Source organism: Phaseolus vulgaris, chromosome 10, assembly GCF_051622355.1.
Source record: "Phaseolus vulgaris cultivar YP4 chromosome 10, ASM5162235v1, whole genome shotgun sequence".
Lineage (NCBI taxonomy): Eukaryota > Viridiplantae > Streptophyta > Magnoliopsida > Fabales > Fabaceae > Phaseolus > Phaseolus vulgaris.
The window spans coordinates 31575160-31647248 of NC_143507.1; the positions used below are offsets into that span (position 1 = coordinate 31575160).

General features: G+C 35.1%; 1 protein-coding gene and 1 pseudogene across 1 annotated transcript; both read right to left on the reverse strand.

The window, feature by feature from the left end:
* Positions 1 to 1272: 1272 nt before the first annotated feature.
* LOC137815161 (pectinesterase 2-like) lies at positions 1273 to 6381 on the reverse strand (annotated as a pseudogene).
* A 35242-nt stretch (positions 6382 to 41623) lies between these two features.
* LOC137819439 (uncharacterized) lies at positions 41624 to 44724 on the reverse strand. The gene is made up of 3 exons (XM_068623294.2): positions 44621 to 44724; positions 43438 to 43808; positions 41624 to 42808 (listed from the first exon to the last, which is right to left on the reverse strand). The coding sequence occupies exons 1-3, from the start codon at positions 44719 to 44721 to the stop codon at positions 41775 to 41777; spliced, it is 1506 nt and encodes a 501-aa protein (XP_068479395.2). The 5' UTR covers positions 44722 to 44724; the 3' UTR covers positions 41624 to 41774.
* Between the last annotated feature and the right edge of the window lie 27365 nt (positions 44725 to 72089).

Consider the following 72089-nt stretch of genomic DNA (forward strand, 5'->3'; position numbering starts at 1 on the left):
AAGTGGTCATGGAAGGTGGATTGGAGGTGTGCCCTGTTTGATTAGGAAGATGGTGAGGTTCTTCGTCTCATGTCTTTGGTATAGGGTAAAACTCTTTCAATAGGTTTAGTGGATCAGTGGGTATGGAAGGCGGATGAGGAAAGTGTTTTTACGGTCATCTCGACATACAACTGTTTATGTATGTCAGAAGTGCGCACTTATAGCGCTATGTATGAGGCCTTCTAGAGCATAAAGGTGCTACCATCTTTAATGACTACATCTTGGAGAGTTCTGGTGGATAGGTTACCGACACGTGTGAATTTGGAAAGTCGAGGATCCCTGTGGAAAGTAACTCGTGTGTCCTGTGCGGGTTAGAAGAAGAATTTGAGAGTCATGTTTTTTTCTCATGTATGGTAGCTTGGAGGGTCTGGTGCTTGTGTAGCAAGTGGATTGGGATGGATTTTGTCTACCATTGGGATGCTAGATCCCATTTCACTAAGTTCTATTTGTGTTGGGCATGTGGACTTTTCTAAAAAAATTTCTTTGGCCCAACTCAATGCGTGGAAATGGATCACGAGTAAAGTACAAGGTACTTCGTTCACTTGCGCCCAATGGTGCTTGGACCCAAAGGCTTGATTGAAGTCAATTACTTAGTTAGGACGTTGCTAGATGGTGCTGGCGAGGGGATTTTTTTCGTGGGTTGGTAGGTAAGCTGATTGTACTATGTTACCTCTTGTTATTGGTTTGGGTACTACTAACACTGGTTTTTGGCCAACCACAGTTTTGTTTTCGGTTGCAGGTGGTGAGTTAGTTTCTAGTGGATTGAAGGTAAGCTTCAACCTTTGTTTTTTGTTCCTTGTGATGGGTATTGAGCAGGTGTTACGACTTTGGAGCTTGTCAGCAGGTAAGTATGGGTCCTTTAGATTCTGAAGAGAGCGATTTCTTTTGGCATGGTTTCATGGGTCTGGATGTGGGAATGGGATTTTGTTCTGTATTTGTTTTCTGTTTCTTAATCGTGTTTGTAGACTTTTGGTTGTAGTAGGGTTTTTTGTGTGTATTGTTTAGGTTAAAGACTGGTTGTTAGAGTCTGATTATGGTAGTAGGGTTTTATTTTTTTATGTGGGTTGCCATTCCTTTTTTTTTAGGTTTGGTTTGGAGGTGGTAGAGTTTGTAGATTGTTTACTGGTCATGTGTTGAGCTGATTGGCTTTGGACAGTTTTTGTATAAGAGTTGGGACAACCCTGAAGTGTCTCATTTTATTTTATTTATTCTTTGTTGATAAAAAAAACTTGTTTAAAGAGGAGAGATAAAAGGAACTATGGTGGAAGGTAACCATGTGTTTCCAGTAATAAAATTAGCAACGATAAACTTTGAAGCCTCGGAAGCCATAGTCATCACACGAAAGACTTTCCATTTAACTCTTCTAGCGGTAGAAGAACCTGGATCAGTGTTCATGTACTCTCCATAATATAATGTGTTCAATGCAAGTCACCACTCCATTCTAACCAACCCGCTGGATTAATCAAGCCATCAAGATAAGTCTTCATGAAAACTGTTCTAGAATATTGCTTCCATGGTCTTCCAAGATAAGTCTTAACTGAGTTTTGGACTGGTTACAAATCTGAGGCAGCTGTACTTTAGAATTGTGAATGGAAATGCCAGTGTTTTGGTTTGGATCGGTTCTTCCTTGAGAAGTGATTGAGTTGACTTTGTTTGGAGGGTTTCTTGCATATAGGTTACAGTTTTGAACACCACAACAACATTGCCAAAGATGAAGTCAATTGTGCCATATATGTCACATTCTCTATAGAAATTTCTATCATAGTGGACGTATAGTGTGTCTTGGTAACCTTCAAAACTACATTTGTAAAACACTGATAAGTCTGATCCAGAACACAGTGCAACAACTTGGTGATTTTCTGCACCAGCAGTATTTCTAAACGTGATGGCTTGAGCTACAAATCCATCTCCAAGAACAACTGAAAAGGTTAAACATGCTATTAAATTCTCAATCCTTGAATAAATCATTTTTTATTTTCTTTTTCATCAATAAGAAATTGGTGAACAAGATGAATAACTAAGGAAAATGGAAAAATGTTGTTTTAGCTTACCAACAGTAGCTGAACGAAAGGTTGTGATGCCCCCTCCAACACTTTTGCTACCTATGATTATGGTCTTTCCAATACCATCTCCCACCAACATTATATTCTTTGCTTTTATCTCAACTTGTTCATTATATACTCCACTCTTCACATATATCACATACATTCCGCTGCTACTCTTTGGTGCAGCATTTATGGCTGCACTCACTATTGTGTACTTTGCAGACCCATCTTTGGCCACCACTACTTAGAAGCTGGAGAAGAAGCTTGCAACAACTTACTGTTGTAAAATAGAATCTATGATATTGCAAAACAGAAAACGTAAAAACAGAGTGTGTGTAGAAACGGAAAACAGAGTGTGTGCACACACCTCCGAAACCTTCGTTCGTAGGGGACCAATGTTCGAAACCCTCGTTTGCAGAGGTTGAACATGGGATAGAGTCCCAACGTTCTGCAACCTAAGAGGACCTCTAACAATGGTTCCTGCCTTAAATGAGTCACTCAAAATATGCGTGCTCTCAACAGATCTAGATCTGCTCCACACTCTCCGGGAAGATGCAGTCTTCTTCTCCGCAACAGTTGGGAACCGCCTTAACCGTGGGAAGCAATTTTGCTCATGTAGTGAGATGCGGTTATTTTCTCCATCTATAAATACCGCAACCCTTTGCTTCAGAAATCACATCTCTCAGTTCACCACCTTCTTCCTCTCACCGCGCTCACCGTGCACCATCTTCCTCCTCTCACTTTTATATCTTTTTTCTCTTTCTCTCTCATCATTTAATATTTTACTTTATTATAATATTTTTGGGTTACTGGATTATTACTCTTTTAAGAGTAACTTGCTAGTTTTGATCCTCGAACATTTCTGGGAAGTTCTTGTTATATCCTGGGGGACTTGTGCAATACACCGTGGGTAAGTCCTTACGGACAATGATTACTCACGCCTTGGGAAATCTTAGTAGATTTTCCTAAAGGAGCAAAACTCATTGGTTGTAAGTGGTTCTTTAGGAAGAAGTACCATCCTGATGGATCCATAGAGAAATATAAGGCAAGATTAGTTACTAAAGGTTTTACTCAAAAACATAACATAGATTACTTTGATACTTTTGCCCCTATTACTAGGATTTCCTCTATCCGTGTGTTGCTAGCCCTAGCATCTATCCATAAGTTAGTAATTCACCAAATGGATGTTAAAATAACCTTTTTTGAATGGTGAACTAGAAGAGGAAATTTATATGACTAAATCTGAAGGATGTGTAGCTCCAGATCAAAAAGAAAAAGTATGCAAACTTTTAAAATCTTTGTATGGTTTGAAACAAGCACCAAAAAATTGGGATGCAAAACTTGATAATGTTTTACATTGTGCAAGTTTTTCTACCAATGATGTTGATAAATGTTTGTATTCTAGATCTGAAAATGGTGAATGTGTCATTATATGTTTGTATGTGGATGACATGCTAATTTTTTGTACATGTAATGATATTGTTTTTAAAACAAAATTGTTTCTTGAATCTAAGTTTAAGATGAAAGACATGGGTGAAGCAAGTGTATTATATGAGTTAAAATTATAAGGAAGGGTGGTAGTATATTACTATCCCAAGAAAAATACATCGGGAAACTTAAGAAGTTTGGTTACTATGACTTTAAGTTAGTGAACACCCCTTATGATGCTAACTCTAAATTAAAGAAGAAGATAGAAGAATTTATTTCTCAAACTCGGTATGCCCAGATAATTGGGAGCTTATTGCATTTAATGAGCTTTTCTAGAACAGATATTGCTTATAAAATAGATAGACTGAGTAGACACACTCAATATCCTAGTTAGGATCATTGGGATGCGCTTGCGACACTCATGAAATACTTGAGAGGTACAATGGATTATGTCATTGAATATAGTGGATTTCCCGTTATGTTAGAAAGGTACAGTGATGCAAATTGGATCTTTGATTTAGATGAGACAAAGTCCACTAGTGATTATGTATTTACACTTGGGGATGGTGTAGTTACATGGAGATCATCCAGGCAAACTATTATTGCAAGATCAACAATGGAATCTGAGTTTGTTGCTCTCGAGATGGCTGGTAGTGAAGTTGAGTGGTTAAAAAACTTCTTACCAAACATTATGTTAGGCATGAAACCAACCTCATATGTATCAATGCATTGTGATTGCCAATCGGCAATAGCTATAGCTAAAAATAAAAGTTATAATGGAAAGAATAGACATATACAATTGAGACAAAATGTGGTGAAACAGTTTCTAAAAAGTGGAACGATTTCTATTGACTATGTCAAGTCAGAACGGAATTTGACAGATCCTCTGACAAAACCCCTAGGGAGAAAAATGATTCTAAAAACATCGAGGGCAATGGGACTTAAGCCACTTGCAAATAAACAAGTGATGGAAACTCAACCTTTGTGATTGGAGATCTCATGAATATGGTTCATATGGGTAAAAACAAGTCACTTGTTAGTTATGCTAGCACTAATATTGATTTAAAATCAATTTTGTCCATTCCTATGGTGTGTGAGAAAGTGCTAGATACTGCATTATCGAGAGGATAAACTTTATAGTTAAAAATCTAAGGTAAAAGAGTTTTAACAATTTACAAAGTTTTAATGTTTTTCATATCCCTCATGGATGGTGTATGATTTGCAACATACACTTGATGAAATCACTTTTATGAGTGTCAAGTGGGGGCCGCTTGCATGAGATATTGGCAAGATCTCTATAGCACTCATGAATATCGGGCACGCGCATGGCCTAGTAAGTGCAACATAACAATAACTACAAGTAATATGGGGGTGTATTGTGATTGATAAACCTCTAACACATACTAAGTGTCTTGATTCATATAGATTGCTATACCAAATACACTATGTGTTAAGTTCATCAATCTAAAACTGGTTCATATAGCTTGTTATACCAGCTCTGATGCATTACATCTTAGATGAACCCAAAATCTTATTTTCTTTCTTTATCTCTATGTTTTATCTTTTGCAATATGTGGGAGATTGTTGTAAAACAGAACCTATGATATTGCAAAATAGAAAACGTAAACACAGAGTGTGTGCAGAAACAGAAAACAGAGTGTGCACACACACCTCCGAAACCCTCGCTCGTAGAGGACCAACGTTCGAAACCCTCGTTCGCAGAGGTTGAACGTGGGATAGAGTCCCAACGTTCTGCAACCTAAGGGGACCTCCAACAACGGTTCCTACCTTGAATGAGTCACTCAGAACGTGCGTGCTCTCAACAGATCTAGATATGCTCTGCAATCTCCGAGAAGATGCAATCTTCTTCTCCGCAACAACTCGGAACCGCCTTGACCCAGGGAAGCAGTTTTGCTCACTTAGTGGGATGCAGTTATTTTATCCATCTATAAATACCACAACCCTTTGCTTCAAAAATCACATCTCTCAGTTCACCATCTTCTTCCTCTCATCAAGCACACCGTGCACCATCTTCTTCCTCTCACTTTTTCATCTTTTTTCTCTTTCTCTCTCATCATTTAATATTTTACTTTATTATAATATTTCTGGGTTATTGGATTATTACTCTTTTAAGAGTAACTTGCTAGTTCTAATCCTCGGACATTTCCGGGAAGTTTTTGTTGTATTCTTGGGGACTTGCGTAATACACCGCGGATAAGTCCTTACGGACAGTGATTACTCACGCATCGAGAAATCGATTTTGTTCGTAATTTTGAAGCTTCATTGACTACACTTCCTATCACTTGGCTTGACCCATGTTGGAAATCCATCTTTGTAAATTGGTTCTTCATATTGAACTTTGTTTAGAGCCAAAGTGCTGCTCAATAACTTGGTAACATTGTTGGACATGAAAGGAAGAACATAGTCTTGAACCCCAAGGTCGTAGAACCCAGCTTTGCATGCCTCAAGGTTAGTGAGAGTTGTGCTGAGCCAGGCTTGAGCATCAACTTGGGAGTAGTCGATGTTAGGGTCTAAGGTTTCATTGAGTTTACGAATGGTTTGCTCATAAAGCTCAACACAATTAGCCCAAGCAGTTGTTTCACGAGGGTTTCCGCACTTTTTGAACCAAGTGAGAGGGTGTTTCCATGGCCTTTGAGATCCCGTTATTGAGCAAGTTTCAACGAAGGCTCGAAGAAATTAGATTTCTATTTGATGGGTATGTATTGATACGTGGGGTCATTGGTCAATAAATACTCACATGGTTGAGGGTTTGGAGTTTGGTGGCACCAAAGTTTAACGAATAACATGAAACGAAAGATAATAGTTGGAAAGCAATGAACAGTGGTAGGAGCAAGCAAAAACATGCCATGGCTTCTGGTTAACCTGCTATGTGTCTAGCAATAACTTTAAAAACTAAATGAATGATTAATATGTGAGAGAAGGATCAATTGATTGAATGGAAGTGGAATGTGTTTTATGTCTTAATCTTGTGTCTTTATATAGAGAAAGGTAAAAAGGGTCATGTTGAAATTATAAGGAACACTCTCTAGCCATCGCATGGTTCAACTTCGATTTCTGCATTATACTTATCGCTTTTTGCTTCTCCATGGCCATGCATGCATGTTCTTTTGCTAAAATTAATTAATTAAATATGCAACGCATTGTAGGTTTATGTTAGAATGGGTTCATACACAAGCACAAGATCCAAAAAGCAACCCAATTGTATGAAAGATTTTTTAATAGGATAGGCCCATGCTACTACTTGGGAAGTCTGCCATTATTACTATGCATTTTTCAGTTTAAAATGTTTTTGTTTCTTTAAGAATTGTAAGGCCCATGGCCCACTTGTACCCTTAAAAGGGACTAAGCAATATGAATGAAGGAGGAAAGTTTTTTTTTATGGTAATTGTTGAATCAAGTGTGTTCAAGCTTTGAAGAATCCAAACCCTTTGAAGTTTGATGAAAGGCTGGATGTGCTTGCTGTTGCTGATGTGTTTTAGAATAGGATCTGGGGTGGATTATCTGTGTAAATCCACTCTTGATTGAATCCAAAGCTTAAGCATTCTCAAACCTTTTAATTGAAAGTGTTTTTCAAACTAAGTGAAAAGCAACCTATTGTTTTGTCGAAACAATTGATTGTTTTAAACTTAGGTGTTTTTAGAAAGGTTGAAAATTGTTTTTGATGGTTGACTTGCTGTCAAACCAAAACAACCGATTGATTCGAGCATTCAACCGATTGTTTGTTTTGGGACCATAACAGAAAACTGTTTTGTTCTTTGACTGAGCTTTAAATGATTTTATAACTGAATACACTCCAGTTTTAAATGCTTTGACCAGTCTTTGAAAGCAATAAATAGTTTGTTCAGATTATGTAACAAACAAGAACTGGGTTTTAATAAAAGAAAAACAAATTTGAGTTTTTCACTGATTTTGATTTTGAAGAGTTGAAGATTGCTTTGATCAAGAGAATATGGAATAGGATTTCCATCTTGTATTGATTTCAGATCTTTTCTGTAACAAGTGTAATCCTTTTGTACTTTGAAGAAACTCTGTGTGTAAAGCTGAGAAGTGTTGTGTGCTCTTGAGGTTGTCAAGATCAGCATTCTTAGTGGTGTTTGTGCTGAGCCAAAGGAAGTGTGTGTCTTAAGGGGATCAATGTCACTTCTTTGGTGGTGTTGTAAGTAATCTAGGGTTGATTGCTTAGTGGATTCCCCAGTGGTTCCTTGGAATACTGGATGTAGCTCTTGGTTAAGAGTGAACCAGTATAAACCTGTGTGTGTAATTTCTCTATCCCTTGAACTCTTTAATTTCAGTTTATATTTGTGAACTGGTATAAACAACCGATTGTTTCTGTGAAACAACCGATTGTTTTTCTGGTGTTGTGCTAAATTGCTTTGTGTTTTTGGCAAACTGAATTCTTAATCAAGTTTTCTCGAAGTAATTTCATTCTAGACTTAAAAGTTTGTGAAAACCCTCTTTAAACCATTCACCCCCCTCTAGTTTAAAGCGATACATTCTAACAATTGGCATCAAGAGCTTGGTACTTGAAAGATAATCAAGTTTGATCCGAAAATCTTTTTCTATGACTGGAAAACTATCTTTTGAGGAAGGTGCTTCAATCTACAAACCACCTTTATTCTGTGGTTTGAATTATAAGTATTGGGAGGCTAGAACGAAAATCTTTGTTGAATCCATTGATCAAGGAATTTGGGATTCAATCGAAAATGGCCCTTTCATTCCAAAGCTTAAAAAGAATGGATCTCTTATTGCAAAACCTTGGTCCCAATGGACCAATGAAGAATGTAAGATGGCCAAGCTTGATTGTACTGCTAAAAACATAATAGCTTCTGCACTAGATACTAATGAGTTTTTCAGGATATCAAAATGCAAATCTGCTAAAGAGATGTGGGACACTGATGGCATTTCCATGAAGGTCTTCTTGAATCATGTAAGAAAAAGTGGTGCGGAAGCTATGAAAGTGTGTGAGCAAGATCCTCCTAAGAATGGTGTTGATCTTGAAGGTGCATGATGAGTATGAAGCTAGGGAGGTTCGGCCAACCCAAGGAGAGGTGAAGGAGATGAAGTTTAGAGCCTAGAATTCTAGGGAGAAGCAAAGCTTGACACAAAATGGCAGCATAACTTTACTCACAATAAACTTGAAAATACAAGGTGTAGGCTCCTCCTTTTATAGGCTAAGGAGGACCATAATGCAACCCTAATGCTAGCCAAATGAAATGTAAATGTGAAGCACATGGGTGCACATGGCACATGGGTGCACAAATGAGCACATGGGGAGGGGTGTGTCTAGTTTTTATGTTCACCCCCTCCATGGGCTTTCTAGACTGGCCTTGGTAAATTTAGAGGTTTTTTTAGAAACTCTAAGTTTACCTAGGTTGGTGTTTTAGGTGCCAAAATTAATTCTAAGAAAATTACAAATAAAGTTCCTATGCTAATTTTGACAAGAAATTAAAGTCTACTCTACACTAGAGTTTATGGCATTTGAACATGTAAAAGAACGTCTTCTTGGATCCTCTTGGCCATAACTCTATGGTTGGCCCAAATCTACCCTTTGGTGGGCTTGCATGTGGGCTTGTGCTTGGGCCTCTTCCATCATCCCCTCCCTCTTGAAAAGGATTTGTCCTCAAATCCAAAGCTTTTTCTTCAACTAGGGGGATGGTTGTGGCTGGATGGTGTCCATCATCTCCTCCTTCTTTGAGAAGATCTATCCTCAGATCTTCAGACTTGATCTCGGATAGCAGCCTCTTGCTTCGCCAAAGCTTGTCCTCCTGGGTCAAACGTCCACCTATAGAAATAATCAAATAAGGCATAGGTGTTAGTTTGCAAATTAAGTTTACTAGGTTGCCATTTTTGTTTTTCTTTTGGTTTTGGCAACCTTGGACAAAGTTTCTCTTTTATTGGTTGTGTGTGGTCTCTAATCATCTTATGTATTTTAAAATGTTCATTTGTGGTTACTTTCTCTTTAGGCATAAATCCTATAGGAGATGGTAACAACTTAAAAGGAGAAAGATGATTTAGGCCACACATAACTTTAAAAGTAGAAAAATAAGTAGTTTTGTGAACTACTTTATGGTATGTTTGCTCATCTCTAGAGTTGTGTGTGCACTTTATGATTATATTACGCATAGTAGAAAGAGCTAGATTTTCAAATGTATTTTGACCATGCGTTTGAGGATGATAAGAATTTAAAGTGTGCAACTTAGTTGCAAGTTTTCCAAAGGAAATCCTCAAATCATGGTTTGCGAAATTTGAAGCTCTATTCAACACTATGCTTGAGGATAAACCATGAAGATGTATCACTTCTCTAGAGAAGAGTTTATCCATAACCATGAAAATTGAATCAAAACCTTTTGTTGTCCTAGGGAGTTTTAATATGAAATTTGTATCTTCCCAAGGATCATTTGCAAAAGGTGAAGGAGTATAGAGTTCATGAGACATTGCCTTGGGTGTAGTTTGAAAACAAGAATTGTACCTAAGGTAATGTCTTTGAACTTCTTTTCTCATGGGGGACAAAAGTTTTCCTTTTAAAAGCTCTAGAGTTTTATCAACTCTAATTTGTCCCATGAGTTCTCCTTCATGAAGACTTTCTCTCTTATGTGTAAGGATAGTCTCGTTGTGATAACCATTGTTTATAAGGATTTGTACACTTTGCAATGGTTATCTCAATAAGACATGACAAGTTTCTTTAGGCCCTACTTCACATAAAAATTTGTTTTTGTAGATGCTTATAAAAAACTTGACATTCACTTGGTGATATCCTAGCACATATGAGAAATAATCTATTTCATTTTTATCTATGCAAGCTTCTTTTAAAGACTCTTCTTTTTCACTTAGGCTTGCAAGTGTTCCTTTACAAAAGGTAAGGCTTTGAGGTTGTTCAACAAGACACATATTTTCAAAGGTATTTTTAAATCTTTGGTCTTGTTGAATGACCTTGTGGGAAGGAACACTCTTCTCCCACGCCTTTTGTTCTTCAAGGATCTTCTCATGCTTTTCTTTTTCTTCTTTTTCTTTAGCTTCCCTTTCGACTTCCTCTCTCTTCTTTTGTATTTTTCTTTCCTTTCTTTCTTTATGGGAAGCAAACAAATTTTCTACCCTCATTTCCCAATCTACGCAAGCTTTTATATTTTCTTTTCCATGGAAATGGGGTTGGTCTACCCTAACCCCTCTTGGGTTTTCTTGTTCTTTTCTATCTCTTCTATGTCTTCTAGGGGGTGCTTGATAATAATCATTTACTCTAATGCTTCCCTCCCCAAAAGAATCATGATCTTTAGAGATATATGCATGAGAAGGTAATTTTTTTAGAATGTGAGACTTCTCATCCTTTGCTTTAGTCAAAACATTAAGTTTAGTCTCACTCTCCAATTGTCTATAAGCAATTGATTGCACAGTTTGTGAAACTTCTTTCAAAAGAGTTTTTAAAGATTTTAATTCACTTCCAATAGACTTTATAGAATGAGAAGAAGAAGACATGGCTAAAGCTTTGTGTATACAAGTATTTTACCTTGAGAAAACTTAGGAAAGTCAAAGAAGGTAGTTTTCCAGGTAAGGGAGGTGAGTCACAAAGGACTACTTAAATACCAAGCCTTTGCCTTAGCCAAAAACTATCCCTCAATGTCTTCACACAAAACTTTCTCTTAGTAAACCACTTAGAACACAATTAAGTTGAGAAATCAAATTTTCAATGAAAGAAAACAATGTATGCTAACTAATTTAACAAAGCTAGTCGGTTTTAACACAAAATAAGCATGCAAAGCGTCACTACTAAGCAAAAAGAAAGACAATCACCAACAATTAACAATTGCTAATTAAGAATTCTATACTAGTCGGCCCTAGGTGAGGCTTCTTGGACACTTTGAGCCCTTGAAGACACACTCACCGTCTAAAACGTAATTAAAAGGTAATTAACACAAATTAAGTTGTAAGGAATTTAAGAAAAACCCCCTTTGTTGATCCTCTTTTTGCTAGTGACACTCCCTCTTGTTGTCTTTGCTTGTTAGCCCTCCAAATGTGTATAGTGTTTTGAGAAAGTGTGCTTCGGCTTTGTCTTTGTCTTCTCCTTAGAATGAAGGTCTTGATTCTCCAATTTCCAGCACCTATCAAAGGGCTAAACCTTAACCAAGTCAAGTTTCAATTCACATAAGCACCAAAGGAGAGAAGAAATTCCAGCACCCAAATTAGAGGTCAAAGAACAAAAACAAGAAACAATTAAATTGAATAAAACAGTACCACCAAAAGGAGTTAGAATATGACAACTAGAAAGAGGTCCAAGAAATATTAAGCAAGCAAATAAAAGGTACCAAAATAAAGGTAGGCACACAAAAGAATCCTAAGAATGGCACTAGATTTAGATGACCAAATAAAAAAACAGCACCACTGGAAAATGTTGTGGGCCAGAAACGTGTTTTTCCCCAATTTATGCTGAGCTGTGTTTTTAAGATATGATTCTGAAATTTGATATGCAAGATATTCAAGATCTTAGCTAAAATCTGGCTTTGGAATCACTCAAAACGCATGCACCAATTGTTTTTAATAAATTTTGCAATTTTGGTGTTCAGTTACGCCAGCTGTAGCGCCTCAGATTTGCACACTGATTTTAAAAGATTTATCATTTTTTTTCTGTTGCTTCTTTTGGACTAATTCTTTTTTTTTTCCTTTCTATAACACTTCAAACTTGCAAATTCCAGAGAATAAAAATTTTCCTATGAGTGTAAATATTTTTCTGGATCAAAACAGTCAGCACAGAAAATCTGAAACAGGGGATTCTGAAAACTGGAAACAAAAACAGCAAGATACCAAAGTTTAGACACAATGGAAATTTGTGAAATAGAATTGTGTAGGAACTAAACACAATATGAACTCAAACTAAAATTAAAAAGGCACCAAAGATCAAAGAACAGCAGATTCAAGCAATTAAAGAGACCCAAAATCAAGAAACAATCCAGCCAAATAAAAGGACTACTATGAATTGTTGACAATATGGATGAACATGACTTGACAAAACATATAAGATTCAGAAATTAAAGACTCAAAAGCATAATATGAACCAAATAAGAAAGCAATAAAGACTCAAAAGCCTAAAAGAAAATAGCAACTCAAAGGTGTATGGAATCCTATCACAATTTGCACAAGAACTTGTTCAAGATCAATTGAACAAAAGTGCTTCGGTTGGATCTTCCACAAAGCACACCAAAAGAATTAAAATGTAAAAAACAGCAAGACAATTATGGAAAATAAGATGAACAACATGAAAGTAAAGAAGAACTAAAAATGAAAGACCAAAAGCAACTCATCTTGAAGAACCATAGCTCATGATACCAAATGATGGCATTTCCATGAAGGTCTTCTTGAATCATGTAAGAAAAAGTGGTGCGGAAGCTATGAAGGTGTGTGAGCAAGATCCTCCTAAGAGTGGTGTTGATCTTGAAGGTGCATGATGTGTATGAAGCTAGGGAGGTTCGGCCAACCCAAGGAGAGGTGAAGGAGATGAAGTTTAGAGCCTAGAATTCTAGGGAGAAGCAAAGCTTGACACAAAATGGCAGCATAACTTTACTCACAATAAACTTGAAAATACAAGGTGTAGGCTCCTCCTTTTATAGGCTAAGGAGGACCATAATGCAACCCTAATGCTAGCCAAATGAAATGTAAATGTGAAGCACATGGGTGCACATGGCACATGGGTGCACAAATGAGCACATGGGGAGGGGTGTGTCTAGTTTTTATGTTCACCCCCTCCATGGGCTTTCTAGACCGGCCTTGGTAAATTTAGAGGTTTTTTAGAAACTCTAAGTTTACCTAGGTTGGTGTTTTAGGTGCCAAAATTAATTCTAAGAAAATTACAAATAAAGTTCCTATGCTAATTTTGACAAGAAATTAAAGTCTACTCTACACTAGAGTTTATGGCATTTGAACATGTAAAAGAACGTCTTCTTGGATCCTCTTGGCCATAACTCTATGGTTGGCCCAAATCTACCCTTTGGTGGGCTTGCATGTGGGCTTGTGCTTGGGCCTCTTCCATCAGACACACTCAAAGCTACTCATGGGAACATCAATGAATCAAAGGAAGTAAGGTCAAGAAGTCAAGCAAGAAGGAAAAGGAGGCAAAACAGAAAAAGCCTCAACCTCTGCTTCATGGCCAAAAAGGAAGATGACTCAAGTAGTGTAAGTTCTTCTAACTCCTCAATCTCTGAAAATTACAGTCAATTGCTTCAAGCTTTTCAAGAAACACATGAACAACCGGTTAAAGGGAATGAATAGTTGGCTTGAAAACAGAGTCAAAACACTGGAAGAGGAATTGGAAAATTCAAAAACAGATTTTGAAAACCTTGAAATAGTTTACAAAATCTCCTCTTCTAGATATCAATAATGTTTATCTTCTAGATATCTCTTCACCTTGTTCAATTGGTTGTCTTCTATCCAAGCATGATGAGTCTTGGCTTTGGCATAGAAGAATTGCTCACATTCATATGAATCACTTGAACAAGTTAATTTCTAAAGATCTTGTGATTGGGCTGCCAAAGCTCAAGTTTGAGAAGGACCATATTTGTGAAGCTTGCCAAAAGGGAAAACAAGTGAAAAACTCTTTTAAAATAAAAAAAATGTTGTTTCTTCTTTAAAACCTCTTGAGCTACTTCACATGGATCTTTTTGGACCTTCAAGAACCATGAGCCTTGGTGGAAACTACTATGCTCTTGTTATAGTGGATGATTTTTCTAGGTTCACTTGGACTCTCTTCTTGGAATCAAAAAGTGATGCCTTCTCTACATTCAAGAAGCTTGCTAGAAGATTGCAAAATACAAAGAACAACAACATAGGCTCAATAAGAAGTGATCATGGAGGTGAATTCCAAAATGAAAAGTTCAGCAAGTTCTGTGAAAAGATGAGAATTCTGCATAATTTTTCAGCTCCAAGAACTCCACAACAGAATGGTGTGGAGGAGAGGAAGAACAAATCCCTTGAAGAACTAGCTAGAACAATGCTAAGTGAATCTTCTCTTCCTAAGTATTTTTGGGCTGATGCAGTTAGCACCTCTTGCTATGTGATGAATAGAGTGTTAATTAGGCCAATTCTGAAGAAGACTTCTTATGAACTTTTCAATGGAAGGAAGCCAAACATCAATCACCTCGGAGTTTTCGGTTGCAGTTGTTTTGTTCTCAACAATGGAAAGGAAAACCTAGGGAAGTTTGATGAAAAAATTGATCATGGTATCTTCATAGGCTATTCTCTACTAGTCATGCATACAGAATCTACAACAAGAGGCTAATGACTGTAGAAGAGTTTGTTCATGTTGTCTTTGATGAAGTGGATTGCAAAAGCATTCAAATCTCGAAGAACAGTGCTGAAGAGGATGAGCAGAACATTAGTTTGGAGAAGCTGGACATCTGTGCAGAAAAACAATTGGTTGATTCCTCGAAACAACCGATTGAAATTCTGCAGTAGAGTGAGTTGCCCAAAGAATGGAGGATTCCTAGAGATCTGTCAGTGGAGAACATCATTGGGCAGATAAAGGAAGGTGTCTCAACACGTAGCTCCATCTCAAACTTCTGTAGGCACACTACTTTTGTCTTTCAAATTGAACCAAAGTCAATTGATGAAGCTCTCAAGGATGAAAAATGGGTTGAAGCTATGCATGAAGAGCTGAATCAGTTTGCAAGGAATGAGGTATGGTTTCTTGTCCCTAAAACAGCTGAGATGAACATCATTGGTTCGAAGTGGGTGTTCAGAAACAAACTGGATGAGGATGGTGTGATCACAAGGAACAAAGCAAGGCTAGTTGCCAAAGGCTACAATCAAGAGGAGGGAATTGATTATGGTGAAACCTTTGCTCCTGTTGCAAGATTGGAAGTTGTGAGGTTGCTGCTGGCTTTTGCATGTATGAGTGGTTTTAAACTCTTTCAAATGGATGTCAAGAGTGCCTTTTTAAATGGCTACATCAATGAGGAAGTGTATGTGGATCAACCACCGGGCTTTGAAGATCATCAATATCCCAATCATGTCTTCAAGCTGAAAAAGGCTTTATATGGGCTGAAGCAAGCTCCAAGGCAGGTATGAAAGGCTTAGCAACTTCTTGCTGTCTCATGGCTATGAAATGGGAATGATTGACAAGACTCTCTTCATCAAAAAGTCAAATTATGAAATTATCCTTGTGCAAATCTATGTTGATGACATCATCTTTGGTGCTACACAAGATAGTTTGTGTGAAGAATTTGTGGCTGCTATGAAAGGTGAGTTTGAAATGTCTATGATGGGAGAATTGTCTTTCTTTCTTGGATTGCAGGTTAAGCAAACAAAGGATGAAATCTTTCTATGCCAATCAAAGTATTGTAAAGAGATTCTCAAGAAATTTGAAATGGAGAGTTGCAAGGAAGCAAGCACACCTATGCCATCAAGCTGCTACATGGATGCAGATGCTGCTGGAAAAGGGGTAGATCAAACTAAATACAGAGGTTTGATTGGCTCTTTGCTCTATCTAACAGCAAGTAGACCGGACATTATGTTTGTGGTATGTCTTTGTGCAAGATATCAAGCAAATTTGAAGGAGTCACACTTCAAAGCTGCAAATGCCACCTTCTTGGTTCAAGCCTCATCTCATGGCATAGCAAGAAGCAAGCATGTGTGGCTCTCTCTACTACGGAGGCTGAGTACATAGCTGCTGGAAGCTGTTGTGCACAAATCCTATGACTACCCAAATCCATTGTATCAGATAGAGACCCCTTGTTAGTGAGTACCTTTTGGCAACATCTGTTCAAGGCACAAGGAACAACGTTTAAATTCAGTTTGTCTTACCATCCTCAAACTGATGGCCAAACAGAGGTGTTAAACCGCAAATTAGAAGCTTACCTGAGATGCTTCGTGGGAAACCAACCTAAGAATTGGTATCAATATCTGCACTTGGCAGAACTGTGGCACAATACCACATACCATTCGGCGATCGGAACCTCCCTGTTCCATGTGTTATATGTCCGGCAACCACCCACTATCGCCGACATCGTTAACATCCCAAATGCAGGGGCCACCCTTCAAGAGACATTGACGGAGCACACCGTCATCCTCCATGACCTCCGCGAACATTTGCGCCGCACACGCCAGCGCATGTGCTACCAAGCCAATCGCCACGACATCGACCGTAACTTCGACCCCGACGACTTGGTGTGGGTGCGCCTCCATCCCTATCGACGACACCCGTTGGCTCGGCACCCTAATCATAAGTTAGGTCCACATTTTGCAGGGTTGTACAGAGTCCTCCGTCGCATCGGAGTCGTGGCCTACGAACTCCAGTTACCAGAGTCCGCTCACGTATACCCGGTCTTCAATGTTTCACTTCTAAGACCGTTCAAAGGGTCATCTGAGGCGCCCCTTTTTCCCTCTACAGAATCCACTAATGTGGGCCTTCCATCAGCACTTAACTAAACTCAAAACCCCATTCAGAAGTCTTTGAACTCACTGCACATGGAGACCAATGAGAGCACGCCACGTGTTCCACTCACAGCTAGCACAAACTTACCTAGCATCGAGCCCCACGCGCACACACCCCACCAGAAGAGCCTTTCCACACCTCATAATTACCTGAACATGCCACCTACAAGAGCCAAAGGCAGCGTGCCACGCGTCCCTCTCACAGGAGTTGCGGTTTCCCCATACCTCGAGCCCATTGCCAACATTCAAAATGCCCCAACCACTACAAAACCTAATCCCACAACGATGCCCCTTTCCTACAATCCTAATACCCGACCCAACACACCCTTCACAACCCAAATTAGCTATGCACCCTCGCCCCAACACCAAAGCTTCACACCCCAAAACATTAAAATTGTTCCATAGCCCATATTGCCCAAGAACAATCCTATCAAGCCAACAAAGTCGTCCACGACCCCTACTTCCGTTACACCCTCACACCATTCCCAATACACCCCACCCCATAACCAAACCAATACTCACGTGGACCAACCCCATCCCAATTACCCACCAACGGCCCAACAGACCTCAAGGCTTCACTTTGAGGACAAAGTGCTTTCTAGGGTGGATAATAATGTTAGAATGGGTCCATACACAAGTACAAGACCTAAAATTACTATGTATTTTTCAATTTAAAATGTTTTTGTTTCTTTAAGAATTGTGAGGCCCATGGCCCACTTGTATCCTTAAAAGGGAATAAGCAGTATGAACGAAGGAGGAAAGTTTTTTTTATGGTAACCGTAGTTTAATATAACAGTATGAAAAACCTAATAGTTTATGCAGAATATATCCACTTAAAAAAGTTGTTAGCACAATAAGTCTTCACTTTCAATATGCGAATAGTCTTTGACTTCAAAATATTTTAGCAGCCAAATAAAACGTGTCGTTTTGTTATGCGGGTGGCTAATAGTTTTGGACATGGTGAAGTTCTACAAGGATTGGCACATAGGTTTGCAATATCGTAACAATGAATATGAGAAGAACTACATTATCGGTTTTTAAGAAATTTGAGCAAATTGCAAACTTTTCTCCCTTATTATTAAAATGGAATAGGTTTTTAAAATATTACGAGTTCGGGAAAGTTGTATAAATATAACATAACATAACTTCATTGTAAAGAATAAGTGAAATTTTGCTACCAATTACACGACTTCTTTAAGATAAAATCATCTAAAAAAACAATTTATTTTAATAATTAGCAAAAATTGCCTTAATTTCATAAAAAAAAACCCTACATTATCAGTGGTGATGTGCACGTTATAAGTGTGCTCTGCAAAAATTATCATGTCAAATATATATATATATATATATATATATATATTCTCCAGAAAAGTGCTAGAAAATATTACAAAACTAGTTCCTTAATTTTTGTTAAAACTCTCATGGAAAAAACACTATGGCAGAACCAATGACCCCATTGAGGATTGGTGCATTCATGGATTAATTAATTGTGGAGTATTTGGCTGTAAAAGGCACATGGTGTTTTACTGGTGGAAGGTGGGTTTCATTTGTCAATAAACAACTTGGACAACGAGAGCTTTCAAGGAACTAAGGTATTCTTTTGGCTAACTTAACAAAGAAATAAATGTTAATTTGCATGCTTATGAAGTTGTTGTACATAAATTTATTTATTAGTTAGTGTTTGGAGATCCAATTTTACAATTTTTTAAAATTTTAAATATATTAATTTGGATTTGTTTTCATTTTAAATGTTTAATCTTTCAAATGTTTTTGTTTTCATAATTTACAATTTCTGAAAAAAATTAAATGTACTGAATTTGAATCGTGTTTAGCTTAAAATGTTTAATTTTTAAAAATTTTCATAAGAAATTTTAAATGGGGTGAATTTTTATTTTAATGTTACCATAAAGTATTTCAATTAAATAATCATTACAAACTTTAAATGAAAAAAAAATTGGCATGTAGCAACAAATTGTATAAACGATATTGTTTGAGAAAATTATCATAAACAAGTAAAAACTCTCTATATGAAATATAAGGTTTCTCTAAAGGGAGATAAACTAATAGTAGCAAGGATTCACATAAAAATAGTTAATTCCATGTCCTTACTTTTTAGAACAATTCTTCATGCATCTTCTTCTTTACCTTTATAAAATAATAAGTGAAATGATTATTTTACTATTTTCTCCATCTTTTTCATTGAGTAACCTTCTTCTTCTTTTCAATTACAACAACCTCCACCTTTAACTTTTACCACCCTAGTAGTCCCTCACATCCGTCCAAATAAAAAAATTGTAATCTAGATTACACAATCTAGAATACAAATTAATGGATTTAATACATTTTGAATTATAGAATTCAAAAATTTTAAATTTTATAATTCATAATATCAATTAGAATTTATATTTTTAATTGTACAACTCAAAATGTAAATTTTGTATTTTGAAATTTACAATTCAAAATGTAATTTTTTTATTCCAAATTATAAAATTCAAAATAGGTAATTTTAATATTTTTGAAAATATGAGGAGGTTAGGAAACTATGGAGATGCAAGAAGAATTTGTCAAATTTATTTTAGAGATAATCATTGCTAGTTGAAAGTTAACAAGTCATACAAATAGAAAAAAAAAACACAAATCGCACTAGATCTCATATGTAAATTCCATCTATTTTTTTACTAATCAGAAATTATGTAAATTAATTTCTATAAAGTGACTCACATGACTTAGAGTTTGGGCTTTGGGTCCAAATATGATTTAATAATAATAATAGAATTAAAGACCCATTGGTTAATGTGAGAAATATACATCTGATGATATACCTAATGGAAAACCTACATCTGATAGAGATTGGGTACTAAAGGTCATAGGGTTCTGTCTCTGCAAATAATAGTTGTCTCACTATTAACCATCACGAAAGTGTGTGACAAGAACGAAATTGCTAAGAGATAGATTGGGCCAAAGGAGATAAAAGTAACTGCTCAATTAGGATCACTCATGGATCAAGGTAAGTGCCTATTCCTTCTTGATTATATGATTGTGTGAGAATCATGATATGATATGATAAGATCTATATGTGAACATTATTGTATGTGTTCAAATTACCTTTATTCATGTTTTAAACTTACATGTGGTATCAGAGCCTCGTTGCTCATGTTGTGATTCTCCATTAATGCTTTTCCAAAATCAAAGAACCCTAATTTTAAAATATTTTCAATTTAAGAACTCTAATTTTAAAATTAGGATTTATAGATTAAGGTTTTCATTCCTCTATAATCCCTAATTGTCCTAAACCATCAAAGTCAAAGAACCCTAATTTTAATTAATCCCAATTGAAGAACCCTAATTTTAAAATTAGGGGTTTATGAAGTGTGCCTCTTTTTGTCATTTTGAAAACTTTCATTAATTGAATTTTTAATTCAATTGAAGAAAGATGAAACTGCAATCATCTTTTCCCGTGACACTTTTAGTTATGGTAGAGACTTTCTTTACCTGGTATAACTGGGCTCGAAAATTCACAGCATCATAAATTGAAGAAAGATGAGACTGTACAGCTTAAATTCGTTCCTGCACGATCTCACAATTAATAATTTATGTTAATTAATTCATGTGCACCTTACGGCTTTACGTCATTTTTTTTTAAGTTTAATTCAAATTTTAATTCAAATTTTATTATGTTATTATTATTAATTAATTCAATTTGAATTATATTAAAGTTTAATTAAAGTTTTAATGAAATTTAATTATGTTTTAATATAATTTTATTTGCATTAAATTAAAGTTTAATTAAAGTTTTAATGAAATTTTATTATGTTTTAATGTAATTTTATTTGCATTAAATTAAAGTTTAATTAAAGTTTTAATGAAATTTTATAGAGTGACTCAATTAAAGTTTAATTTAAATGTAAATTTAATTACATTTTAACATAACCTAAATTACTGAAAAGAAGCAAATTTGATTTACTGTGCCTTAGGTTATCAATTTTATTAATATTATATTAGAAATATAAAATAATGAAATACGTCAATTTTATTAATATTATATTATAATATAATATAATATAATAAAATGCATGAAAAGAATCCAATTAGTGAATCCATGTATGAATTATTCTCTGCCATCATGAAATGCATGAATTCTTTGCTGCACCCCATATTAAAGTTTAATCAATTGTTACTTTTCTGTAATTTAGGTTATGTTATAATGTAATTAAATTTACATTTAAATTAAACTTTAATTAATTAATTAAAAGTGAGTAACGAAAAATTATTTTCTGTTTTATGTATCATTTTTTTAATGTAATTTTATTTGCATTAAATTAAACTTTAATTAAAGTTTTAATGAAATTTTATTATGTTTTAATGTAATTTTATTTGCATTAAATTAAAGTTTAATTAAAATTTTAATGAAATTTTATTATGTCATAATGTAATTTAATTTGCATTAAATTAAAGTTTAATTAATTGATTGAAAGTGAGGAATGGAAAATTATATTTTCGCTTTATGTATTTAATTTTAAATTGAAATTTATGGAATTATTTGTATGATAGATTTGTAATCACCAAAGTGATCAAATCTTTAAGTTTTATTTAATTCCAAATTATGGATGAAATTTTATTTCATATAATGATATTATTTATGGAATTATTTGTATGATAGATTTGTAATCACCAAAGTGATCAAATCTTTAAGTTTTATTTAATTTCAAATTATGGATGAATTTTATTTCAATTGATGATATAATTTCTAGAATTATTTGTACTGATAAAAAAAATAAAAATAAAAATGATAGATTTGTTAATCACCAAAGTGATCAAATTTTTAAGTTTTATTTAATTCCATATTACTGATAAATTTTATTCCAATAACCTATAGAATGGATGCTAAATTATTTATATATATGGGTAAATGGAAATTCATTATTATAGGGCATTTTGGATCACCCAAAGGTTGATTAGTTGTCCTTATAATTGATGGATATGATTGTTGGTAGTGAGTATGTGTTATTAGTTTTGCTTGTATATCCAAAGATAACAAGTGTTTCTAGTTAATGCATATATCTTACCAAATAAAGTTAATACTATTAGCATCATTATGTTTTGTGTATTAATGAATCTCCCAAAGGAGAACATTAGTATACATAGAATGTTTTCTGAATCTGTATTGTGTGTTTAGTTTATGACTCAAAGTATTAATGTTAAGCATGTGTGATCAAGTATCTATTCCTGTATCTTTATGCGAATGAGCATAACAAGTAATATTAAGTCGGCTCTTCCCAAAACTGATAGTGCAAAAGAATTTATGAAATTTGTGGAAGAGCGCTCTCAAACTACTGATAAGTCTCTTGTTTGGACATTAATGAGTACATTAATCACCATGGAATTTGATGGTTCTCGTACTATGCACGAACATGATGCAAGGATTTCTTTTAACCCGAACCATAAAGCCAAATGAAAAGTTTTTCTTCGTGGGGAATAGAGAGAAGGTTCCAATGGAAGCAGTCGGGACTTATTGTTTAATCCTCGACATTGGATTTTATTTAGACTTGTTCCATTGGAAGTTTATATAAATGAAGTGGAAAGACAATTAGACAGAAAGGTGAAAATTGTCAGGTCAGATAGAGGTGGTGAATATTATGAAAAGTATGATGAAAGTGGACAACACCCTGATCTGTTTGCTAAGTTCTTTGAGAGACGTGGTATTTGTGCTCAATACACAATGCCAGGTACACCACAACAAAATGGTGTGTCAGAAAGGTGTAATCGAACCTTAATGGATATGGCTAGGAGCATGTTAAGTAAGTCAACTATACCTGTTTCATTGTGGATGTATGCATTAAAAACTGCCATGTATCTGTTGAACAGGGTTCCTAGTAAGGCAGTTCAAAAGACAACTTTTGAATTATGGACAGGAAGGAAACCCAGTTTGAGACACCTGCATGTTTGGGGATGTCAGGCAGAAGTCAGAATATACAATCCGCAAGAGAAGAAATTGGATGCAAGAACAATCAGTGGATATTTCATTGGTTATCCAGCAAAGTCAAAAGGGTATATGTTTTACTGTCCTACCCATAACACAAGAATTGTTGAATCTGGAAATGCACGGTTCATTGAAAATGGTGAAACCAGTGGGAGTAATACTTCACAAAATGTGGAGATTAAGGAAGTTAGAGTACAAGTTCCTTTAACTAGTACCTTTACTTCAAGTATTGTTGTTCCTAATGTAGTTAAGTGACTCAACAATGAAGAAGAACAACAAATTAATGATCATGAAGTTAACAATGAACCTGTAGTAGAACAACCACAAGAAATAGTATTAAGAAGATCTCAAAGAGAAAGAAAGTATGCTATTTCGAATGATTATGTGGTTTATCTACAAGAGTCAGAAAATGACTTAGGTATTGATAATGATCCAGTTTCTTTTTCAGACGCCATCAATGATGATAATTCTGATAAGTGGTTAGATGCCATGAAAGATGAGCTTAAATCAATGGCACAGAATGATGTATGGGACCTCATAGAATTGCCAGAAGGATGCAAGAGAGTCGGGTGTAAATGGGTCTTTAAGACTAAACGTGACTCTCATGAAGTTAACAATGAACCTGTAGTAGAACAACCACAAGAAATAGTATTAAGAAGATCTCAAAGAGAAAGAAAGTATGCTATTTCGAATGATTATGTGGTTTATCTACAAGAGTCAGAAAATGACTTAGGTATTGATAATGATCCAGTTTCTTTTTCAGACGCCATCAATGATGATAATTCTGATAAGTGGTTAGATGCCATGAAAGATGAGCTTAAATCAATGGCACAGAATGATGTATGGGACCTCATAGAATTGCCAGAAGGATGCAAGAGAGTCGGGTGTAAATGGGTCTTTAAGACTAAACGTGACTCTCATGGCAATATCGAACGTTACAAGGCCCGACTTGTTGCTAAAGGTTTTACTCAAAAGGATGACATTGATTATAAGTAAACATTTTCACCTGTCTCTAAGAAAGATTCCTTTAGAATTATCATGGCATTAGTAGCTCATTATGATCTTGAGTTGCATCAAATGGATGTCAAAACTGCTTTTCTGAATGGGGATTTAGAAGAGGATGTTTATATGGACCAACCAGTGGGGTTCATTGAAGAAGGAAAGGAACACATGGTGTGTAAACTTAAGAAATCAATATACGGGCTTAAACAGGCTTCTAGGCAATGGTATCTTAAGTTCAATGATACTATTGTGTCCTTTGGGTTTAAGGAAAACATCGTTGATCGGTGTATATATCTGAAGGTCAGTGAGAGTAAGTTTATATTCCTGATTCTGTATGTTGATGATATCTTGCTTGCAACTAATGATCTTGGTCTATTAAGTGGGACTAAGAAGTTTCTCTCTAATAACTTTGAGATGAAAGATATGGGTGAGGCATACTATGTGATAGGAATTGAAATATTCCGTGATAGATCACAAGGACTGTTAGGTTTGTCTCAGAAAGCATATATTAATAAAGTTTTAGAGAGATTCAGAATGGATAAATGTTCGACATCTCCTGTTCCAATACAGAAAGGAGACAAATTTAGTCTCATGCAATGTCCAAAGAATGACTTGGAACGGAAACAGATGGAGAATATACCTTATGCATCTATTGTTGGGAGTTTAATGTATGCTCAAACTTGTACACGACCAGATATTAGTTTTGCAGTTGGTATGCTTGGTAGATAGTAGAGTAATTCAGGATTGGATCATTGGAAAGCTGCAAAGAAAATGTTAAGATACTTGCAAGGAACGAAGGATCACATGCTTACTTATAAAAGATCTGATCATCTTGAGGCGATTGGATATATAGATTCAGATTTTGCTGGCTGTGTGGATACACGAAAGTCTACTTTTGGTTATGTGTATCTTTTAGCTGGAGGAGCGATTTCATGGAAAAGTGCGAAGCAGACAGTCATTGCTGCATCTACCATGGAGGCTGAATTTGTGGTATGCTTTGAGGCCACAGTTCAGGCTAATTGGTTGCGGAATTTTGTTTCAGGACTTGGAATTGTTGACAGTATTGTCAAGCCGCTGAGAATTTATTGTGATAACTCCGCAACAGTCTTCTTTTCTAAAAACGACAAGTATTCCAAAGGTGCTAAACATATGGAATTGAAATACTTTGCCGTTAAAGAAGAAGTTCAGAAACATAGAGTGTCAATAGAACATATTAGCACTGATCTTATGATTGCTGACCCTTTAACAAAAGGGTTACCGCCCAAAACATTTACTGGTCATGTTGTAAATATGGGCATTATGTCTACTAGTGAATGATGAATGTTGTTATTAATGCTTATTTGACACTCTGAGCTCATTGATAAATAAAGTTTCTGAAATTTATGTTGTTTTCTACTTTATGTATATGCATGCAAATTATGTTATTATGGTGTGGAAAACAAATTATGTTGTTATTGATGACAATGACATTATGTTTGAACCTATTATGAATTTCTCACTATAAAAGTCATATTAAGGAGAAAGAATGATATAGTAGTACATGGAAGGAAATGTGTTGATTGAAATGACATGTAACCGCCATGAGAGTCACATATTAGTCTTAAAGACCCATTTACACCCGACTCTCTTGCATCCTTCTGGCAATTCTATAAGGTCCCATACATCATTCTGTGCCATTGATTTAAGCTCATCTTTCATGGCATCTAACCACTTATCAGAATTATCATCATTGATGGCGTCTGAAAATGAAACTGGATCATTATCAATTCCTAAGTCATTTTCTGACTCTTGTAGATAAACCACATAATCATTCGAAATAGCAGACTTTCTTTCTCTTTGAGATCTTCTTTATACTATTTCTTGTGGTTGTTCTACTACAGGTTCATTGTTAACTTCATGATCATTCTATAGCAGACTTAGGTATTGATAATGATCCAGTTTCATTTTCAGACGCCATCAATGATGATAATTCTGATAAGTGGTTAGATGCTATGAAAGATGAGCTTAAATCAATGGCATAGAATGATGTATGGGGCCTTATAGAATTGCTAGAAGGATGCAAGAGAGTCGTGTGTAAATGGGTCTTTAGGACTATATGTGACTCTCATGGCAACTAATGATCTTGGTATATTAAGTGAGACTAAGAAGTTTCTCTCTAATAACTTTGAGATGAAAGATATGGGTGAGGCATACTATGTGATAGGAATTGAAATATTTCGTGATAGATCACAAGGACTGTTAGGTTTGTCTCAGAAAGCATATATTAATAAAGTTTTAGAGAGATTCAGAATGGATAAATGTTCGACATCTCCTGTTCCAATACAGAAAGGAGACAAATTTAGTCTCATGCAATGTCCAAATAATGATTTGGAACGGAAACAGATGGAGAATATACCTTATGCATCTATTGTTGGGAGTTTAATGTATGCTCAAACTTGTACACGATCAGATATTAGTTTTGCAGTTGGTATGCTTGGAAGATACCAGAGTAATCTAGGATTTGGATCATTGGAAAACTGCAAAGAAAGTTTTAAGATACTTGCAAGGAACGAAGGATCACATGCTTACTTATAAAAGATCTAATCATCTTGACATGATTGGATATACAGATTCAGATTTTGCTGTCTGTGTGGATACACGAAAGTCTACTTTTGGTTATGTGTATCTTTTAGCCAGAGGAGCGATTTCATGGAAAAGTGCGAACAGTCAGTCATTGCTGTGTCCACTATGGAAGCTGAATTTGTGGCATGCTTTGATGCCACAGTTCAGGCTAATTGGTTGCGGAATTTTATTTCAGGACTTGGAATTGTTGACAGTATTGCCAAGCCGCTGAAAATTTATTGTGATAACTCTGCATCAGTCTTCTTTTCTAAAAACGACAAGTATTCCAAAGGTGCTAAACATATGGAATAAAGAAGAAGTTCAGAAACTCAAAGTGTCAAATAAGCATTAATAACAACATTCATAATTCACTAGTAACATAATGCCCATATTTACAACATGACCAGTAAATGTATATGTAAGTTTAAAACATGAATAAACGTAAATTAGACACATACAATAATGTTCACATATAGATCTTATCATATCATGATTCTCACACAATCATATAATCAAGAAGAAATAGGCACTTACCTTGATCTATGAGTGATCCTAATTGAGCAGTTACTTTATCTCCTTTGGCCCAATCTATCTCTCAGCAATTCCGTTCTTGTCACACACTTTCGTGATGGTTAACAGTGAGACAACTATTATTTGCAGAGACAGAACCCTATAACCTTTAGTACCCAATCTCCATCAGATGTAGGTTTTCCATTAGGTATATCATCAGATATATATTTCTCACATTAACCAATGGGCCTTTAATTCTATTATTATTATTAAATCATATTCGGGCCCAAAGCCCAAACTCTAAGTCATGTGAGTCACTTTATAGAAATTAATTTACATAATTTCTTACATTCTCCCACTTGACTCATATGAGTTATAATACTTTCATGATTTAATAATTACATAAATGCTCATTTAAAAGGCTTTACATAAATTGGTTCTATCATTAATCATAATCAAGGATACAGAAATAATAAGAGTCATGGCGGTTATATGTCATTTCAATCGACACATTTCCTTCCATGTACTACTATATCATCCTTTCTCCTTAATATGACTTTATAGTGATAAATTCATAATAGGTTCAAACATAATGTCATTGTCATCAATAACAACATAATTTGTTTTCCACAACATAATAACATAATTTGCATGCATATACATAAAGTAGAAAACAACATAAATTTCAGAAACTTTATTTATCAATGAGCTTAAAGTGTCAAATAAGCATTAATAACAACATTCATAATTCACTAGTAACATAATGCCCATATTTACAACATGACCAGTAAATGTTTTGGGTGGTAACCCTTTTGTTAAAGGGTCAGCAATCATAAGATCAGTGCTAATACGTTCTATTGATTTTGGAAAAGCATTAACGGAGAATCACAACATGAGCAACGAGGCTCTAATACCACATGTAAATAATTTAACAAATTTATTTATTTTAGAATTTTTCAAATTTGTATGGAGATGCAAGAAGAATTTGTCAAATTTATTTTAGAGATAATCATTGCTAGTTGAAAGTTAACAAGTCATACAAATAGAAAAAAAAAACACACAAATCGCACTAGATCTCATATGTAAATTCCATTTATTTTTTTACTAATCGCACTCTAATATTTGAATATACAAGAACTTGGAGTAGAGAAAAAAAATAAATAAACAACTTTAAGTCGATACTAATTAAATACCTAGCAAAACATTTTTATTCTTAATTCTAGCTTATAAAAAAATACCTTGAGAATAGTAACTAATGACAAGAGTCAAATTTAACCAGAAAGAAACATCATCTTACAACATTAGACAAAAAATTGATGTTTAACTGATGAAAGCCAAATGAAGTTGTGTTGAGAATATCCAATTGAGATAAGTCAGAGAAATAACGTGAAGAAAAAAATATATGAATTTCACATACAAGAAAACCAAATCCTTTTTCTTTTTAGAAGTAATTTTAAATCTATTTTTAAGTAATAAATTACTATTCTAAATTTCTAAAATTAGAATTTATTTTCAAAATTATTTATTCAAAAAATATATTTATTAAAATCATTTTAAATTTTGTATGAAAAATTATCTTCTAAAAGTTTTCATTCGAAAATCATATTAAACAGTTTAAAAGTTAGCATGATTACAAGATTATGCATAAGAAGGATATGATAAAACACTTGATTAATCTCTTTAACTAGGTGTGTCCATCAAATTTTGTAAGAAAATTGTAGTGGTCAGAGTCTTCGGGACCTCGGTCCATGCGATTAGGTCAACTCGATTTTTGGGCAAGTATGGGCTCAAAGGGTGGGTCATGAGTGATGAGAATCAACTAAAGGTGGCTTTTTATAATGAAGAACAAGATCATTCGCCTTCACATTTAAAGTTTTTCTTGTTAATCTTTGCAAAAGATAAAGCCCAAACCCAAGAAGGCCAAAGCCCACAAAAGCCCAAAGTCCATCCCATGAAAGGCAAGGCCAAGTATTAAATAAATATTGTTTAGAAAGGTGCTTAGAGGGAAACATTAGAAACCTCTATTGTTAAAGCATCTTTTAGTCTTTAGTTAGGAGTCTTAGGGGGGGTGTGTTAGTAGATAGGTGTAGGAGTAAATAAGGAGGTGCCAAAGTGAGAGAAGGGATCACACCTTCCTCATGTTTTGGTTTAGGCGCCACTTGCATTTGAATTTAGGGGGGAATTTTGAAATTGTGTAGCTTGCATTTCAGCACCTTAGGACTATAAATATAGGTGCTCCCTTTGTATTTTTCAGATTTGAATTTTAAGAAAAGAAACTATACTCAAATTTTGAGTGATCATTGGAGAGCTTTTGAGCCTTCTTCTCTAGTCTCATCTTGAAGGATCCATGGTGTCCTCAAGTGGCGGCAACACACTCATCTAGGAGCAACCATCCTTCTAGTGGCGTGATCATCCAACCATTCTTCCATCTTCATGAGCACTCTCTTCTCCTTCCTTTCTTCTTTTGTTATTTCCTTGTCTTAGCTTGTTTCCTTGTTGTTTTGGTTCGGCATTTTCAGAATTCATTTGTGTTGCTTCGGTTCTTTTGTTTTTCTTGCTGTTCTTCATCTTACTTCTTCATTTTCCAGCTTTTGTTCGGTTCAATTTAATTTCCAGCTTTCAAATTCAGTTTGTTTAGCTTTTGTGCCTTTTTGTTCAGTTCAATTTGACAATAATTGGATCTTCTATATGAGTTTGTGTTTTGGCACTAGTTTTGGTGAGTTCTTGTTCATAGAACCTTGATCCATTTCTATGATAAAGTGCCTAGCTCTTAACCAACTCAAGATGATTCCTAAGAATGTCAAGAATCATTCTAATTGTGCTAGTGGAATCACATCAATGAGCTTGGCCCAGATGCTGGAAGAAAACTTGAAAAAGATAATAAAAATAAAAGAAATATTCATATTATTTATGATACATACGCTTAAATACCAATAAAAGTTGTTGAGAATAAAGTAGTTAGCACCCGAGAATAAAGGTACATGTGAACAAAATGTTTTATTGTTATTAAGCACCTGAGAATAAAGGTGCACGTAAGCAATATGTTTTTCTGTTATGATTATATGTCTTTTGTTGAGATTATATTCTCCCTGTTGAAATCTCCCTCTCTCTTGAGATTGGAGAAAAGCATTGAAGGGATATCTATAAAAGGGGCTTGAGACCCCTAGTAAAGTTACTATGTTTTTTAATACTTGAGACTGAAACTGATTTGATATTTTTGAATGCTCTCACTGACTTGATCGTCGGAGTGTGATCAACAGGTAAAGTCCTCTTTGTCCCAGGGGAGCACCAAGTACCTCAAAGACTAATTGGAGACAGATCAGAGAAGGAACCTGCCCATTCAATCCGTTCAAGGTCAACCAACGAGAACATTTGGCGCCGACCGTGGGGCCCGATAAAACCTGATCCCATCCACATTTGCGACTAAGCCTTCTGACTTGATGAGGAACACAAGGCAAGGCCTGCTGGGATCCGAAGGAAGAGATGCCCCCGCCATACAACAACTCATGGAGACCATGAGGGCCTTCCTAGAGGCGAACAAAGATTATCAAAGAGAGCAAGAGTGAATTCAAGATGAAGCCAAGGCGGAGTAGGAGTGGCTACAAGAAGAAGCCCGAGCTGAGCAAAAGCTCATGCAAGATCGTCTGATGGCAGAAATTGAGGCATCCTAGATAGCTATGGAGGAACACGCGCAAACTAATGAGGAGTTGCGCAAAACCAATGAGGAATTGTGGAAGAGCCTACACTGACGTTCCACCAAGACGTTCTCCGAGCTTGTCAACCAAAGATGACCTTGTTGAAGATGGATGTGGCTCCTTCAAGTCAATGTGTTTGATGTAGCAAAGAGTGTGTCTTACTTTGAAGATTGTATTTGTACTTGGGTAGTCTTGTATATAGGTTAGAGTGTGTTTAAAGTGAGCTTTTTGCATCGTGACCCACCTCTAAACCCTTATCAAGGTGATAAGATCAAGCACAAAGTTTTCTAAATGGTTTTCTCATGTTTTCCCCAAAATATGCTTTACTGCACAAAAAATTAATCTGTTGTTTCTCAAATGAATAAATTCTTTTTTAAATTGGTGCCTTGTTTTTTAAAGGTTTTTGATAACTTTGTTTTTTGCACCAAGTAACTTGGCTCAACCTTTTTATGCTTTCCAAAACGACTGAGTTGCAACAATTTAAAATCTCTCTTTGTCTTTTTGAAAATAAATCTATTCATTATAATTTCAATGTTTTCTATTTATAACAGATTTTTAAACTATTTTTTGAAAATCTGTTATAAATCATTTCCTATATAAAGAGATTCATATCTCACTAAAACGTGAGTTGAGAAAACGAATTTGAAACAGAGATTAAGAGTTTTCAAAAAATTCTAAAACAATTTGCACATGTTCTTAGAAGAGTTTTTCAAAAGAAAAATGTGTACTTGTTCTTGAGAATCCTAAGTTTGGTAAGAGGTGTTGTCACTGGTTTTACAAGCTGTTCTAGTGATCTTTTCTGTATTATGCATTCTCCTCCCAAGTGTATTCAATTTCATCTTTCTCTTCTTTGTAATTGTGGTTGTAAGACTCTTCTTGATAGGGTTTCTTGAAGATTTGATTGTGCTGAAATAGGGTTTTTCAGCTAGGTGTGCCTTGTTATTGAAGGGTTCAAGAACATTAGGTTGTGTAATTGTTTTGTACTATTTCTAGTGGATTTCACCTCGGAAAAGGTGAGACTGGATGTAGCTCGTTTGAATGAACCAGTATAATCTTGTGGTGTTCAATCTCTCTTAATCTCTGCACTCTTTTACTATTTCGTAAGTTGATCTGACAGAAAATAAACATGTTCAATTAAAATTGAATTTATTCTTTCTGGGTCTGTTCATACTGTTCTTGATTTTTGAAAAACCAATATGAATAACTTGTTGAAATCTGAGTGTCTAATTTGGTGGTAATTGAAGTACATTGTTCTGTGAAAATCAAGTTTATCAATTGGCACGGTTCATTCAAGTGTGTAGTTTTATATTCAAGGTTGTATCTTGTCTCAACCCTCTGATTTTCTTCTGTGCATATTAATGTGAAACTTTGCTTGCTGATCAATTCTCTCAATAGTTGGAAATCATATAACTGAAATACTATTATGTTAAAGTAAGCAGAAAATTAAATTTGTTCTCTCCATAATAAATCGATTATTTTCCTTTGTTTTGTAAAAAGATTGCATCTGTGTGAAAATTTTATAAGTTCAATGCACCCCCTCTCTTGAACTTAGACATTATTAAACCCAGCAGACCCAAGCCATTTTTGCAGCAAATCATGGATGAACCCATGCCACCTCATTATATCACACCTAAAATTGCCTTGTACTCTAGCATGGAAGATTTTGAAAGTCATCTCACAACATTCAAGGCTCAAATGATCATCTCTGGAGGATCGGATGCCATCCGATGTAATATGCTCATGGGTACTTTTATAGGTACAACCCTCCAATGGTTTAGTGGAATTCCGGTTGGCCACATCACCTCTTTTCCCCAGTTCTCCAATTAGAGAACAGTTCTCGGCCAACAAGGTCAAATCCCCGAAGTTGTACGACCTTTTCAGCGTCAGACAAAAGGAGGGAGAGGCACTGAAAGACTATCTGAATAGGTTTTTTGCAGTCACAATGAGACTTCAAACAAACGATGAAGAGATGATGGTCAGTAGAACCGTTCAGCGATTCGTTAATTAGGAATCCAATAGAGACATTCTCCAAGGTACGTGAACGATTTGTCACTCACATCAAGACAGAAGAGGTCCCGCTCATGAAGAATGGCAGCTCGCGCTCAAACCAAGGAGAGCAACTGAGATCGGTCCCTGAGGGTCAATGAAACCTCTGTCGAGAAGAGAGCGGACTCGAGGTGATGGCATTCTCATGGAGCTCTTCTTGGATGTATGTGAATATGGTGCGGAAGCTATGGTGAAAATGGGCAAGATCCTCCTAGGAGTTGTGGTGATCTTGAAGGTGCATGAAGTGTAGGGAAAATGGGAGGTTCGACCAGCCCTCTTGGTAAATGGTGAAGAAAATATTAGGACCTAGGAACTAGGCAAAGGCAATGTATGGCACAATATGGGCAGCATAACATTACTCTCATTAATCTTGCAAATACATGAGCCAAGCCCTCTTATTTATAGTGTTTAGAGGGCTGGAAATTCAAAAGAAAGTGGAGGGAAATTCAAATGAGAAGCATTTGAATTTGGAGCCAATTCCTAGTCACAAGGAAAGTGTGACTTGGTTTCTTTTTTTTGGCACCTCCTAAATCTACACCTACACCTTCTTTTTATGTCACATGGAAGGTGTGGCTTAGCTTTATACATTTGCACCTCTTATATTTATATCTACACCTCCCTTTATGTTCTACTAAAAATACTCAAAAGTAATTACAAAAGAAAGACATCCAATGATGCTTAGTTGGCCCATATCTTCTATTTGTTGGGCTTGAGCTGAAGCTTGAACTTGTATTTGGGCTTGGGCTTGGTCTTTTTTCTATCATGGGCTTGGGCCTCTTCCATCATCCCCTCCCTCTTGAAAAGGATTTGTCCTCAAATCCAATGCTTCTTTTTCATCATCATTATGTGGATGTATGTGGCTGGATGGTTTCCATCATCCCTTCCTTCTTGAGAGGATCTGTCCTCAGATCTACAGGTTTGATATCGAACAACAACCTTATTCTTATTTTGAAAACTAGGTTCGTCCTCCAGGATCAAATGTCCATCTCTGTGAGTCATCAAACAAATCAAATGAGTTAGTTGGAGCAGTTGTATAAAAATCATCTTTAGGAAGTTGCCATTCCTTTTGTTTTTCTTTTGTTTTTGGAAACTTTTCATAATATTTCTCTATTTGTTGTTGTACTTGTTTTTGAATCCTCTCATGCATTTTTTTATCAAATTCTGCTTTTGTAACTCCTTCCTTATGCACAAAGGTATGTGTATTAGGAAGGGGCAATAAATCTAAAGGAATAAGAGGATCAAACCCATATACAACTTCAAATGAAGAAATGTTAGTAGTCTTGTGAACTACTTTATAATTATCCCTAGAGTTGTGATTGTCTCTCATGATTACTCTAAGCATAGTAGAAAGAATGATATTTTCAACTTCATTTTGGCCATTTGTTTGAGGATGATAACAAATTGAAAAGTTCAACTTAGTTCCAAGTTTTTCCAAAAGAATCCTCAAAAAATGGTTTTCACATTTTGGTTCTTTATCTAACACTATGCTTGGAGATAAACCATGAAGATGTAGCACTTCTCTAGAGAAGAGTTTATCCATGAAAATCGAATCAAAACCTTTTGTTGTCCTAGGAAGCTCTAATATGAAGTTTGTGTCTTCCCAAGGATCATTTACAAAAGGTGAAGAAGGAGTATAGAGTTCTTGAGACATTGCCTTAGGTGTAGTTTGAAAACAAGAATTGTACCTAAGGTAATGTCTTTGAACCTCTTTTCTCATGGGTGACAAAAGTTTTCCTTTTAAAAGCTCTAGAGTTTTATCAACTCTAATTTGGCCCATAAGTTCTCCTTTATGAAGAATTTTTCTTTTATGTGTGAAGGTAGTCTCGTTGATACAACCATTGTTCATGAAAATTTTAATGCTTTGCAAGGGTTGTCTCAATAAGACATGACAAAGTTTCTTTATTGGTTTGGTAGTTACCTATAGATAACTTGAACTTCACTTGGGGATATCTTGGTATATATGTAAAATAATATATGCAAGCCTCTTTTAAGGATTCTTCTTTTTCTTCTATGCTTGCAAGTGTTCCTTTACAAAAGGTACGGCTTTGAGGTTGTTCAACAAGACACATATTTTCAAAGGTATTTTTAAATCTTTTGTCTTGCTGAATGACCTTGTTGGAAGGAACACTCTTCTCCCACGCCTTTTGTTTCTCAAGGGTCTTCTCATGCTTTTCTTTTCCTTTTTCTTTTTCTTTAGCTTCCCTTTCGACTTCCTCTCTTTTCTTTTGTATTTTTCTTTCCTTTCTTTCTTTATGGGGAGCAAACAATTTTTCTACCCTCATTTCCCAATCTAGGCAAGCTTCTATACTTTCTTTTCCATGGAAATGGGATTGGTCTACCCTAACCTCTCTTGGGTTTTCTTGTTCTTTTCTATCTCTTCTATGTCTTCTAGGGGGTGCTTGATAATAATCATTTATTCTAAGGCTTCCCTCCCCAAAAGAATCATGATCTTTAGAGATAGATGCATGAGAAGGTAATTTTTTTAAAATGTGAGACTTCTCATCCTTTGCTTTAGTCAATTCATTAGTTTTAGCCTCATTCTCCAATTGTTTAGATGAAATTGATTGCTTATCCTTGGAAAGTTGTTTCAAAAGAGATTTCAAGGATTTCACCTCATTTTTAAGAGATTTAGAAGAGTGAGAAGACATGACTAAAGCTTTGTGTTTAGAAATGTTTTACTTGTAAGAAAAAGGAGGGAAGCTAATGAAGGTAGTTTTCCAGGTAAGAGAGGTGAGCCACAATGGACTACTTAAATACCAAGTCTTTGCCTTAGCCAAAAACTATCCCTCAAGACCTTCACACAAATCTTTCTTTAGGTAAATCACTTGAAACACAATGAGGATGTAGAAATCAAATTTTGAATGCAAGAAAACAATGCAAACTATTTAACAAACAAAACAAATAATCAAAGCTTTAACAAGACTAAACAAAAGCAATTAACAAAACAATTAACAATTGCTAAGCTAGAAAGTTCTAAACTAGTCGGCCCTAGGTGAGGCTTCTTGGACACTTGGAGCCCTTGAAGACACACTCATCGTCTAATTGCGTAATTAGACAAGTAATTAACAAGAGTTAAGTAGAAAGAAATTAGATGAACTCCCTTTTGTTGATTTTTCTATTTGCACTTCTTTTTGTTGTCTCTTCTTGGTTGGGCCTTCCAATGTATGTGGTGTATTTAGAAGGTGTTTGTTTCTACCCCTGGCCTTTGTTCCTCTTGGAATTAGGTGATTAATTCTTCAATACAGCACCTATTAAGCAAACTAGACTCCCCTCAAGTCAAATCCCACTCAATCAAGCACCAATTGATAATTAATTTCCACCACCAAGCTTAGAGGTCAAAGAATTAAAGCAAGAAACAAATTAATTTGAAAAACAGTACCACACAAAAGGAATTAAAATGTGACAACTAGAAAGAGTTCCAAAGAAAATAGACAAGCAAATAAAAGGTACTCAAATAAAAGATGGCACACAAAATGGAACCTAAAGAATAGCACTAGATTTGATTTCAAAATAAAAAACAGCACCACTGAAATAATTGTTGTGGTCCAGAGAGCGTGATTTTCACTGATTTATGCTGAGCTGGCCTTTTAGAATGATGGCATTCTCATGGAGCTCTTCTTGGATGTATGTGAATATGGTGCGGAAGCTATGGTGAAAATGGGCAAGATCCTCCTAGGAGTTGTGGTGATCTTGAAGGTGCATGAAGTGTAGGGAAAAAGGGAGGTTCGGCCAGCCCTCTTGGTAAATGGTGAAGAGAAGATTAGGACCTAGGAACTAGGCAAAGGCAATGTATGGCACAATATGGGCAGCATAACATTACTCTCATTAATCTTGCAAATACATGAGCCAAGCCCTCTTATTTATAGTGTTTAGAGGGCTGGAAATTCAAAAGAAAGTGGAGGGAAATTCAAATGAGAAGCATTTGAATTTGGAGCCAATTCCTAGTTACAAGGAAAGTGTGACTTGGTTTCTTTTTTTTGGCACCTCCTAAATCTACACCTACACCTTCTTTTTATGTCACATGGAAGGTGTGGCTTAGCTTTATACATTTGCACCTCTTATATTTATATCTACACCTCCCTTTATGTTCTACTAAAAATACTCAAAAGTAATTACAAAAGAAAGACATCCAATGATGCTTAGTTGGCCCATATCTTCTATTTGTTGGGCTTGAGCTTAAGCTTGAACTTGTATTTGGGCTTGGGCTTGGGCTTTTTTTATCATGGGCTTGGGCCTCTTCCATCATCCCCTCCCTCTTGAAAAGGATTTGTCCTCAAATCCAATGCTTCTTCTTCATTATCATTATGTGGATGTATGTAGCTGGATGGTTTCCATCACGAGGTACGTCCCATATGTAGCCAAGAGAGATGAGCCCAAGACGAAAGTCAGGGAAGGGTCAGCCACCAGGCCCAAATTGCGATTATCCTATAAAGAGCTCTTGAGCATGCCAGGGGTAGCGGACAAGCTAAATTTTCCCTCAGAAGATAGATCGATCCTTGGGATCATGAAGAGATGCTTGGTGTGAATTCCACCTAGCATTTGGGCACAATGTCAACAGATGCATAGGCTTAGGTTTCTAACTGGCTAGCCTGGCCAAGGAAGAATTCTTGAAGGAGTATCTCGAAGCTAACCAGGAAGAACCAAAGGGAGAGGTTTCTATCAGGGACCAAACACATGAGACACCAGTTCATGGTGACTTGAACACCATTGCGGGAGGATTTTCCAGAGGAGGAAGCTCGGCCTCCATGTGTAAGCGATACGCGCGAGCAGTGATGTCCTTGGATACAAGGATACCTAATCATCCTCCATAGCCCACTCTCTACTTCACAAATTTTGACTTGGAAGACGTGTTTCCTCTCGAGGATGATCTGGTGGTGATATTCGTTGTTATCACATGGCGAAAGGTACATAGAGTGTTGGTCGATCGAGAGAGCTCGGCTGGTGTGAAGTTCTGGGCAGCGTTCACCAACTTGCAGTTATCCCTTGATCAGTTGAGGCCATACGACGAATGTTTGGTTGGTTTTGTTGGAGATCGGGTAGAAGTACGAGGGTACGTTGAGCTAAGGACGACCTTTTCTGATGAAAGTGCGGCCACGACGATTACCATCAGGTACATCGTTGTTAACGCATCATCTGCTTACAACTTACTTTTGGGGCGATCTTCACTGAATAGATTGGGCGCGGTAGCCTCAATCTCCATATGAAGATGAAGTTTCCTTCTTCTGAATGAGGGGTGATCACCATAAAGGTCGATCAGAAGACAACACGAAAATGTTATGAGAGTAGTTTGAAGAATCGAAGAACAACTTATGCAATCACCATCCAGGTAGGAGAACCAGGATGGATTGCAGAGACATATGTCATCAATGAGAGACGACCTGAACCTACTAGAGAAGTCCAAGAGAGAAAGATAAAAGGAAAGAAGTTCAAGCTCAGCACCTCATTGTGCAAGGAGCTAGAAGATAAGATAGTCGATGTGATATCGAAAAACATGAATGTTTTCGCATGGTCATCCACAAACATGCTCGGGATAGACCCAGATTTTCTATGCCATCGACTTACCATGGATGAAAAGGTCAAACCCGTGGTTCAGAGGCGAAGAAAATTCAATAAAGATAAGTGCCTCATCATCCGAGAAGAGACTCAGAAGCTCTTGGATGTTGGCCATGTAAGGGAGATCCAGTACCTTAAGTGGTAGGCAAATGTTGTGTTGGTAAGGAAGGCCAACGGGAAGTGGAGGATCTGTGTCGACTTCATTGATTTGAACAAGGCTTGTCCCAAGGATTCCTACCCACTCCCGAGCATAGACTCCTTGGTTGACAACGTCTCAGGTTGTTGGTTGTTAAGTTTCCTAGACGCGTTCTCGGGGTATAATCAGATTCGTATGCACTCGAAGGAGGAGAGTAAAACAACCTTTATGGTCGAGGTCGCCAGTTACTTTTACAAGGTCATGCCCTTTAGCCTGAAATATGTTGACCCAAATTATCAAAGGCTGATGGATCGAATCCTCGCCCCAATGCTCGGGCAAAACGTTCAAGCATATGTAGACGACATGGTCGTAACGTCAAAAAGGAAAGATCAACATATTACCGACCTGGAAGAACTATTTGCAACAATAGAGAGTAGAACCTGAAGCTTAATCTAGACAAGTGTGTGTTTGGGGTGGAAGCATGGAAGTTTCTAGGCTTCTTGTTGACAAAAAGGGGCATAGAGGCAAACCCCGACAAGTGCGCGATGATCATAGGGATGAGAAGCCCGACCAATGTGAAGGAAGTACAACAGGTGATCGGGCGCATGGTCGCCCTATCTCGTTTCTTGTCGGCCAGTGGAGATAAGGGGTACCCTTACTTCCAGTGGCTCGAGAAGAACAATCATTTTGTGTGGACTAGTGAAAGCGAAGAATCTTTCACCGAGTTGAAAGAGTACTTGGCCAGTCCCCCTGTTCTTGGTAAGCCAGCCCCAAGAATTCTCATTCGTCTTTATTTTGTGATCATAGATCGAACAATCAGATCGATCCTCTTGCAAGAACAAGATAAGGTCCAGAGGCCAGTCTATTTCGTAAGCAAGGTGTTGCAAGGACCAGAGACTCAGTACCAAGATATCGAGAAGGCTACCCTACCTGTGGTGTTCGCAACTCGAAGGCTTCGCCATTATTTTCAGAGCTTTATTGTTATTGTCATGACCGACCTTCCCATACGTAAGGTCCTTCAAAAGCCTTATATAGTAGGTCGGATGGTCTGCTAGGCGATTGAGCTATCCGAGTTTGACATACAATATGAACCACGAGGGCCAATCAAGGGTCAAGTATATGCAGACTTTATGGTGGAACTTTCATCCAAGGACTTTCAACCTGATCCTAATGACTTCTAATGGGTCCTTTCGATAGATGGATCCTCTAACCAATAAGAGAGTGGAGTTGGGGTCATTTTAGAAGAACCTAACGGAATCTTAATTGAACAAGCCCTCAGGTTTGCGTTTAAAGCAAGCAACAATCAAGCTAAGTACGAAGCCTTGATAGCAAACCTCTTCCAAGGGAACCATTTAGGGACACCCATAGTTTATTGCTCGTGTGTTTGGCCTAAAAAAAATAAAGAAACACTTCCACAGTTGGTGAGATGCCAAGTTGTGAACACAAAATAATGAAAGTTCGGATGAATGCCTAACTATTTGGGTGTAGCTAGACATGAGCTACATTGAGCTCGGTCAGTAGCTGAGAACCTTATTGAAAAAGGTGGCGTAAAAACAACAAAATGAACCATCGGGGTCCGATGACTCGTCACAACAGATAGGTTCCCCCTCCCTACTCTCCACAATTTTAACATACCCCTCGTATTTTTTACTCATGGTACACCCGTTTCCTCTCAAATCCCTAAGGCGTAAATAGGTTATGTAATAGGAAACCTCTTTTAGAAGCTTGTTTTTAATCCAGGGATACATTGAACCATAATCCATTAAAGATATAGCTAAAACACAGCCATAAATAAAAACAAAATACAAGCACAATTCAGGTCAGGCAGAGAAAGCGGATCAAAATAAGATTACAGTTCTGGCGATGCAATCGATAAGATGAACAGATATTTTGCAATAGAGATTAGTGGAGAAAAATATCTGGTGTGAAGAAGGTGAGTGATAGCTTGACGATGAGAAGAAGTGCGAAGAGAGTTTTTTAAGTAAGAAAGGTTCTGAGAGTAGAAGTTTCTGTAACGAGTAAGGGAGAAGAAATGAGTTTTTAATTATTTGAAAGGATGAGATGAAGCGGCAACGCTTCCTCGCCGTTGATACATGTGCCACGTGGACGCTCCAGATTTAGTGTGGTGGGATGTCTCATCAGAAAACGCTTCGATAACTACGCCTTACCTACCCTCTGCGAAAGCGTCTCGTCAGTTGCCAACGCTAGAAAGACTCTTCGCCTAGCCAAGCTCGACTCGAGTTTGGGGGACTTGAGTAGTGGCCAGGAGTGCTCGGGACCTCGGTCCAAGCGATTAGGTTAGCTTGGTTTTTGGGCAAGTATGGGCCCAAAGGGTGGGCCATGAGCTCGACCCAGATATTGGAAGACAACTCGAAAAAGATAATTAAAATAAAAGAAATATTCTGATTGTTTATCATACATACACTTATTAAATACCAATAAAAGTTGTTGAGAATAAAGTAGTTAGTACCCGAGAATAAAGGTGCACGTAAACAATATGTTTTTCTGTTATGATTATATGTATTCTGTTGAGATTATATTCTCCTTGTTGAAATCTCGCTCTGTTAAGATTAGAGAAAACCGTTGAAGGGATATCTATAAAAGGGGCTTGAGACCTCTAGTAAAGGTACAATGTTTCTGAATACTTAGACTGAAACTAATTTGATATTTTTGAATGCTCTCACTGACTTGATCATTGGAGTGTGATCAACAGGTAAAGTCCTCTTTGTCCCAGGGGAGAACCAAGTACCTCAAAACACTAATTGGAGACAAATCAAAGGAAGAACATGCCCTTTCAATCTGTCTGAGGTCAACCGGCGAAAACAAAAATAAAAGAAAATGTTTGATAAATTAAAATTAACTTAAGTTTTTTACAAATTAACTAATATAATAATTAATTTTAATTTATGAAAAGGTTAATTTCAATTTCTCTTTTCTAAAAAACGTCCAAATTAACTCAATATTACCAATAATTGACATCTCATGAACATTTCCACATGTAATAAATTACTTAAGTCAGTTTTTCAATTTATGAACTATAATTAATATAACTTGAACATGTATATGTAGAAACTAATTAAAACCAAAGTGGCTGAGTTAGAGAGATTAAATACTTATATAAAACCCAAGAACATTTAGAAATAAAACAAAGGAATTGCAAATCAGTTCATTTGTTACATTTTAACAAAGTTCAGGGAATGTCACAATTTAAGGCCACATTATATGGCACAACTTACCTAGACTTAGACTCATTACTTAGAAATATAGATAGATTATTGTCAGCTAGTTATCTAAAAGTGCTTATTTCAGAAGAATGTTAACCCTCTTAAGGTGGTGAACTTCTCTTGTATCTCAGCTACACGCTGGACAGAGTTGGCTTTCTTCCGCTCCCATTTTGATTTTTCAGATAATCCATGCTGAATCTCCCCAACAAGGGTCAGAATTGAGTTGGCAACACTTGCTTCTCCACAAGTCAGTTCAACCTTACGCTCTTGCATGCTTTCTAAGGCACCACATATCTCCTTTCTTTTTGATTGAAGTTTCTGAATTTGATCATCAATTTCTTGGATTGCTGCAGAGTTTCTTTCGATTTCAGACTGTATCTGAGCTACTTTGTCCTTGTAGTCAAGTTTTAGACTAAGAACTTTGCTTTTCTTGGCCTCCAAGTCACCTAAGAATCTGTCTGCCTTTACTATGTTCCCATTGGCCTCATGGAAAGCCACACTGGCTAAGGGAATTTCTTCCACCAATTTTAACTTTGCCATCTGATCAGCACTGAGGGTAGCATCTTTGCAGATTTGTGATGCAAGCATTGCAACTTCTATCACAGCATTGTTACAAGAGACCAAAGAAGGGAAGTCTCCAGCAAGAAGGGAAGAAAGTTTCTTCTTGCAACACTCTATCGTTTGATTATCCATAGTGTTGGTGGAAGGAGCCATATGATCTGATGAACTCTCAGAATGAGGCATAACAAGCAAGTCCTCCAAGTTATCAAGATAGTCATCAAAATTCTCTAAAACAGTGGTCACATTGGGATATTTCTCTCCAGATATCTGCATACCAGATCCTTTTTGACAATCTATGTTGCCATAAAAAATCTCAGTTGCATCAACTTTTGCCACTTCATTATCCAGAAGGCATAAATCAAGGATGTTATTTGCATCTTGATCAGGGGATAAAGACTGGCCAACACGAACACGTAGTCTAGAAATTTTCCTGGATGGTTGACTGCAGACTTTTGTTCTTCGTTTTAACTTCCTCTTGGTGCTAATCTCTTCTGTGGTATCTTCTTCAATCTGCAGTGGCTTCACTGGAGGGGTAATGGGCATAGATTGCACAGCTAGAAGGTCATATACATCAATTAGTAAGAAATATATAAAATGAAGAAGGGACAACAGAAGTTGCTAGAATATATGAGCTAAAGTCAAGTTCTTCAGTAGCATATATAAAAGGATCCCAACTTATTTCACAAACTTGACACAATATTCTTGATTCGTTCATTTCAGAACTAAAATATTCACCTCGTCACCTTCACTTTGCAAGTTATTCGGAAAGACAACTGACCCACCACACATAAAAAATTAACAGGAAACAATCAGAAATATAAGTCTAGTATTATTCAGTCCCATACAAGGAGAACTGTCAAGGAAGAGAGATAATCAACAGCAGACTATGTAAACCAAGACAGGTAGAAGGCCTTGTGCAAGAAAAAAAATACTCAAATACCACAAATCAAGACGATGCCAAAATGCAAACATATGTTGACAACTCAATGAATTGCTCCAGATTACAAATGCTAAAAGCAGAGAAGGAGAAATGACTTTTTTACTGAAATGTGTGTCCAATGATGAGATGGAGAAATTTTGAAAGATTGTAAACTGGTGTGTTGTCAAAAGTAACATTTTTCAACAATTTAAAAAGCCTAAGGCAAAAATGGATGAGAAAATAAACACCAGGTTGAAAGCAAACCTTTTGTGGGAGTTTTCTCAGTAGAGGGTATCTGCCAGCTAAATAAATCAAAGAATGCTTCAATGGCCATGCTAGGAAAATTTGATTCGATATATCTCTCAACATCAGGCTTAGTTCTCAAGCTATGTCTCCTGCTAGAAGAAGTCTGAAGAGATTTTGGAAGATAAAGATGTCTATCTAGAAAATATCCAGCCTTGTTTGTCCTGCTCAACACTTTCCAGCCCCATACATCACCAGGATTTGGCCACCCCTCAGGTGCATATGGCAAACCTTCACCAGAAGAATAAGGTGACACTGGTTGAAGATCAAAGGTTTTATCCTTATAAGGATTGCTTTCAAATGGAGAGTCATTCTCCTCTTCATCCTGGCAACTGCAATAACACAGGACAGCGTCAACTGCTGATAACCATACAGTCCTACTACTCAAGTCACTGCCATAATTTCAACTTCAGTCAACTAATGTGGAGATTATCACAAAATACTGTGTGTACACAAAGGTAGAAAAATGTTGCTGACTTCATTCACCACTGAGGAATTAACCTAATATGTTAACCATGGCCTAACCGTTATAAAAAGTGAAAAAATAGTTTTTCAAACTCTCCAACATGACAAAATAAAATGTTGAATTTCAGCCCACAATGTGAGAGATAAGAGTTTTCAACAATTACTTGGTAACCACATGCAACATGCTCTCAGAATTAGAAAATGTACAGTGTCACTGTGATCAATTTAAACTACCAAGCCCTTTTCTGAAACAATGACAACAAAAGTCTCATGGAAATATCTTTTAACAACTTCAACAACATTTGCATGGCCCTTAAAACAAATAATGTTTTCAATAATCAACATTTTATATATAGAAGCAGCCAGATTTTCAAACAAGGGTACTTTTAGGCCTTAACGGGTAAGATTTTCACAGTATCTTCATGGAAAACAGAGAAATTGATAGGAGCAACCATTATACAATCAACATTGGTCAAAAACCACACAAACCCCCTTGGTGGTGTGCATGGCAAACTACATAATCATTTTGTCCAAAACACACTGCTAGTGTTCCTGATCAGCAGGTTTTTAACCAAAAAAATAAAAAATTGATCTTTTCTAAGCAAGAAGAAAAAAAATGGTACATTACCAAACACAAGAGAACAAAAATGAAGCGAAGAGGGAAAAGGTGAAAAGTTACCTGATGGGAATGGGAGAGTGTGATGGAGCCATGGACGGAAGAGAGGTTACTGGCAGAGAAAAGAGAGAAAAGGGGTGATGGGATTGCAATGAACATTGCATGTGGTGTTACCATTATTAATAACTAGATTTTAGTAACATTCCTGCAAAAATGGGGTCCACCTACAAGTTTTAGTTTTTAATTAATCCACTTACATGTTGTTTGATGAACATATTCACAATTTATAAACAAAATGTGGTAAACATCACTCCTACGATTTTCAAATATCAATTCCCTAAGTTTTTAATTGGTGAAAGTTTTTTCTTTGAATGTGGTTTAGCTATTTATTTATCAAAAGAAAGTAATTTCATACATTAATTAATAAAATGAAATTATGTTAAATTATCACTGTATTATTGTATTATTATTGTGAAGAAGCCGTGTCAATTTAAAGTAGTTCTAACTTTAATGTAATTAAATTTACCTATAAAATTATAAGATGGCATAACTCGTCTATTTTAATAATTTTTTAAAATTTTATCTTTTAATAATTAATATATAAAATTAACTGGTAAAAAAAACCTAATTCAGCTAACTACTCTTATAATTTATTTATATTCTATTGTTTTTCATTGATCATCACTTCATTATCATGTGATTTTTTTTTTACTTACAGAGGTACTTTATTTTTTAATTAGGAAGTTTAAGAAAATTATAAAAGATGATAAGAGATTTCCTAAAAACAGTTTTTATAGAAGAAATCAGTTTTAAATCATGAATTCTAAAGATGGAGTCGTATTTTAAAATACAATTTTTATTTTTTTATTTTCTAAAAAATCCTTAGAATATAACTTATTATTTTTTTAATTTTTGAAAGAAAAAAAAAATCAAATCGTATCTTAAAACTAGATTTTAATTTTTAAACAAACTGAAGTCATATACAACAACTTTTTCTTAAGAAAATAGAAACTATATTTGAAACATGAATTTATTACTTTTTTAAAGCAGAATTAAAAACAAAATGGTACTTTAAGTTAATAAGTTTCTGAATACAATCTTAATGCTTTTTAAGCAAAAGGAAATAATTAATTAGGTTCAACAAAGTAATACCTAAAACTTCTTAATTATATTAGGGTATTTACCCATATAAAAGAATGTACAATTTTAAAATGTAACTAGATTTTTTAATCATTCACTAAACATAATTTTACCTTAATGTTGTTGAGTTACATAAGTGAGAGACAAAATGAAAATGAAATAACTTAAATACTCTTACATAATAAAGCAAAATAATTAAATGCATGTATTCAAGAGTAAAAAAATATTTCATAATTGTTACCCAAAACCATTATTTTCTCTCAAATTTTTGTATAAGTTTTGCAATTTGGACCATTATGTTTCTAGCAATATTTACATGTTTCTTTCTTCTTTATTTACCAAATAAAAAAATCATTCAATCAAAAGAAAAACAAAAACAGTTGCAACTAATCATCTCCAAAGAAAGCACAACTTTATAATGTGAACTATTGTTTGTTGAGGTTTGGAGCAACTATTACGAGAAAAAGTGAAGTGTTGGAGTCTAAGGAAACATTTTTTGAAAAAATAAAAACAACTTTGTTGGAAAAGATATATTTCACTTCTTATATATCAGTTAAGTGAGAGAAACTTTAACAATTCTCATATCATTCATCAATTAATTGTTAATACACTAAAAAAAATATTACATAAAATTTAATTTTAAATAAAAAATAATTAATTATTATATTAATTAAATTAGATATTATTTTAGAGATTAAAAGATTTTTTTATCTAAAATAATTTTGATTATTAATAAATAATTTTTAAATTGATATTTAATTAACTATAAATTTTTAGTTACTGATTTTATAATTAAATATTAATTTAAAAATTAGTTTATAAATTTTATTAAAAATAAAAATAAAAGTTTTAACTATTAATTATTTTATATTTAAATTAATTTTTATTAATATTTAAAAGACTAATTTAAAATTAAAATCTGGATTGTCAATTCAGATATCAATTTAAAAAATAATTTTTTAATTTTTTATTAATAATAAAAGTTATTTTAAATATCAATAAATTTTTAATCTATAAATATTTAATTTAATGAATACAGTGATTATTTATTTATTTTAATTTGATCCAAATCTTTTATAGTAGATATTATAATATATCCAAACTTAATATAATATTTAAAATCAAATATAGTTAATATGATTTATTATATAATATATTAATCTTTAAATTCTACAATTAAATAATAAAAATATTTACAACTACAATTAAAATATATTTTAGAATAAATAATATCAATATAAATCAATTTGGTCTTATTTAATTTAAATAAGTGAAATGCTATCAATTTATTCTTTGAAAAGTTGAAATATTTATTTTAGTTTTCTTAATGTTCAAAAAGTCTTATAATAATATCGTATTGTGAAGTTTTGTAAAATTATTTTGTTATTAAAATATTTTTTTAACCGTCAACTTATAGTAACATTAAAGAATATTTTTTTATTAAATTGACCTTTTTATATATTTAAATACTGATTTTTTTTTACAATAACTAATAATTAAATTGCAAGTGTTTCATACACATAGTTATTCTTAAGTAAAAAATTATTATAAATACTGAATTGTTTAAAAACCTATACTTGTAACCGAATCGAAACAATCTAAAAAAATAACTTCAGCTTATCTCTATAAAATACGTCTAATTTTGAAATTAGACACATTAAAATAATATATTCACTCATTCATAGTAATCCTAAAAAAATTAAAATAATTAGTTATTATTATTTAACTAAACTAGAGACTATTTTTATAAATTAAAAAATTATTGGTATCTAAAGAAGTTTATATTATTAATAAAAATTTATAAAATAGTTTCTAAATTGATATATAATCTTTAATTACTAATATTTTAATTATTTATTATTATATATTCTAAATTAGTCTCTATAGTCTTTTATAAACTAATTTATAATTTAAAATATCAGTAGTTAAAACTTGATAGTTAATTTAAATACTAATTTAAAAACTATTATATAATTTTTTATTAATAATAGAAATCATTCTACTTACCAATAATTTTGTATTCTCTAATAGTATATAATTTAATCAATATACTAATTATATTTGATTTTATTGTTGTTTTTTAAAGACAATTTATTATTTAATGATTTCTTGTATTATGAATCATAACAGTCTTTTATATATATATACTTACTAAATTTATTTCCTTTTAATTTATATATACATTGAAAGTAATATGATTTTAATTCTTTATTAAGGACAACAAATATGTACATTTTTAGTAAAATATGCAGAATAAAAAACTTCAAATAAATAAAATTTTAACGCAAAAAAAATGAAATCAATACAACTAAGTAACATCTATATATCCATAAATGAAAATGTGTCTTCTTGTGTTTGCTTAAACAACATTCAAATTAAACAACGACCATAATACCACAAAATCAAACTATAACAAATCAAAACAATAAAAATAAGAAAAATTTAAAAACTAGAGGTAAAAGGCACACTAGTTGCACTCAACCACGAGTTTCCAGCAAGGAAGTTCCCAATAGTGAATTTTGATGCTTCGGAAGCACTTGTAATAACATGATATCCCAACTATTTAACTTTATTTGTTCTAGAAGAACCAAGTCCTCTATTTGATGTATTATCCATAATACAAGCAAACTACTTGAAAGTTTAAATGTATTATCCATAATACAAGCAAACTACTTGAAAGTTTAAGTGATATACACCGAATATAACGATAAAAATCAGAATTGACCGAATTTTAGTCTCAAGAGAGTAGCTGGACATATGGCCAGATAGTATACAAAACGTTCTTGGAAAAGAAGTGTTTGATCACTGTGCTCTTGTGTTAAAGACTAGATCTTTAGATTGGGGTCCTAAACCTTTCATGAGTATAGATGTTTGGCAAAGCGATGGGAGGTTTAAGGATTTCGTCAAAAGTAAGTGGCAAAGCTATGAGGTACAAGGTAGTGGGATTTATGTCCTCAAGGAAAAGTTCAAGAAGTTGAAAGCAGACCTAAAGGTGTGAAATAGAGATACATTTGGAAACTTAAATCATGTAGGGGAGGAAATCTAGCGACGTATTCAAGAGTTAGATGCCAGGGATGATGAGAGTGAGTTAGATGAGGAAGGGAGGGAGGAGAAGAGGATTTTGATGGCGGAACATAGAAGAACCAAGCATAGTCATGAACTTCTTTTACAAAAGAAGGCTCGTCAGAGGTGGTTAAATTAGTGGGATTTGAACACTAGGTATTTTCAGTAGTTATCAAGTGGAGAAGGGCAAGAAACGCAATCAGTGGATTGAGAGAAAATGGGCAATGGCTCGAAGATCAAACAAAGGTAAAAAGAAAGGTAAGGGGATTCTACAAGGAAAGGTTCGACATAGATGATCGGCCATGAGTCTGACTCGATAATGCAGTTTTTGACATCATCTCAGAAGAGGATAATGACATGTTGGTGGAAAGAATCACTGAAAAGGAAGTAAAAGAATGCAGTGTGGAATTGTGACAGTTCAAAAAGCCCAGGACTAGATGGCTTTAACCTCGGTTTCATCAACTTTTGCTAGAAAGAGATCAAGGCGGATGTTATAAGAGCGATGAACAATTTTGAAGAGTGTGACAAATGGTCGAGGGGGACAAATGCATCCTTTATTTTACTTATACCTAAAGTTGATAATCCTTAGTGATTAAACGATTTCAGACCAATCTCTTTGGTCGGATGCTTGTACAAAATAGTTGCCAAGATTTTGTCTTTGAGGTTGAAGAGGGTTTTGCACAAGGTTATCAACGTTAGACAGTCTGCATTTCTGGCAGGTAGGGGGTTAATGGACAATATTTTAGTGGCAAACGAAGCTCTAGAAGAAGTGAAGAGGAGAAAAAGCAGTTGCATATTCTTCAAGGTAGACTATGAGAAGGCATACAACTTAGTTGATTGGGACTTCATTTACTATATGTTACAGAGACTTGGTTTTTGCGAAAAATGGATTGATTGGATAAGAGCTTACTTAGAATCATCGTCGATCTTCGTTCTGGTGAATGGGAGTCCTACAGAGAAGTTCAAACCAAGGAAGGGTTTGAGACAGGGTGATCTTTAGCACCTTTTCTTTTCTTAATAGTTGCAGGGGTTGGTGTGGTAAGGAAAGCAGTGGAGAAGGACATGTTTCAGAGTCTGACTATTGGAGATAAGTAAGTAAAGGTGAATATGCTGCAGTACGCGGTGTTGATCAAGAGTGATCAAGTGCTTTGAAGAATTCAAATTGTGCTTTTGAAGAATCCAAATCCTATGTGTGTGATGCAAGGTTGTGTTGTTGTTGTGTTTTGGGAGGGATCTGGATAGTTTTATTTGTAATCCACTCCTCTGTTGAATCTAAAGCTAATGTGTTTTAAATCCTTTTTGAAATAAAGTGTTTTTTCAACTAAGTGAAAAACAACCTGTTGTTTTGTCGAATCAACCGGTTGTTTTACTCTTAGGAGTTTTTGAAAAGGTTGAAAATTGTTTTAGTTTGGTTGCCTTAACTACCAAACCAAACAATCGGTTGTTTCGTGGTTTCAATCGATTATTTCTTTGAAAATCCTAACAGAATTTTGTTTTGGTGGTTGAATGTGCTTTAAATGATTTCTAACTGAATACGCTCCTTCATTAAATTCTTTGACCAATCTTTGGAAAATATAAATAGTTTATGTTTTCAAACAAGTAAGAAAAACATATTTGAGTTTTTCAGTTGTGAAAGAGTTGATTCAAGATTTGAACATTCACATCAAAGCTTTGGGTTTTCTAAGAGAGTGGAATAAGATTGCATTTGTATTGATTTCAGATTGTTTTGTAAACAAGTGTAATCTCTTCTCAACCTTTTGTATTTCTGGTGTTGTGTTGCCAAGGAGTGTTGTGTGCTCTTGAGGTGGTCAAGATCAATACTTTTGGTGTGTGATTTGCCAAAGTGAGTGTGTTTCTTGAAGGGTTCAAGGTCACTATTTTGGTGGATTGTGTGTTGTAATCTGGTTTGATTACTTAGTGGATTACCCAGTGGTTTTCTGGGGACTAGATATAGCTCTTGGTTTAATAGTGAACCAGTATAAACTGTTGGTGTATCTTTCTCTTACTTAAACTCATTTACATTTTTTTTTAGCTTTACTAGTATAAATAACCGATTGTTTTTCTGCTGCTTTGCTGTTTTATTGATCTTGTTCTTGGCTAACCTGATTTCTGTTCTGGATGCATACAAAGAATTTTGTTAAACTTTAAAAGGATTACAAAAACCTCTCTTAGACAATTCACCCCCCCCCCACCCTCTCGTTTAAGGTCATATATTCTAACATGCGGATGATACCCTATTCTTTTGCAAAGCGAATCCATAAAATGTGTTCGTGATCAAAGTCATGCTTAATTGTTTCGAAATGACATCAGGACTAAAGGTTAATTATATGAAGAGTCGTATAGGAGGGGTAGGATGCAATCAGTACTTGGTGCAGAGTTGTGCAACCATCTTGAATTGTGAGGTGATGAAAACTCCTTTTAAGTATTTGGGGATGTCCATTAGGGGAACCATAAAAGGAGAAGTCTCTGGGAGGGGGTGGTGGAGAGTGTGAGGAAAAGACTGGGAGATGGAAAGGCAAGTTTATCTCTATGGCGGGCCCTTTATGTCTGATTAAATCAATGTTATCTTCTTTACCATTGTTTTATTTGTCTCTATATAAAATCCCAATTACGATAGCTAAGGAGGTGGTGAGACTGCAGAGGAATTTCTTATGGGGGTGGCTCAGAAGGTAGGAAGGTGGCGTGGGTTTCGTGGAAAAAAGTTTGTGAAACAAATGAGAAATGAGGGATAGGAATGTTATAGCTAAGAAAGTTCAATGTAGCTCTTTTGAGAAAGTGGATATGGAGGTTGGGCAGCGATGAAAGAGGTTTGTGGAAGGAGGTGTTGGAATCAAAGTACGAAGGATGGAGAACTCTAGGAATCAAAGGATTAACAGGTCAGAATCCTTATGGTGGAGAGATTTGAAGGAGATTTGGAGGATTGAGGGATGGAAGGGAAGTTTTGAGGATAATTGCTTTTGGGAGGTTGGAATGGGAGAGAAATTATCCTATGGGAGAATAAATAGTTTGGTGGTGAGGCACTTAAAGATAAGTTTCTGAGACTCTTTTCTATATGTACTAACAAAGGTGATAAGTTGTGGCAAGGAGGGAAGTGGAATAGTAATTTGCAGTGGGTATGGAAAATAGGATGGAGGAAGAGCTTGTTTGATCGGGAAAAGCACCAAGAGCAAGAGATGAGAAGGCTGATAGGAAGCAAGACGAGGAAAAGGAGGATCAGTGGGTGTGGAAGGTTAGTGATACAACAGAGTATACAGTCAAATCAGCATATAGTGTCCTAAAAGACGATGAACAGGAGGAAGAAATACCTATGTATGAGGGGTTTTGGAGGACAAAGGCTCAACCATCAGCCCACTTGACTGCATGGAGGGTGTTGGAGGATAAAATAGCAACTAAAGCAAATTTGGCAAAGAGGTGGATTTTAGTGGATAATAGCATTTGTCGTATGTGTGGGGAGGGAGAGGAAACTATTGGGTTTAATAGTGACTAAGTTCAAGAGGGGGTGAAATTGAATAGAATGATGAAATTGAATACACCTGGAAGGAGAATGCAAAATACATAAAAGATCTATAGAACAACTTGCAAAACTAGTGACAACACCTCCTACCAAACTTAGGTCTGTCAAGAACAAGCACACATTTTTCTTTTGAAAAACTCTTCAAAGAACACGTGCAAATCCTTTTTTAATTCTCTGAAAACTCTTAATCTTTGTTGCAAACTCGTTTTCTCAACCACAGAGATATGACTCTCTTTATATAGGAAATGATTTATAACAAATTTTCAAAAAACAGTTTAAAAAGCTGTTTTAAAAAGAACAGATTGAAATTATAATGAATATATTTATTTTCAAAAAGACAAAGAGAGATTTTAAATTGTTGCAACTCAGTCGTTTTGATAGCATAAAAAGGCTGAGCCAAGCTACTTGGTGCATAAAAACAAGGTTATCTAAAAACTTTAAAACACAAGGCACCCATCAAAAAAGAATTTATTCATTTGAGAAACAACAAATTCATTTTCTGTGCAGTAAAGCATATTTTGGGGAAAACATGAGAAAAACATTTGGAAAACGTTGTGCTTGATCTTATCACCTTGATAAGGGTTTAGAGGTGGGTCACGATGCAAAAAGCTCACTTTAAACACACTCTAACCTATATACAAGACTACCCAAGTACAAATACAATCTTCAAAGCAAGACACACTCTTTGCTACATCAAACACATTGACTTGAAGGAGCCACATCCATCTTCAACAGAAACAACATCACTTATTTTTTGTACTTGTAGGGTAGCTTGGCTGGTGTGAGTGAAATGCTATGAATGGGTGGGGTGACCTCAATCGTTCATTATGATCCTAAAAAGCAATTCACCCAGTTTATGTTGACCAAGGAAAGTGAAGTCGTCAATAACATATGGTTTTGTGTATGGATAGCAGTCATTGGAGAATTGTGGAAACAAAGGAACATGAAGATTTTTAGGAATGGTACTATAGATCATGGTGAAATCTTCATGATGGTTCAGCTGAAATTTTAGTCATGGGTAACTGCAAATGTTAGACTATCATATTTTTCTTATTCTGACTAGTGTCTCGAATCACTAGTGTGCATGATGGCATTCTCATGAAGCTCTTCTTGGATGTTTGTGAATATGGTGCGGAAGCTATGGTGAAAGTGGGCAAGGTCCTCCTAGGAATTGTGGTGACCTTGAAGGTGTACGAAGAGTATGGAAGAAGGGAGGTTCGGCCAGCCCTTTGATAGATGGTGAAGGAAGATTAAAATCTAGAAACTAGGTAAGGAGCAAGTATGGCACAAAATGGGCAGCATAACATTACTCCATTTAATCTTGAAAATACAAGGTGTAGGCTCCTCTTTTTATAGGCTAAAGAGGACCAGATTTGATGACCTAAATGCTACACAAATGTAAGCCAAATGAAATGTAAAGAAGTGGCACATGGAGGCACATGGGCCACATGGAGCACATGGGTGCACATGGCTTCATAAAACCATCCCTAGATTAGTGAAGGCTTCTAGAAACCTTTAGCTAATCAAGGTTAACTCCTCCTTAATTCTAATGTGCAGAAAAATAAACATTTGTCCACATGGCTATGCTATTTACACCCCAATTAAAGTTAAACTACACTTGATGGGCCTTCACGGAATATGTGCTAGTATGCCACTCTCCCATTCATAGCTTGATCCAAGTCTTCTTGTCCTAGACACTCCTAGCTTGTCCTAGACGCTCCTAGCTTGGCCTTCTTGTCCTAGACGCTCCTAACTTGTCTTAGTCGCTCCTAGCTTGGTCTTAGACGCTCATAGCTTGGTCTTAGACGCTCTTGACTTGGCTTTTGCCTTTCATGGAAGGTTGTGCTTGGCCCTCTTCCATCATCCCCTCCCTCTTGAAAAGGATTTGTCCTCAAATCCAATGCTTTTGCTTCCTAGGGGGATGGTTGTGGCTGGATGGTGTCCATCATCTCCTCCTTCTTGAGAAGATCTATCCTCAGATCTTCATACTTGATCTCGGATAGCAGCCACTTGCTTTGAGAACTAGGATTGCCCTCCCGGGTCAAACGTGTACCTACGGAAATCATCAAATAAAGCAGAGGTGTCAGTTTGAAAATTAATTTCACTAAGTTGCCATTTTTGTTTTTCTTTTGTGTTTGACAACTTTTTACAATATTTCTTTTTTTATTGTTGTATGTGTTCTCTAATCATCTTATGCATTTTAAAATTTTCAATTGTGGTTACTTTCTCTTTAGGCACAAATCCTATAGGAGATGGTAACAACTCAAAAGAAGAAAGATGATTTAGCCCACCTACAACCTCAAAAGTAGAAATATAAGTAGTTTTGTGAACTACTTTATGGTGTGTATGCTCATCTCTAGAGTTGTGTTTGTCTTTTATGATTACTCTAGGCATAGTAGAAAGAGCTAGATTTTCAAATGTATTTTGACCATGCCTTTGAGGATGATAAGAATTTAAAGTGTACAACTTAGTTGCAAGTTTTCCAAAAAGAATCCTCAAATCATGGTTTGCGAAATTTGGAGCTCTATCCAACACTATGCTTGAGGATAAACCATGAAGATGTAGCACTTCTCTAGAGAAGAGTTTATCCATGAAAATTGAATCAAAACCTTTTGTTGTCCTAGGAAGCTCTAAAATGAAATTTGTGTCTTCCCAAGGATCATTTACAAAAGGTGAAGAAGTATAGAGTTCTTGAGACGTTGCCTTAGGTGTAGTTTGAAAACAAGAATTGTACCTAAAGTAATGTCTTTGAACTTCTTTTCTCATAGGGGACAAAAGTTTTCCTTTTAAAAGCTCTAGAGTTTTATCAACTCTAATTTGGCTCATGAGTTCTCTTTCATGAAGACTTTTTCTCTTATGTGTAAAGATAGTCTCGTTGTTACAACCATTGTTTATGAAAATTTGTACACTTTGCAATGGTTGTCTCAATAAGACATGACAAGTTTCTTTAGGCACTACTTCACATAAAAAATTGTTTTGGTAGATGCTTATAGATAACTTGACATTCACTTGGTGATATCCTAGCACATATGAGAAATAATCTTTATCTATGCAAGCTTCTTTTAAAAACTCTTCTTTTTTGCTTATGCTTGCAAGTGTTCCTTTACAAGAGGTAAGGCTAGGTTGTTCAACAAGAAGCATGTTTTCAAGGGTATTTTCAATGTGCTTGCCTTGTTGAATGACCTAGTGGGAAGGAACACTCTTCTCCCACGCCTTTTGTTTCACAAGGTTTTCTTTCTTTTCTATTTTTACATTTTCATCACTCTCACTAGCTTCTTTTTCTTGGCTACTATTCTCATCTTTGTCCCTTAAGATCATAGATCTTTCATTGGAACATTGAGATGCTAATTGATCATTGCCAAGGTATTCTAAACATGGAATTTCTCTAGCTTGAATGTGAGAGATATGTTTGGTTAGGTTTTGGGAAAGTTCTAGAGATGGTTCTTGTATATGTTCTTCCCCTCTATGGAACTCATCCTTGTCATAAGATACATAGTATGAACTTTGTTTTTGACTTGATTGTTTTCTCAAAATTTGTTTTTCAACTTTAATGCTAAGTTGAATCAAGTCATTTAAATCTCTATAAGGTAAAAGTTCAACTTTGTTTCTTATCTCAAGTTTGAGACCACTTAGAAACCTAGCTATGGTGGTATGGTTGTCCTCGTTAATCCTTGCCCTCTCAATATATGATATCATCTTTTGCCAATATTCTTCTACACTCATATCTTTTTGATGAAGTCTTTGGTGCTTGTCCATCAACTTCCTATTGTAATGTGAGGGAATATGGCGACATCTCAAGGCTCCCCTAAGGTCATTCCAAGATGTAATGGGAGGGTCCTTGTGGAGATGTCTCTCTCTTTTTAGGGCATTCCACCAATACATAGCATCACATTGAAAACTTAAGGTAGCTAAGGGTACTTTCTTTTCTTCACTCACGTGGTTATAAGCAAACAAATGCTCTACCCTCATCTCCCAATATAGATATGTTTCTACATCTTCTTTTCCATAGAAATGAGGTAGCTCTACCTTAGCTTCCTTTAGGTTTTCTTGTCTCTCTTTTCTAGCTCTCCTAGGGGATGGTTGATGATATTCATTTGTCCTAAGACTTTCTTCCCCAAGATAATCATGATGTTTAGAGCTAGATGCATGAGAATGTAATTTTTTTGAAAATTGAGACTTCTCATCCTTTGCTTTAGTCAATTTATTAGTTTTGGCCTCATTCTCCAATTGTTTAGATGAAATCAATTGCACAGCTTGTGAAACTTCTTTCAAAAGAGTTTTCAAAGATTTTACTTCACTTTCAATAGACTTTGCAGAGTGAGAAGAAGAAGACATGACTAGAGCTTTGTGTGTAGAAGTATTTTACTTTGAGAAAATTTAGGGAAGTCAAAGAAGGTAGTCTTCCAGGTAAGGGAGGTGAGTCACAATGGACTACTTAAATACCAAGCCTTGCCTTAGCCAAAGACTATCCCTTAATGCCTTCACACAAAGCTTTCTCTTGGTAAACCACTTAAAACACAATTAAGTTGGAGAAATCAAAATTTTAATGCAAGAAAAAAATGCAAACTAACTAATTAACCAAGCAAAAAAAATTAACAAAGCTTTAAGCAATACAAGACAATTAAAAACGTAACTATCTAAAGCAAAGAGATGCAATTAAAACAATTAACAATTGCTAAACTAGATAGTTCTACACTAGTCGGCCCTAGGTGAGGCTTCTTGGACACTTGGAGCCCTTGAAGACACACTCACCGTCTAATCACGTAATTAAAGAAGTAATTAACAAAAGTTAAGTTGTAAAGAAAAAATAAAGGAAACTCCCTTTGTTGATCTTTTTTTTTTTTTTGCTATTGGCACTTCCTTGGTTGTCTTTTCTTTGTTGGGGCTTCCAATGTTTGTGGTGTTTTTGGTAGGTATTTGTTTCTGCCCTTGCCTTTGTTCCTCTTAGAATTAGGGAATTAATTCTCCAATCCAGCACCTATCAAGCAAACTAGACCTCACTCAAGTCAAATTTCCACTCAAATAAGCACCAATTGAGAATCAATCCACCACCAAATTTAGAGGCCAAAGAATTAAAGCAAGAAACAAATTAATTTGAAAAATAGTACCACACAAAAGGAATTAAATGTGACAACTAGAAAGAGTTCCAAAGAAATATTAGACAAGCAAATAAAGGTACTCAAAGAAAGGTAGGCACACAAAATGGATCCTAAGAATAGCACTAGATTTGATTTCAAAATCAAAAACAGCACCACTGAAAAAATTGTTGTGGGCCAGAGAGGGTGATTTTCCCCGATTTATGCTGAGCTGCGCTTTTAAGATTTGCTTCTGAAAATTTATATGCAAACAATTCAAGATCTTAAATGAATTCTAGCGTTGGTTTCACTCCAAACGCATGAACCATTTTGTTTTAATAAATTTTCTAAAATCAGTGTTCAGTTACGCCAGTTGTAGCGCCAGATTTGCACACTATTTTTATAATATTTATCATTTTTTTTCTATTGACTTTTTTGAACTGATTCTTTTTTTTGTCTTTTCTGTAACACCTCAATCTTGCATAATCCAGAGGATCAGAAATTTCCTATGTGGAAAAAAAAATTTCTTAAGCAAAACAGCCAGCACAGAGTTATGCAAAACAGGGGATTCTATAAATCTGAAAAAAAAAACAGAACACAATGGAATTGGTGAAAAGGAATTTGTGTAGATCTAAACACAAATATGAACTCAAGCTAAAAATAAAAGGCACCAAAGGATCAAAAACACAGCAGACTCAAAACAAACATTTAGACCAAAATCAAGAAACAAATAAGCCAAACAAAGTACTACTATGATTTGATCACATTTTGGAAAAACATGACTAGACAAAACACATATAGATTCAGAAATTAAAAGACTCAAAGAGCATAAAATGAACCAAATAAAATTGCAATAAGGACTCAAATACCTAAAATAAAAACAACAACACAAAGTGTATGGAATCCTACCAAAAATTGCACAAAGATTGCTCAAGAACAATTGAACAAGATGCACCGATTGGAATTTCCAAACAACACACCAATTCAAAGCAAAATTAAAAAAAAAAAACAGCAAGACAATATGGAATGTAAAGAACAACACGGATTAAAGAAGAACTCAAAATGAAAATGACCAAGAACTACTCATCTTTGAAGAACCTATGCTCATGATACCAAATGATGGCATTCTCATGGAGCTCTTCTTGGATGTTTGTGAATATGGTGCGGAAGCTATGGTGAAAGTGGGCAAGGTCCTCCTAGGAGTTGTGGTGACCTTGAAGGTGTACGAAGAGTATGGAAGAAGGGAGGTTCGGCCAACCCTTTGATAGATGGTGAAGGAAGATTAAAACCTAGAAACTAGGTAAGGAGCAAGTATGGCACAAAATGGGCAGCATAACATTACTCCATTTAATCTTGAAATTACAAGGTGTAGGCTCCTCTTTTTATAGGCTAAAGAGGACCAGATTTGATGACCTAAATGCTACACAAATGTAAGCCAAATGAAATGTAAAGAAGTGGCACATGGAGCACATGGGTGCACATGGCTTCATAAAACCGTCCCTAGATTAGTGAAGGCTTCTAGAAACCTTTAGCTAATCAAGGTTAACTCCTCCTTAATTCTAATGTGCAGAAAAATAAACATTTGTCCACATGGCTATGCTATTTACACCCAATTAAAGCTAAACTACACTTGATGGGCCTTCACAAAATATGTGCTAGTATGCCACTCTCCCATTCATAGCTTGATCCAAGTCTTCTTGTCCTAGACGCTCCTAGCTTGGCCTTCTTGATGGAAGAGGCCCAAGCACAAGCCCACATGCAAGCCCACCAAAGGGTAGATTTGGGCCAACCATAGAGTTATGGCCAAGAGGATCCAAGAAGACGTTCTTTTACATGTTCAAATGCCATAAACTCTAGTGTAGAGTAGACTTTAATTTCTTGTCAAAATTAGCATAGGAACTTTATTTGTAATTTTCTTAGAATTAATTTTGGCACCTAAAACACCAACCTAGGTAAACTTAGAGTTTCTAAAAAGACCTCTAAATTTACCAAGGCCGGTCTAGAAAGCCCATGGAGGGGGTGAACATAAAAACTAGACACACCCCTCCCCATGTGCTCATTTGTGCACCCATGTGCCATGTGCACCCATGTGCTTCACATTTACATTTCATTTGGCTAGCATTAGGGTTGCATTATGGTCCTCCTTAGCCTATAAAAGGAGGAGCCTACACCTTGTATTTTCAAGTTTAATTGAGTATTGTTATGCTGCCAATTTTGTGCACTAGCTTTACTTCTCCTAGAAATCTAGGCTATAAACTTCAATCCTTCACCTTTCTCCCTTGAGCTGGCCGAACCTCTCAAACTCATACTCATCATGCACCTTCAAAGCCAACACAACTCCTAGGAGGGCTTTGTTTCACTCACCCATTGCTTCCGCATCACTTTCACTACTTTGATTCAAGAAGAACACATGAAAATGCCATCATTTGGTATCATGAGCTTTGGTTCTTCAAGATGAGTAGCTCCTTGTCTTTTAAATTTTAGTTCTTCTTTATTTCATATTGTCATCTACTTTCCTTACTTGTCTTGCTGTTTTTTACATTTTAAATTGTTCTTGGTGTGCTTATGGAAGATCCAACCGAAGCACAATTGTTCAATTGATCTTGAACAAATTCTGTGCAGCTTGTGATAGGATTCCTTACACCATTGAGTGGCTGTTTTCTTTTAGGAATTTGAGTCCTTATTGCTTTCTTAATTTTGCTTCATTTTATGCTTTGAGTCTTTATTTTTCTGAATCTATAAATGTTGTGTCAAGTCATGTGAATCCATATTTGTCAACAATTCTTAGTAGTCCTATTATTGGCTTGATTGTTTCTTGCTTTTGGGTCTCTTTAATTTGTTTGAATCTGCTGTTCTTTGATCCTTTGGTGCTTTTTTTATTTTTAGTTTGAGTTCATATTGTGTTTAGATCATACACAATTCTATTTCACAAATTTCCATTGTGTCTAAACTTTGGTATCTTGCTGTTTTTGTTTCCAGTTTTCAGATTCCCCTGTTTACACCTTCTCTGTTTTGGCTGTTTTAACCCAGAAAAATATTTCCACCCATAGAAAAATTCTAATTTTCTGGAAAATGCAAGTTTAAAGTGTTATAGAAAAGACAAAAAAAGAATTAGGTCAAAAGAAGCAACCGAAAAAAAATGATAAATCTTACAAAATCAGAGTGCAAATCTTGAGCGCTCCAGCTGGCATAACCGAACACCAATTTTGAAAAATTTATTAAAAACAAATGGTGCATCCGTTTTGAGTGATTCCAAAGCCAGATTTTAGATAAGATCCTGAATCTCTTGCATAACAAATTTCAGAGCCAAATTCCAAAAATACAGATCAGCATAAATCGGGGAACAAACACGTTTTCTGGCCCACAACATTTTCCAGTGGTGCTGTTTTTTTTTATTTGGTCATCTAATCTAGTGCTTTTCTTTAGGAATTCTTTTGTGTGCCAACCTTTTATTGAGTACCTTTAATTGTTTGCTTTAATTTCTTGAATCTCTTTCTAAGTTGTCATATTATAAATCCTTTTAGTGGTACTGTTTTCTTTCAATTAAATTTGTTTCTTGCTTTTGTTCCTTGACCTCTCTTTTTGGGTGCTGGAATTTAATTTCTCCCTTGGTGCTTATGTGCATGGAATTTGACTTGGTTTAAGGTTTAGCCCTTGTGAATAGGTGCTGGAAATTGGAGAATTAAAGCCAACATTCTAAGGAGGAGACAAAGCCAAAGCCGAAACAAGATTTCTTGAAACAAACACTACAAACACTTAGGAGATCAACAATCAAGACAACAAAGAAGTGCACTAACCAAAAGGAGGAACAACAAAGGGAGTTCTCTTATTTCCTTTGCAACTTGGTTTATTGTTAATTACCTTGTTAATTACGTTTAGACGGTGAGTGTGTCTTCAAGGGCTCAAAGTGTCCAAGAAGCCTCACCTAGGGCCGAATAGTATAGCATTCTTGATTAGTAATTGTTACTTGTTTGTAATTGCCTTTTCTTTTGCTTAGTTAGTGACGCTTTGCATGGTTATTTTGTTAAGTTTGTGTTAAACCGACTAGCTTTGTTGATTAGTAGCTTGCATTGTTTTCTTTCATTGAAAATTTGATTTCTCAACTTAATTGTGTTCTAAGTGGTTTACTAAGAGAAAGCTTTGTGTGAAGACATTGGGGGATAGTTTTTGGCTAAGGCAAAGGCTTGGTATTTAAGTAGTCCTTTGTGACTCACCTCCCTTACCTGGAAAACTACCTTCTTTGACTTTCCTAAGTTTTCTCAAGGTAAAATACTTGTATAACACAAAGCTTTAGCCATGTCTTCTTCTTCTCATTCTACAAAGTCTATTGGAAGTGAATTAAAATCTTTAAAAACTCTTTTGAAAGAAGTTTCACAAACTGTGCAATCAATTGCATATAGACAATTGGAGAGTGAGACTAAACTTAATGTTTTAACTAAAGCAAAGGATGAGAAGTCTCACATTCTAAAAAAATTACCTTCTCATGCATATATCTCTAAAGATCATGATTCTTTTTGGGAGGGAAGCATTAGAGTAAATGATTATTATCAAACACCCCCTAGAAGACATAGAAGAGATAGAAAAGAACAAGAAAACCCAAGAGAGGTTAGGGTAGAACAACCCCATTTCCATGGAAAAGAAAATATAGAAGCATGCGTAGATTGGGAAATGAGGGTAGAAAAATTGTTTGCTTCCCATAAAGAAAGAAAGGAAAGAAAAACACAAAAGAAGAGAGGGGAAGTCGAAAGGGAAGCTAAAGAAAAAGAAGAAAAAGAAAAGCATGAGAAGACCCTTGAAGAACAAAAGGCGTGGGAGAAGAGTGTTCCTTCCCACAAGGTCATTCAACAAGACCAAAGATTTAAAAATACCTTTGAAAATATGTGTCTTGTTGAACAACCTCAAAGCCTTACCTTTTGTAAAGGAACACTTGCAAGCCTAAGTGAAAAAGAAGAGTCTTTAAAAGAAGCTTGCATAGATAAAAATGAAATAGATTATTTCTCATATGTGCTAGGATATCACCAAGTGAATGTCAAGTTTTTTATAAGCATCTACAAAAACAAATTTTTATGTGAAGTAGGGCTTAAAGAAACTTGTCATGTCTTATTGAGACAACCATTGCAAAGTGTACAAATCCTTATAAACAATGGTTGTCACAACGAGACTATCCTTACACATAAGAGAGAAAGTCTTCATGAAGGAGAACTCATGGGACAAATTAGAGTTGATAAAACTCTAGAGCTTTTAAAAGGAAAACTTTTGTCCCCCATGAGAAAAGAAGTTCAAAGACATTACCTTAGGTACAATTCTTGTTTTCAAACTACACCCAAGGCAATGTCTCATGAACTCTATACTCCTTCACCTTTTGCAAATGATCCTTGGGAAGATACAAATTTCATATTAAAACTCCCTAGGACAACAAAAGATTTTGATTCAATTTTCATGGTTATGGATAAACTCTTCTCTAGAGAAGTGATACATCTTCATGGTTTATCCTCAAGCATAGTGTTGAATAAAGCTTCAAATTTCGCAAACCATGATTTGAGGATTTCCTTTGGAAAACTTGCAACTAAGTTGCACACTTTAAATTCTTATCATCCTCAAACGCATGGTCAAAATACATTTGAAAATCTAGCTCTTTCTACTATGCGTAATATAATCATAAAGTGCACACACAACTCTAGAGATGAGCAAACATACCATAAAGTAGTTCACAAAACTACTTATTTTTCTACTTTTAAAGTTATGTGTGGCCTAAATCATCTTTCTCCTTTTAAGTTGTTACCATCTCCTATAGGATTTATGCCTAAAGAGAAAGTAACCACAAATGAACATTTTAAAATACATAAGATGATTAGAGACCACACACAACCAATAAAAGAGAAACTTTGTCCAAGGTTGCCAAAACCAAAAGAAAAACAAAAATGGCAACCTAGTAAACTTAATTTGCAAACTAACACCTATGCCTTATTTGATTATTTCTATAGGTGGACGTTTGACCCAGGAGGACAAGCTTTGGCGAAGCAAGAGGCTGCTATCCGAGATCAAGTCTGAAGATCTGAGGATAAATCTTCTCAAAGAAGGAGGAGATGATGGACACCATCCAGCCACAACCATCCCCCTAGTTGAAGAAAAAGCTTTGGATTTGAGGACAAATCCTTTTCAAGAGGGAGGGGATGATGGAAGAGGCCCAAGCACAAGCCCACATGCAAGCCCACCAAAGGGTAGATTTGGGCCAACCATAGAGTTATGGCCAAGAGGATCCAAGAAGACGTTCTTTTACATGTTCAAATGCCATAAACTCTAGTGTAGAGTAGACTTTAATTTCTTGTCAAAATTAGCATAGGAACTTTATTTGTAATTTTCTTAGAATTAATTTTGGCACCTAAAACACCAACCTAGGTAAACTTAGAGTTTCTAAAAAAACCTCTAAATTTACCAAGGCCGGTCTAGAAAGCCCATGGAGGGGGTGAACATAAAAACTAGACACACCCCTCCCCATGTGCTCATTTGTGCACCCATGTGCCATGTGCACCCATGTGCTTCACATTTACATTTCATTTGGCTAGCATTAGGGTTGCATTATGGTCCTCCTTAGCCTATAAAAGGAGGAGCCTACACCTTGTATTTTCAAGTTTAATTGAGTATTGTTATGCTGCCAATTTTGTGCACTAGCTTTACTTCTCCTAGAAATCTAGGCTATAAACTTCAATCCTTCACCTTTCTCCCTTGAGCTGGCCGAACCTCTCAAACCCATACTCATCATGCACCTTCAAAGCCAACACAACTCCTAGGAGGGCTTTGTTTCACTCACCCATTGCTTCCGCATCACTTTCACTACTTTGATTCAAGAAGAACACATGAAAATGCCATCACTTCTTGTCCTAGACGCTCCTAGCTTGTCTTAGTCGCTCCTAGCTTGGTCTTAGACGCTCTTGACTTGGCTCTTGCCTTTCATGGAAGGTTGTGCTTGGCCCTCTTCCATCAGTGCATGAGGTCTGTTACTAAAAATTCAGGTTAGTTAAGAGTCTGATGATGTTCTTGAGGTTCTGTGGGTGGTTTGGGGTTTTTGTATAAGAGTTGAGGTATCCCTGAAATATCTCAATTATTTATTCTTTGTTTGTTGATAAAAAAAACAAAGAAACTAGTTAATACAAAGTTACCACTCCATTCCATCTAACCTTCTCTCTCCATTGAGCAATCTATCTACATAATTCTTCATGAAAGTTGTTCTTGAATATTGTTTCCAAGGCCTTCCAAGGTAGGTCTTAATTGAGCTTTGAACAAGATTCAAATATGAGGCAACAGTCACCCTTGATTTTGTAATAGAGATGTCAGTGTTTTGGTAAGAATCGATTCTTCCTTGGGCAGTGATTGTGTTGACTTTGTTTGAAGGGTTTCTTGCATATAGGTTACAATTTTGAACGATTTTTTTAGAAAAGTGGAATAATTTTCCCCTTTCTTTTATCAAAATGGGGTTGTTTTAGGAAAAGTTACGGATATGGAGAAGTCGCGTCAACGTGACACGATTTTTCTCACATGTTAAGGTAAAGTAGTGTCAAGGTGGCTTAACTTCAGTGTAACCAATTTGAACATAAGTGGTGCCATCTTGACACAACTTCACCTTGACATGTCAAAAATGGTGTCACCGTAATAGAGCAAAATTAAGTTTCATTCAATTTAGGCCATGGGAGTTATGCGAAAAAGGGAATAGGATTTGGAGATGTATGTGGGTGGGAATCGTATGGAGCATTTGGAATCAACAGAATAACATTTTATTCATAACAAATGTTGTAGATGCGAAAAAAATACATACAATGGCACAAGTAAACACATGGGTTTGGATAACAAATAAGCACTAGAAAGAAAACTTCAGTTACTCTTATTGGAGTCTCAATTCAATCACACGCAAAAAAAAAAAATATTTCATATCAAAGTATAATATAGATATAAAGATTAAAGAGGAATATTCAATCAGGTTGGGAAGTTATAAGATATGAGATTTACAGTATGTATATTAGACCTATATCGAATAACAAATAGACTTGTAAAGAGAAGAAACCATGCAGACCATAACCATAGAAGTTGTAAACATGAGGCTTATGTGAGAAGTTCAACAACAAATATTAGAAACACAATTGTAGGAGATGTATCAAATCAGAAGGTGCAAAGTTAGAGAAAAATATAACATATAAAAACACTTGGAATTAGAATGAAAGTAGGAAAAACATTTAAAATAAAAAGAATAGAACTACATATGTAGTTTAGTACAAATCAACAAAATTTGCATAAATATGGATTTCTTTTCAAAGATTAAGGGCTGGTACAAAAGTTGATATGTCCTAAGGTTGACTACCTCAGATCAATTAGTTTTCCCCATGTTTTTACAACCTCTAATTGGCAATAGATTAAGAAACTATAAAATCACAAGGTGTAATGGAAGATTATTTCTTTATTGGAACTCGTAAAAGAGACTTTTGCTAATGATAAGATTGTTGGTAGAATGACAACTTAGACAATTACAAATAGGGTTCTTTTGTACAAACATGGGTGTACAGATTGCAGGGTTAAAATGTGCAAATAAAAAAGGTGGGAAACATGAAGAGTAGGCGTCCAAAGTTCTAATCATATAAAATGAATTCAAATAGATGTCATAAATGGGGTTATAATTAGCTAACCATTTTCAGACTCCATAGTCTAGAATTGCCATGTATTTTTCTACATATCTTTCTCTACTCAAATAAGTGGCAATCAAACAATAGAACAAAAGTAATACTTTATGCATGATTTTTTCTTGAAGTAAGGGAGGCAGGACTGAAACCCAACAACAATACACTTAATCAATTGAAGAACATTGTGGATGGCAAAGGGACGTTATTGTTTTACGAACATGGAGAAATTTTCAGAGTTTTTGACTAGGCGTTACTCTTTGCACAAAATTGAAACTGGCCATACCACTCCAATTTTTATATATTATTAGTCTTGTATGCTGACTATGAAAAATGCATAAAGTTGGTATGGATGGATATAGGTTTAAACTGTTTGAAATTTCTTTCAAGTAAATCTTGTGTAAAGAATATATGAGCTAGAATATCATATTTGTTCCATTATATATGATTTTTCTTGATAAAAAAAATTCAAGACCAAATTTTTGTCAACTTATTATCTCACATATCTAGTCTTATTTCAACCAATTAAATAAATCCAAATCAATCAAATTCATCCATATAATTAAAATAATATATAAATTCCATACATCATGTACTACCTAAAGTTATAATAATTTAAAGTTATAACAATTCATTTAATCATTTCAATTTAAAACATCTAGTGTTAAGCATATACTTGTTGTTTAAACAAGCAACTCTTGTTTGAGTGACATTCTTCACAAAACATAAGAAATGTACTAATTCTCACTCTTTCATGTTGTGAGCTAATGCTTAATGATTGAAGATATTACTTGAGTGTAATTCTTTTAGAAGTGAGAGAATCAACATTAACTATTTCTTTTCCAATCAACCAGAGTGACTACATTTCAAGAGAAGGGAGAATTCATTTTCACTCTTCCTTATTCGAGCATCCAAACTCTAATAGAGAGAAAATTAATTATGTTTTGTCCTTACTCAATGAGTACTTATTTAGAAATAACTTTTTAAATATGTACAATTACCTTATTCGTCCCTACATTTAGGGTCAATATTCAATTTAGTACAGTGGTTTTTAAAAAAAAAATCAATTTGGTCCCTATGTTTTTTAAAATGTATCAAAGTGGTCATTTTTGTTAAGTCCATCAAACGACGTCAAGTGTTGCTTATGTGGCAGAGAGAAGTAGGATTGGGTGTTGGGTGTTCTGTGAGGTGTCAAGTAACTTGGATTGAGATATTAGTTTAGTGAAAAATGAATTGGGGTTAGGGTTTCTTGAATTCCAATTAGGAGTTAAGAATTTTTAATTGTAAGTAGTGAGTTTCTGAGGTGCGATTGTGATCACGTGGTGCAATCTCGAGCTCGTGAAGTGCGATTGTGTGGGGCAGCGATTGTGGGAGGTGCAACCATTGTTGAGTGTGTTGTAGTTTTGTTGACTGGTCTCCCACAACATCTTCCACGAAATCACAATCTCACTTTCCTTTCTTTCCATTTTCCATTCACATTCCTTTAATCATTCATCTCCCACTCTAAATTCCAAGCCATCCTCACCGCCATAGGCAACTTCTTCATCGTCACCCTACTCCTTGTCGGAGCCATCGTGCTCTGCCAGCAGTACCGCAACTCCTCGAAAGCCCGCACCCGCCAGATATCAACCAAACTCGAACTTGCCCACGACGCCTCTTTCTCTCTCGCCAGAACAGAAACCCTAACCAGCACAATTTATTAATCTTTGTCAAACCAATCTCATGCCCCCAAACCCTAAACACTCAATTTGATGTGTCTTTTAATTGACAATCCACATAACTTCTTCTCTCTGCCACATAAGCAACATTTGAGGCCGTTTGGTGCTACTTAACAAAAATGAGCATTTTGGATACATTTTAAAAAACATAGGGACCAAATTGATTTTTTCAAAAACCACTAAAATAATTATCCTAAATATAAAAACAGATAATATAATTATATCTTTTAAATAAAAAAATCTCAATAAAATCTTCTAAACATGCCAAAGAGAACACATGAAAATTTTAAAAACTTCATAAACACAAAAATCTAATGTTAATAAACAATGGAACTTATTCTTAGAAGTTAGATTTTTTTATTAAAATAGTGTAATTTTGTATTAAATTTTTCAAAACGGGCAATTTGTTTTTCTCAAAATGGGTAAATCATTAATGTGAAATACGTTTACTGAAGACAAAAATTGCAACCCACACTTACAATTTAAAAAAACAAAACGTATATCCCATAGATTTCAATTTTTAGAATATATAATAATATATAAAATTAAAAAAAAAAACCATAAATTCGTATATTTCATATACGATTTCTAGTTAAAATCGTATATACGTTTATATTTTTTTAATATATAATAATTTTAATATATGTTTTTCAATATTTAAAATTAAAAAATATAAAATTAGATAAGTTTAATTTATTATTTATAATTTTTTATATATAATTAAAGAAAATTAGTTTTTTTATAAAATATATTTTTAACTTAATAAATTTTTATAAAATATTTTTTTATTATATATAATTAAAGAATGACTAAAGTTTTTTATTATATATAATTAAAAAATTAAATATAATTTTTTGATTTTTAATACATTAAAAATATTTTAAATTCTTAATAAATCTTAAATAAACTAAAAAACTTAAACCGAAAAGCTAAAACGGACAACGTTAAATGAAAAAAAATATATTTAAAAAGAACATTGAAGTATGACATTAAGTGAAAGCCCACAAACATGGAAAAATAATTTAAAAAATATTTAATTTAACAATCTAAAGATGAACGAACTATTTATGAGATCTTATTCTACATGAGGTCTTCTTCATTGTCTCGATAGACATCTATGCGGAGGTGGGCTATCATTGTCATTGCTTTCTTCTTCGTTGTTGTCAAATGAAATATCAGACCCCAATTGAAGGCATTGTGGGCCGATAACAATGCATGGTAGGAAATGGATGGAAATACAAAGGGTGGTGTCATTGTTGAAGCTCAAACATCTGTGATGGACCCAGAGAAATTAGACAGACACGTTGTGGTGGTGGTCCATAAAGCTGAATATTTGGGGTGATTGATTGATGGTGGATTGAAGTTGGACTTGTTGTCCAAATTGTGTAACATTTGAAGAAGACCCAACATGATGAGGGTGCCCATCAGAATGGTGTGGTTGATTATCAGGTGACATGTCATATTGTTGTTTAAAAAAATAATTAATGTAGGATTTAAAAAACTAACAATATGAAATGGGGTATAAATTGAACTTGCATCCTCTTCAGATGTGACCTCTATAGGTGAGACGTAGCAAATGGTATGAATGATGTACCATTGCATGTAAGTTGATTCATTACTTTTAGATTGGGGTATGAATGACATATTGTTCAACTTAGTTTCAAGAATAGTTGTTTACCATTCTGTTTTAGGCTTTCTTTTGAGTTTTATTGATGTCTTCATTTTGTTACACCAAGTGTTTGTGAAAAGGATTATGGCATTCATTGTTCATATGAGCTTGGTTTCTCTATTGGATGGATTTCTCCTCCATTGAGTTTACCTTAAGCTTCCTTTCACTTGTTGTTCTTTCTTGTGGTATATCTTTTCATTTTTTAATCCATACAAGTTTTGTCTTAGTCATGTTATTCCATAATTGTCTTCACTTCTTGTAGTACTTTTATTGCTTTGATTGTTTCTTGCCTTGATTTACTTTCTGTTTCTGAGTTTATTGCTTGATCCTTTGTGCATTTTCATTTTTAGATTTGAGTTCATGCTTATATTCTAGACCTATACAAGTTCCTATACATAATTTCCATTATGTCTTTGCTAGTTCATCATACTGTTTTTCATTCCTAAATAGGTTACTCTGTTTTCTTACAAACGGCTACTGTTTTCAATTTACTGCAATTAATTAGCTCATGGGAAATTTGTGAAAATTTGGATTTACATTATTCAAAGTGTTACAAAAGCATAGCAAAAAGAAGTACTCAAAAATTCCAAGTACACAAAAAATGATAAATAAAATACGAAAAGTGTACAATTCTGCCGAAAAAAATACGGTAATTGGGCAGCGATTTTGAAAAATTTATTTCTCTCAATTGGCTTACTGTTTTTACCTCGTTCCAGTGCCATTATTGAGTTGAGACGTTTAAGTTTCTGTGTTTAATTTTTCACATTCCAGCTCGCTTTCAATCATTACATTTAAATCTGTAAACATAGCACAGTTTGCACAAAAAAAATATTTTCTTGTAGTTCTGTTTTTGTTTCTTAAATCTACTCTAGTACTTTTCTCTAGGACTCTTTTGGTGTGCCTTCTTTTTTTCATTGAGTTCTTTATTTTCTTGTTTGTCCTTCATTCATTACTCCTTGAGTTTGTCTTACATATAGTATTCCTTTTGCAATTACCTTTCTTTGCTTATACCTTTTCTTGTTTGTCATTCTTTATTCTTTGGTTTTGTGGTGAAGTACTTTCAAGATTGTGTGCTCTTGCTTTGGAATTTTTCACTTGAGGATTACTAAGGCCTTAAGATAAGATTGGTGAAGAGAGCATTCTTTCTTTGAGAGTGAATTTCAGTGACCACTTCACTTCGGTTTTGGGTTCCATTTCTTTTAGCTAACTTTGTTTCCTAACTCTGTTTGCTGTTTTTTGTTTGTTGTTTCTCTTTGATAAAATGGCTCCATATTCTAGTGATGAATCTTGCAAGCAGAATTCACCTTCTAAAGCTTCTATTCGTGGTGAATTACATGAAGCACAACGCACCATTAGACGTTTGGAAGAGAAATTGCAAAAGATGGAGGTGCATCCAGCTAGGCCATCTCACTCTAGCCATGATGAGCATCATGCACATAGACCTTCAACAAGAGGTTCTTCCAATGATCATGGCCGTGAAGAGGATACTAGAAGAAGGAGGCATCACCATCATTCTCATGAAGAGAGCTATAACCGTGACCAAATATATCGCCAAGTGTTCAACATTGCTTGTAGACAAGTCCCTAGTTTTCATGGTGATAGTGATCCTAATGTGTATTTAGAATGGGAGTCTAAGGTTGACCATTATTTTCATGTGTATAAGGTCCAAGATGACGATAAACTTAGGTTAGTTTCTTTATCCTTTTTGGGCTATGCCAAAGAATGGTGGCATAAAATTGTAATGGACATTATGTATCGCAAGAAACCTCCCGTGGTTTCTTGGAATGCTTTGAAAGAGTGTATGCGCGCGAGGTTTGTTCCTCCTTCTAGGAAGGAACACTTGTTGAAGTTCCAAAGGCTTCCTCAAGGACATAGGATGGTAGATGAATACTTTAAATATTTTGAAACAACTTTGACTAAAATGAATATGCATGCTAATGAAGAGTCAAAGATTAAATGGTTTGTACGTGGTTTGAGAAGAGATATTAGAGACTTTGTAGAATTAAAAGAATATTCTTCTTTAAAGAGAGTGTTTCACAAAGCCATCAAGGTAGAATCATATCTTTTGAAAAAAACTTTCACAAATACTCATGATGATGATTTCTACAACTCTTCTAGGAAGGATGCAAACAAAATTTCTACTCAAATTTCTCCTTCCACTTTTTCCAAACAAATCATGTTTCCAAAAAAAGTTTCTACTACAAATCCTTCTACTCCTAAGTCACCTACCAAAACTTCAAATATCAAATGTTTTAAATGTTTAGGTTTTGGGCACAAAGCTCTTCATTGTCCACAAAAGCAAATCTTAAAGATAAACAAGGTACCACAAGACCTAACTCACCCACCTACCACAAGTAAAAATGAAAAAGACAAAGAAGGCCAAGTTGACATAAGTCTTATCTTTTCACCTCCAAGGTGTTTTCCTTCGTTATCTTTTTCATTACCCAAGGTTCCTATTTCAACACCATCTTGGTTAAAAAGTGTTAGGGATGATTTCATACCTCCTAATGGTTTTCACCATTTAAGAGGCCTTTTTCCAAAAGATATCATCATTCCCAAACAAATTTTTCCAACTAGGTCGATTTATAGAACCTCCTTTTCTGAGATCCCATTGTTCCCAAATGCTAAGTCATGTTTGCCTTGTTCTTCCCCTTTTAATTGTAAAACTAAACTGACTTTGTTACGTG

Bases quoted from the DNA above. Each gene is read 5' to 3' on its own strand.
- LOC137819439 (XM_068623294.2), bottom strand. From the start codon at position 44,721: ATGCAATGTTCATTGCAATCCCATCACCCCTTTTCTCTCTTTTCTCTG. The intron at 43,809-44,620 runs GTAACTTTTCAC...GTGTTATTGCAG, and splicing joins CACTCTCCCATTCCCATCAG to TTGCCAGGATGAAGAGGAGA. The intron at 42,809-43,437 runs GTTTGCTTTCAA...ATGACCTTCTAG, and splicing joins TGAGAAAACTCCCACAAAAG to CTGTGCAATCTATGCCCATT.